This window comes from Panthera tigris, chromosome D1, assembly GCF_018350195.1.
Source record: "Panthera tigris isolate Pti1 chromosome D1, P.tigris_Pti1_mat1.1, whole genome shotgun sequence".
In the NCBI taxonomy this organism is placed as follows: Eukaryota; Metazoa; Chordata; class Mammalia; order Carnivora; family Felidae; genus Panthera; species Panthera tigris.
The window spans coordinates 17,496,004-17,565,842 of NC_056669.1; the positions used below are offsets into that span (position 1 = coordinate 17,496,004).

The window sequence follows — 69,839 nt, forward strand, 5'->3', positions numbered from 1 at the left end:
AGACTACACCCCTGGTTCTGCGGCTGTGGTGGGCGGATAGGGCCGGCCGCTCTTCCCTCTCTCTCCCCTGCAGCAGGGGAAGAAGGGCAAGGGGAATGAAGGAAGAGGGAGGGTTGGGACCATGTTCTCAGGCCAACCAACACTCTTTGAGTGACTTTATGGGGACCAATGCCAAGGGCTATGAAAGATGCCAGGCTCTAGCAATGGCTCTCAACTTGTTTAATGAGCCCAGGAAGCCTGTTTAAAATGCATAGTCCCAGGCAATGCCCTCGGTGGTTGAGGTGCAGGGATCTGTATTTTTAACAAGCACCATGGGATTCTAATGAGGCGGGTCTATAGGACCACATTTTAAATAACAGTGGTCTGATGTCTATGTGTCCAATATTAGCGCAAAGCCAAGCATATAACAGGTAACGGTAAATGCTAACTGGTGGAATGAATGAATGAATCAATGAGCCAAATAGGAAGAGACTGTGAATGGTTCTGTAGGGTCAAAGCCAGAGGTCTGCCTTCCCCTAGGAATTCCCTCCCTCAGGGAAGAGGTGGGCCTTTCATCCCTGGTTCACTCCCTTGCCCAGTGAGGACGGGACCAGACTCTTACTACACAAGTTGCAAGTTGCTAAGAAAAGTTCTAGAACACGCAGAAGAAGCCCCAGAGTCCCTCTCCCACTCCAAATCTATCCAGAGAGTTCAGGGATCCCTGAGGATTCTAATTCCAGAAAAGTACAAATACACACACACATTTGCTTCTAATTTCCAGAGTTCTGGACCCTGAAGCTATCTGTGGTTTAGGATCCCTACTGGGGTATCCTTTGATCTGTGAGCCATTGCTAATGGTGGGGAGCTGGACAAAGGGGAGGGGGGAACAGGAGGAGGGTCCTGGCAGAGGCAGGGAGTGGCCAGGGCTCTGCCTCCTGGAACAGGAAGCCAGGGTTTGGCTTAGGTTTCTTGGCTCCCGTCTCCTTCTCCAGGAGAGCTCAGGAGCCCTAGGGTAACAGTGTTGGAGCTGGGGGGTCTGAGGGACAGCAAGGGACAGGAAGCAGCGGAGGCGACCTGAGAGTGTTACAAGGCGGCAAAAGAAGGGGGAAAAAAAGGAGTTGTACTGGACTCCATCTAGGGCAGGCACTGGGCTAGTTGCCCACCACATCACATCTCAATGACGATCCCCACTTGACATGGGAGGGAGCAGACTCTGTGTGCGGGCAGGGCTATCGCCAGCCCAGTTTCACACAGCCAGTAGATGGGAGGGCCAAGATTTCAAATTCAGGCCCAACAAACACCAAAGCCAGGATCCCCCCACCCCCAATCTGGGAAACTGGGATGGGCTCAAACTGCAAACCCACTCACTACCAAGGGACAGTTCCCGCTTTCTGTCCTTCTCTGTTGCCACCACAAGCCCTTTGATGGGCTCCCTTCTGTTATTGGCAGGAATGATATGGGGGTTCTGAATGGGCTGTGGGAACCGGATTCCTGCCCCTCTGCCCTCACCCTGATGGCCCTGACCAGTTCCCCCCACTCCCACCTCACCCAAGATCTAGGGTTTAAAAGCTGCTCTGGTCTCCTCTGACTGTTCAAGGCCATCAGGGCAACCACACACACACACAGAGGCTTTTAGGCCTCCAACTTCCAAAAGGCAGCAAAAAGGTTTTAAAAAAAAAAAAAAAAACGCTGTGTAGTTGATACAGATACATTTAGCAAGGACAGGAGGTGGAGCCTAGAGCCCAAGACCTTGGATTTAGACGTGGATCCTAGGTCTAGCCCCCCTCCTTTCTGGCGTGAACTTGGGCAAGTGTATTCACTCCCCTGAGCTTCAATTTCATCACCTATTAAATGAGTAATAATAACTGCCTCCCAGAGATACTAGAAAAATTAAATTAGAAGATGAATCCGAAGATCCCAGGTTCACGGTAAACAATCTGTGCAAAGCCTCACAGCTTGTTACCACTTACTTTTAATCAGTGGGGTATTTGATTTTTTTTTAATGTGTATTTATTTTTGAGAGACAGAGAGACAGAGGATGAGTGGGGAGGGGCAGAGAGAGAGGGAGACACAGGATGCAAAGCAGGCTCCAGGCTCCGAGCTGTCCGCACAGAGCCCGACGTGGGGCTCGAACCCACGAGCCGTGAGATCATGACCTGAGCTGAACGAAGTCGGACGCTTAACCGACTGAGCCACCCAGGTGCCCTTACCAGTGGGGAATCTGGGGGAAGTAATTTGAAATTCCAAATAGGAAACATAGATAATAAGAAATCATTTTTATTATTATTTTTTGAGGTGTATTTGTTTATTTTGAGAGAGACAGAGACAATGTGAGTGGGGGAGGGGCAGATAGAGTGAGAGAGAGAGAGAGAGAGAGAGAGAGAGAGAGAGAGAATCCCAAGCGGGCTCCACACTGCCCAGCACAGAGCCCAACGAGGGGCTTGAATTCATGAAACCGCGAGATCATGACCTGAGCCAAAACCGAGAGTCAGACGCTTAACCGACTGAGCCACCCAGGCACCCCAACAATGAGAAATAATTTTTAAAAGCTGGGGTTAATTGGACTCTCTTCTCATCTGAAAAATGGAAACCATAGTACTGCCTACCTCGAGGATTGTTAGGGATTTGATGACAATTCGCGAAAAGCCCATGACATTCTCTAGCAGAACGGTAGCACATGTAAATGATTCCTATCATGGATCACACTCACCTGCTGTGCACAGGGACACCATATACAGGTGAAAAAACCGTCCACGTGGAGAACAACGTGGAAAACTTAAATTCAAGGAGATTTGTGTTGTACATTGGAAAGAACTTTCTAGTTTCAACTTGCCTAGTAGTAATTAAGTCTCAGGACATTATGGGGTCCTCTCCCTTCACAGAGATTAAGTGGAAGATGAGGGGCACCTCGGTGGCTCAGTTGGTTAAGCGTTCGACTTCAGCTTGGGTCATGATCTCACTGTCCATGACTTCGAGCCCCGCATCGGGCTCTGTGCTGACGGCTCGGAGCCTGGAGCCTGCTTCAGATTCTGTGTCTCTGTCTCTCTCTGCCTCTCCCCTGCATGCACTCTCTCTCTCTCTCTCTCTCTCTCAAAAATAAATAAACTTAAAAATTTTTTTAAAATAATAAATTGATAAAAGATAGATGAAACACTCTGTCTCTGGGGCTGCTAGATATGGCCCTGGCTGGAGGCAGGACTGAAAGCCGATATGCAGAGAGCCAATCTTTGCAAAAAGCATTGTCATTATTCATACTATATTGATACATATTGGAATCATATTCTGATCTTCTTTTAAACCTTTTTTGCAAGAGCATATAGGGAAAAGATAATACCAAATGACCAGCATGAGCTATCAATGATTTATACCATGTATTAGAAATTGATTCCATGTTATTAGAAATGACATGTGAACTATGTCAATATACGGGAATACATGTATAAAATAACGCCGGAAAAAAAAAACACACACACACACAATAAGAAACAGAGAGCGTGAAGTTCTAAGTTTACAAAAGCCACAAAGCTCAGAAGGTCATTTGGAATCAATATCGATCGGGTTTTATTTTCTCTCAAGTAGCCCAAGGCCATCGTATGCATTTTAAATATATATATATAATGGGATGAATAGGTGAGTTTAGGGCATTGAGAATACTCTGTATAATACCATAATGGTGGATACATGTCATTATACATTTGTCAAAACCCATGGAATGTCCAACACCAAGCATAAGCCCTAATGTCAACTGTGGACTCTGGGTGATAATGATGGGTCAGCCTTCTGTCATGATTGTAACAAAGGTACCACTCTGGTAGAAGATGTTGACCCTGTGGGAAGCTGTGTGTATCCGGGGGGGGGGGGGGAAGGAGAATTTGGAAATGCGATATCTTCAACTCAACTTTGCTGTGAACCTAAAATTGCTCAAAAAACCAAAATCTATTAAAAATACGTAAAGCTCTGTTGCGATATGAATTCATAACACACTCAACATATTATATTGTTTTCCCTTCAATACCGTGGTATCTTTCCATTTGTTCAGAAAAATAAAAATAAATCTTTTTTTTTTTAAAGTCGTGACAAAAAAAAAAAAAAAAAGAGGTTAGAGTGGGAGAGAGCCAAAGCATAAGAGACTGTTAAAAACTGAGAACAAACTGAGGGTTGATGGGGGATGGGAGGGAGGGGAGGGTGGGTGATGGGTATTGAGGAGGGCACCTTTTGGGATGAGCACTGGGTGTTGTATGGAAACCAATTTGACAATAAATTTCATATATTGAAAAAAAAAAAAAAGAAACCAAAAAAAAAAAAAAGTCGTGACAGTGATTGTGGTTCTGAGATCCCGGTTTGGGAGAGAGGGTGTCCCCTTTTTCCATGAGATAAGGAAGAGATGTGATCCCCAATTTTGGCCTCCACTGGGACCTGACCCTCTGACGCTGGCCCTTCCTAGGTGATTCTGTCAGAGGCCCAGATGATGCCATCAGCCAGATGGGAGCCACAGAAAACAGAGACGCTAAAGGGCCCCAGCAGCAACTGTGACAGGAAAAGCTGATGGCTCTGGGCTGAAATGGCCCCTGTCCAGGCCCAACTTGCTCATACTCAGCTTCCTGATGAGAAGGCGGGACTTCTCAACCCATGCCATAACGTGTTCGTGCACCGAGAACAAATCTGGGCTAAAAATCCAACTGATTTTTTTTTTGAGTAATAAATTTTCCTTGGAGCTTTGCATAAAGGAAGGCGTATTTCGCCACGAAAAATATAGTAAATACAAAGCACGCAACCCTGCCTGGCCCCCTCGTCTTGCTGCATGCAGACGTACTAAGGTCTCTGCTGGAGCTGTGGGTGTGGTTCCACAGAGCAGAGGCCAGGCCCTTCCTCTCTAAGGTCTCCGGCTGTGCGACCTGGTGATGGAATTGTTGGGGTGTGAGGGGACCGGATGCTCTCAGAGACCCACACGTGTGTCTGCTGTGATCTGCAGTATACTCTGTACCTTTTGTGGTTTTCCCGAAGGGGGAAGAATTACCAGCATGTGCCAATGGCCTGAGGTCTTCCGTTTTGATGAGGTGGCCCAGCCTGCTACCTGGCAGGCCCTATTTTCCATGGACCGTGCCACTAATAAGATTCTTGACGGCAGGGACCCGTGCCCCACGTTCTCTTCCCTACAGCACAGTGCCAGGTACACGGGGCTACAGAAGACCTCAGTTTAGAGCATCCTCGGGGTACAAGGCACAAGAGCTCAAGGTGGATACAAAGATGGGCCAGATCCAGTACGCTCTGGCCCCAGCAATGAAATGGAAACCCCATGTGGGGTCACAGAAGGAGGCTAGGCCTGGCTTCGGAACGCTAGACTTCTAATCTGAGCGGTGCCACTCGTCCGTGGCCCCGGTGCTCCTGTCCTTCTCGTTCGAGCACAAATGCTGTGAAATCATTACAACAAAAGCCAGAGGATGCAGAACTGCCAAAAAAGTAATCCGAGGGCTTCTCCCCCAGCCTCCCAATCTCAGCTCACGGTGCCACCCAAGTGCCCAAGCCAAAACCAGGAAGCTGTCCTTGGCTCCTTCTCTCCCTCGCCCCCAAGTGCAATGAAATATCAAACCGTATTTCCAAATTCTACTTCCAAACCACAGCCGAAGTTCGACATGTCTTTACATTCCTGCTGCCGCTACCGTGGGGCCAGCGACCATTATCGCTCATCTGGACAGCTGCAATCCACTTCCAGAATGCTCTTTTTAAAATACACGTCTGATCATGTCACTGCCTTACATAATAAGGTGACTGCCCACTGCCCTTAGGAAAACAAAGCCCACGTCCTACCTTGGCCTGCGTTACCCGGCCTCTGCCAAACTCTCCTGCATTACTTCGAGCTGCTCTCCGCCCTCACCCACTCCTGGTACTTGGTGAAGTTTCTGGGAAGCCCACCAGACTCAGGCTCCACACACAAGCTGTTCCCTCTGCCTGGACCATCGTCCCTGCTCATCAATCCTGATTCATTTTATAAGTCAGCTTTCGACGTTGCTGCCTTCCCAGGCCCCCTGGTCTAGGCTCACATCCCCTCTAATTCTCCACGGTACCAGCTACAGCAACTGCAATTTAAATATTTGCTTTTGCACGTCCTCTATTAACACCCACTCCCCTTACAGCCGTAGGCTCCGTCCCAGGACAAGGAACCGCTTCAACCGCCCTATCCCACTGCTGTAACTCTAGCACCTGGCACAGCGTCTGACTCTAGATGGATGAATGAATGAATGAATGTCCAGGTGGGGAGCAGGAAAGGCCTTCTGGAAGAACTAGCCCGGAGAAGAAGACAGGTACGTTCAGGACCTTCAAGAGTCGCGGGCTTGGAGTCTATGAGTGAGATGTACCTTCCCTCGCAGCTCTCACTCTTCAAGCTTCTTTTTCTTTTCCTGAAAGTCATCGACTCAGCCGGATTCCATCGAAGCTTCCCCTCCGCTGGGTTTTTGGCCCTGGAAAGGATGGCTGTCCCGGCCTTCTCTTCCCTTCCCGCTCTCTACCCCGGTCCGTTGCCTCTCCGGTCCACTTTCCCACCACACCCTTGGATTTATGTAACCGAGTAATTGTGTGATGCTGTAAGACTAACCTGAACTTCTGCTTGGGCAGCGAAGTGACGAGCTTCGCGGCCTGGAGAGGCAAAGGAGAGCAAGCGCTCCTGCCCCAGCCCCAGAGCCTCCTCCAACTCACAGCGCAGGTGGCCAGCCCCGTGTGCCAGGGCCCAGCAACTGAGAGCCACACCACACCCCAAGCCAGGCGCCAGCCACAGAAAGAAATTGAAAGAAAAAAATCTGTCCACTGTTGCAAAGGCAAGCCCCTTATCACATCCGTCCTCTCTCTGGATAGAGGTCATTGGTTCCGTTTCCCTTTCAGCCTTCGACGGGACTCTGTCGGCACCTGTTTTCCAAGTCACAGGTGGGGAGAGGGCCCGGCATGTCTCTTCCTACCAGATCGAGGCACGCTAAGACCAAAGAGCAAAGGGGAGACTCCTCCCGATGTTTGGCCGCCTACTCCCCGGTTTGAGAGGTCCCGAGCAAAACTAAAATGGAAGACCTAAAGAGAACACAGGGAAAAAGTGTTCCCGAAAGAGTGTGTAGTCATACAGAGAGGGTGAGCCAAGGGAGGAGAGAGTCGTGTGCAGGTCACAGAGGGACTTCGTATTTGATACCATGGGAGAGAATAAACAGTATTAAATAAAGATAGCCCCCATTGAGTTGGTCTTTACTATATGCCAAACATACTGTGAAGGGTTTTGTATCCAGGGGCTTGGATTTAATTTTCAAAACGACCCAGTGGGGTAAGCATTTATGTGCCCACTTTACAGATGAAGAAGCAGGCTCACTGAGTCACAGAGCTCGTGAGTGGCCCAGCTCCAGGATTGAGGTCCCGACGCCCTTGCTTTGAACCACCACGTGCAACTGCTTTTCTAGGGCTCCAGATCAGAAAGGAAAGGAAATTGGTTTATGGTGGGGCAGAGGGCTTGAGATTTGACAGAAAGAATGTTCTGACAACGAGGGCTGTTTGGTTGTAGTCAGGGTAATTAGGCTTGTTAGAGCTCTTCCTCTGAGGGCCTTTACATTTACGAAGAATGGATGTTTCTATGCCTGGCTGGTTTAAGGGACGCACTGTGTGTGCACTGTGTGTTCCCAGCACGGGGGCTGGCCTGTTGGAACTAACTGGGGCACAAGACAACCGCACATGAAACCGTTAGGTTACAGGAGAACATAGCACAGGCTGTGTGCCTGTGGTGGAAAGCAAGGGCTCCTGGCAAGCCCTGCTGTGGCTCCAAGCAAGGGCTTTGCGGTCAGACCTGCGTCTGAGTCCCCGCTGGCTCCCCTACCTGTGTGACCTTGGGTATGTTACTTAACCTCTGTAAGCCTCCGTTTCCTAGTCAGTGAAAAAGAGCCTAAGAATAGAACCTACTTTGGAGAGTTGCCATGAAAATGAACTAAGATGACACACGTAAAGCGCTTGGCACAGAACTTTGACGTAATAAGGATACAATGAATGGTAGGTGCTACAGTAATTGTCATTGTGGGAGTCCAGAGGCCAGAGAGAGAGGCGCTGGGCAGAGCCGTAGCTCAGTGGCTGAGAAAGTCTTCCTGGAAAACTCCAACTTGGTCCTGGATCTTGAAGAGTTTGGTCGGGTGAAACCAAAAGGCAGGACTAGGGACAAAGACAGGGCTGCGGGGGGGGGGGGGGGCGGGGGATGAGACATCAGCTCCCCTATCTTAAAAGAAAAATCTAATTTGATCTGTGGTTAAGTTAACGGAGGAAGCTGATCGTGGCAAGGAAGTGATAGAGGAGACGAGGTCTTCTCTCTTCGTTTCCAAACCCAGGATTTGAATGGAGATAAAGACAGCCTCAGAGACTTAAAAAAGAAGCCAGACACACAGGGCTTCTTGGCTTAGGTCTCCCGGGATCTCACCGGGGTGACGGGGAAGGGGCCTGGGAACACGGCTTGGGGCAGAGCTGACGATGCCTGGAATAGGGGAAGTTAGGAGATGCGGGTGAGGTCCCAGTGACTGTGTGGACTGATTCATGCGAGATCTAGCTTTAACGCTGGATTGGGATGCATAGCCTATCAGGCAGGGGGCCAGTTTTGAGACCCTGGGCATCTCTCTTCTTCCGTCCTGTCAGCTCAGGGTGGGAGGGCCTCAGGAACAGCCTTTGTGCTAAGCCATCATTCTCTGACAGCCTGCCTTATCTCCCTGATGTGAAGATAAACTCCTCAGGGGCCAGGACAGTTCCCCAGGAAAGATGTTGTTTGTTTTGGATCCCCTATGCCGAGCCCTCTGTTAAGTACCAACTGTCAGACCCCTTACACCGAGCATCACCTGGGCCTTTGTGAAAAATGCAAATGCTTGGTTCTTTTCTCTAGGGAGTCTGCATGGCTAGCTTTAGGGACTCGGGTGTTTGTTTTCTTAACAAGCACCCAGATGATTCTTTTGGTCAGGCCAACTTAGAAAACACTGAGCTAGATCATCTCTTGAACCCCTTTCAGTCCTGTAAATGTAGGCAGCAGGGTGTAGTAGGAAGAGCCCTGGGTGGGTAGTAAGGAGACAGGTTCCAGGCCCAAAGCTGCAGTCCACAGGGTCTGGGGCTGCTGTTGGTGCCCTCACAGTTCTTGGCTGCCTGGGTTCCTGCTGTCATCTCCGGTACTAATAAGAACCCTGTGCTGAGGAGAACCTAGAAGGGAAGGAGGCTTCAGAGGCGAGGGGAGTGGTCACCATCTGTGATCGAGATCTCAAAAGAAACAGGGGGACCTAGAATCCACGGAAGTGGAAGGGACCTCAGGGAACAACAGGTTCTGAGCACCTCCCTGGGGCTTTCTCTTCGGTGGAATTGGCAGGATATCGCAGGTCCCGGCAACTCCCACTGTACACGGGGGAACGCTTAGGCCCAAAGAATTTTTCAAACGTTCCCAAAGCACACAGCTGATCAGAGGAAGCAGGCATCCAGATCTCCCTGCCCTCACTCAGGTCACTGTTGGGGTGCATGGCAGCATATATCGTTTTGGGACTTGTGGGAGAACCCCTGTTGGTCGATTGCTGGTGTCCCGAGTCCCTAGTCATTCTCCTGAATTTCCCTGGATTTGCTCAGCCTATGAGAAAGGGGGGGGGGGGGGGGGGTGGGTCTTGGGAGGTGGGCAGGACCGAGGATAGGCCATGAATGGGGTAAGTGAGGGCGATGGGACTGAAAAGAAAAGCTGTCCCGGGGCTCACAAAATGTGCGCAAGTCGAGGGGACGTATTCAGGGAGGTGGCCTGACTTATCAAGGCACCACACCGGAGGGATGTCAAATGAGGGCGAGAACCTCGGCTCACCTCTCCTGACCCAAGACAGTCGAAAGGCTGAAGGCGAGGTGAGGTCTGATTTTGCAGAACCGTTTTTAGAAATTCGCTGTGTCAGAGAAACGAAAAGACCAAACAAAACCCCTAAAACACCAAGCCCGATTATTTCGTCCACGTGGCACAAGAGCAAGCCAAAGGGGCGGGGGCGGGGGCGGGGGCGGGGGGAGGTGGACGGGACGGGGGAAGAGTCACCCGTCCCGCCCCTGCTGGGAGGAAGGGATTTGCCCGTTGAGCCAACTCCTGACACGGCCGGGTCGCGCGGGGCGCGGCAGGGAGGGAGGGAGACCGAGAAAGCCCTTTTCCCACAAAGCCGCTGCGCCGCGGTCCCCTGTCCCCGCCCCCTGCCCCGGGCCGCAGCCGGAGCGCGGGGAGCCGCCGCGAGCCCTTTAAGGGCCGAGAGGTGCGCGGTCTCTTTAAGGCAGGTCCTGGTGGTTTCTGTTTTCCGAAGGAAGTGACGGGGGGTGGGATTGAATGAAAAGTGCAAAACAGAGTCTCGCCGCGCCGGAGTCGGGGGCCGCGGCGGTCGCGGCGCTGGGCCGGTGGGCGGGCGGGGGGGGGACCCCGGGAGCGCCGCGTCCGCCTCGGAGCCGCCGGGGGGGGGCGCGCGGCGGAGCGCAGTCCACGTGCGTCCGCGCCACGTCGCGGGCCCCCCGCGCCTGAGCCCCCCGGGGAGCCGCTGCCCCGCGCGCGCCCCGAACTAGCCAGCAACTTCGCGCGAAGTTTGGCAGCGCCCCTCTCGGCTCGCACGCCGCGCGCCGGGCCCGCGGAGGGCGGCGGCGGCCCCCGGGGATGCGCCCGCCCGGCCGCCGCGGGGTCCCCACGGCGCCCCCCGCGCTGCTGCTGCTGCTGCTGCCGCTGCTCGGGCCGCTGCTGGGGGCGCCGCGCGGCGTGGGCGCCGGGCCGGGCGCGCCGGCCGAGCTGCGGGTCCGCGTGCGGCTGCCCGACGGCCAGGTCACCGAGGAGAGCCTGCAGGCGGACAGCGACGCCGACAGCATCAGCCTCGAGCTGCGCAAGCCCGACGGCACCCTCGTCTCCTTCACCGCCGACTTCAAGAAGGTGAGGCACCGTCGCTCGCCTGGAGGGCCGTGGGAGCCCGGGCGCCCCGGGGGTCCCCGGTCGCACTGAGGCCTGCAGGTGGAAGGCGGGCCAGGAGAGGGGAGAGACTGAGCCAGGGTCGTCGGGGTCCCCGGCGCCCAGATCCGGCCCCTTCATTCTGCTGGAGGAAGTCCTCCGCGGGCCCTCCAGCCCTTCACCCCCTTGCTCTGGGTGCCCAGGCCCCTTCTCTCTCCCTGACTCCCAGCCTTCTGCCCACTTCTCTTCCAGCTCTCCCAGAGCCCTCCAGGTGCGGACTCTCCTTCAAAAGAGTTGACTCCCTTCTTGGAGTCATTTCCCTGTGCTCTAGAGGAGAAAGTCCTGGGCTGGCAATCAGAGGTCCTGGGTTCTTGCTGTGTGATCTTGGGCAAGTCCCTTTCCTTCTCTGGGCCTCGTTTTTCACCTCTGCACAGGTCAGTGAGGTGGCTTCAGGCCCCTCAGCTCTGACATCTTGGAGTCTTTGAACCAACTCTCGTGTTGCACCGTTCTAGGCCAGAGGCATGGCGGGAGGGAGGCCGGGAGGTAAGAGCTGATTGTCCCTTGTCCCTCCGGGACCAAGGAGAAGCTACCTCTGCTCCTGGGTCTGGAAGGCTGGGAAGCTTGAAGAAGGAGAACCTGGGGAGAGGCCCTACGTGAGGTCCCCGCACTCTGGGAGAGTTGCCACTCCTTACCGCGCCTGGCAGGACCGCTGGCCAACCTCCATGTTTTGGCCCAGATTGCAGGAAGGGGGCAGAAAGCAGCCCCTATTCAGTATGTGTAAGGAACCAGAAGGTGGACGTGGCCCCCAAGGTTGTTGGGGTTGGGGGGAGACTGGAGGAACTGGGGGGTTATCAGTAAATGGGCCCGGAAGGGCAGTGAGTGACTAACGGTGACCCAGCAGCAGGAATTCTGGAAGGAAAGAGGGTGGGTGAGGAGTAGGTACTTGAAAGGAGTCTCCTGATACACACACACACACACACACACACACGCACAGACATGCACACACCAGCCCCTCTTCTGATAAAAGGAGGCCCTGTCTCTGGGGAAGTGAAGAGGTGAGGCCAGTTAGATAGCTGGGCAGCTGGAGAAGTTCAGGGCTATAGAGCCTCGCCCAAGCCATCTCTCTCTCCTCCCTCTTAGAGAGTGGGAGCTTGAGAGGAAAGGAGCAGAACTTGGGGAGGCAGCTAGGGACCCAGCAAAACTGCCATAGAGAAGCATGGGGAGGGGATCCAGTGGACAGCGGAGATAGGGCTTGACTGCCGACCTGTCCCAAAACTACTGAGTTGTCACTGACATGGGACATAGGTGGACCGTGGGGTGTGGGTGGTCATCCCAGCTGGGAAGACTTTGTGGCCCTTCCTTACTCAGTAGGCCCAAGCTAGGTTCTCACATTCAGGTAGAGGCAGGTGGGTTCGTGTGTGGAGAGAAGGAAGCTGGCGGGGCCAGAATACCTCCTGCCTCCCCACACCTAAACTCCAGGGGAAATTTTGTCAAATGCTTTCTTTTCCTGGGAAATCCCAGAGTAGCCAGACCCCTCAGGGGGCGGTGGTCTCATCTTCCCCTCTAACCTTCCACTGAAGCCCTTTGTACTTGAGAGTGCCCCGCTGGCCAGGACAAGAGTCTCCTAACCTTCCTGCCCAATGCCGACTGTTTTATGGTAGCTGGAACCCTGGGGAGAGGCTTCCCTATTCCTGGGACCTCTTCAGCAGCTGAGGCTGTGGCTAGGACTTCAGTGAGAGACACAACGGGTAGGGCTGAGCTTTTATAGCCTCTGGCTGCAGCATAAACTTTTTTATTACTCTACCCTGTGGGCCAGGAGAGGGGAGTGCCCCAGTGGCAGTGGGGTGCGGAACTGGGGTCTGGAGCTGAGAGTTTAGTAGGGGGCTGACCACCCAGTTGAAGAAGCCTCTTGGAGCTGATGGCAAGGGCCCCATTTTAATCCCCGCAGTGGTTCAAACCTCCACCCAGGTTTGACTCTAGTCCAGAGTCTGCTTTTCAGGTTAGCTTCTGACCCAGAACCTGGCCTTTCACACCCGCCCTGGCATCTCCTAATTCACCAGCAAGGACTGGAACTGGGGGCAGAAGGCACAGAAAGGGAACCCGCTCTCTAAGGGCTCTCCAGCTCCGGGTTTCTCATTTAGCCCGGGGCGGGGCATCATAGCCTTTCCCCCACCCAAGTCGCTGTCTACATTGGCCAGAGCAGCTTTTCTATGCGGATCCTTCCGTGGCCCTCTCAGTCCTCAAGGCCTTGTGCCCCATAGCCTTTGGCAGATTTACACAAGGTTCTATGTAGACGTAACAATTTTTCCCGTGGGAAGAAGTCTTGAACGTTGTGTTCCTTTTGTTTTGTGTACCAAACACCCCAGTCCACTTAGGAATGGCAATGTTTGCCATTTTCTCACCTTTAGGAGACAGTCCAGACTGAAATGAGATCGATACGGTTTAACCCTGGGCAGGGGACTTGAGCTCTGCAGGCCTTCGTTTCTTCATCTGTAAAACGAGGGTGATAACTATGAAGTGAAGTGAAGTGCCCACTATGCGTCGGCTCCCGTGCTAAGCGCTCAAGAAATGGAAGCCACTAACTTTCGTAATCGTTGCCCACATCACAGTGCAGCATGGGCCCTCCGTGCTGAGCCTGGACCCAGAGAGGTTGAATGATGGACCCAGAGTCAGTGCTGAGCCTGGAGGGGCCTTGAGCCCCTCATCATAACCTTCTCCTCGAAGCACGGCGTGTGGGCGCTCTCCAGAGAAACAGAAACAACGGGCCGTAGAGTGAGATACACGGAAAGAGATTTATTACAAGAGATTGGCCCTCATGATCGTGGAGGCTGAGAAGTCCTACGATCTGCCATTTGCAAAAGCTGGAGGCCCAGGAAAGCTGGCAGTGCGGTTCCAGCCTGAGTCCCAAGGCCTGAGTGCCAATGTCTAAGGGCAGAAGACGGATGTCCCAGCCCGAGCAGAGAGAGCGCACTCACCCTTCCTCGGCTTTTTGTCCGATCCACAGCCTCCCCGGATGGGTTGGTGCCCACTCACACTGGCAAGAGCCATCTCTGCTACTCCTTCTGCCCATTCAAATGTTCATCTCTTCTGGAAACACCCTCACGGATACACCCGGCAGTAATGTTTGACCAGCCCTCTGGGCACCCCTTTCCCCCAGTCACACCGCAGCATTGCCGACCAGCCCCTCCGAGCACGGAGCGGTCATTCTTGGCCCGCCAGAATACCCAGGGCTGCAGGGACTGGCCTTGTGCCGGATGCCCTTGGCCCAGCCTCTCCCCACCCCCAGCCCTCTCTCCCCAGCCCCTCCCACCCTCTCTGTTTGCCTCCACTGAGAGGCAGGGTTCTAGGACTGTCTGGCTCTCCCCACCCTGCCACGCTGGACCCGAAGGCGGCGAGGCAGTAACAGTAATCAGAGTAATCCGCTCGCTGTAGGACACGGAGCCTGGAGCCCAGGCAAGGATTGAGGATAGACTCCGCAGGTCGCTTGGAGCTATCAAGCGGCCCTCCTCTGTCGCTGCATACCCTGCCCCAAGGCTGCTGACCGTCAGGCAGACTGAGCTCTGGCTTTGAAAAAAGTGCCATGGCTCCGTGGCTCCCAGACTTCATGTCCGTTAGAATCACCTGGGTAGCTTTGGAGAATCCCGATGCCTGGGCTGCAGCCCAGAGCAATTCGATCTGATCTCTGAGGGCAACGGTATTTTTAAAGAGGCCCCACGATTTCCAGCAGGCAGCAGGTTCGGGAACCACTGGTATAGCTGTTCCAGGGAAGGGAGGGGACTTGGAGGTGGGGCCCAGGTTGGACTGGTAAATACAGGGAGAGCCCACACTCACTGAGCACTTGGCAACCCGTCATTCTACCCAGGGGAACCCTAATGTGCTTGAAGCAGCGAATAGGCGTTAGGCCTAATTCTACCTGCCTGCGGCACGCACACCATCCTTCCTGATACACACCCAGTCGACGGTACTCTCCTTTATAATCCAAATCCCGTGGATGCAATTATACTTGTATGTACGTACTCACCGGGCAATATCTAATACCGGCCACGTCCCCACCCCCAGGCTCTAACCTGGCTTTTTGTCAGTCAGACCGCTTGGTCCCCGTCCCCCAGGTTGGTGTCCCCGTCCAAATTCTCTTTCCCCTTGGCTCCCTGGTCTGAGCGTCCAAAAGCTGAGGGAAGGGGTGAGTCATGTTGCAGGCAGTGTGGTTTGGTGCTGACCGGAAGGGTAGGGTGGGCCTGAAAGATATGAGAAAGTCATGTGCAACTGTTTCAGGGCAGTGGGTGCAATGGGAGGGGGGAGGAAGGAACCACAGCCTCCAGAAGCATGGCAGGAGGGACCCGGAGGGGCTGTGCCGTGGAGCCAAGATAAGGGGAGCCATATGGTGGTGTGGGTCAGCTCAAGGTCACTCTGAAGGACCCAAGAAGAGTCCTTGAAACTTGAGCCCCGGCCTGAGCGCCGATGGGTGAGTGGGAGTCAGGAAGGAACAGTCCAAAGAGCACCAGAGCCCCCGCCTTAGGGGGCTCCTGCTTGGGGTGAGGGAGCAGCGTGGGAAGCTGCATGCTGTCAGATGTAGTCTGGAAGATGTGGAATGTGCAAATGACCGCGCGCTGCCGGAGGCTGTTTATTATAACAGGATGTCATGTCACACAGATGTCAGGCCGGAGAAGCTTTGAGAGACCAGTCTCCCCCTACCCTTTCTGTGTTAGGCCTCTGAAGTGTAGCAGCTGGGAACACAGGGTTGTGATGGACGGGCTGTCTTCTTGGGGAACGGAGGGCAGCAGAGATGCTTTCAGGAGAGGCCCAGGCTTTTCTGGGGTCCAGAGCATTTCCTCATAGGAGTTTACGAGAAGTGACCGGATGGAACAACCTGGCTTGTGGCCGTGGGGCCCCCGGGGCTCACAGCAGTCCCTCTGCCGTGTCTGAGGAATTCTTCCATGGATCAGGGATCTAGAGCCCTGAGGGAAGGTTGAGATATGCTCCCTGAAGCTTGGCAAGCATCTCCCACCCCTGAATGCCAATGTCCAGGGGGAGTCCTAGCAAAAGATCCTGGGTCAGGCAGTGAAGACTCCCACCTGGAACCAGGGAGGAGTGGCCTCCTAGAAATAAGATGGGGAGAGGCAGGGTAGGGCTGTCTCTTTCACAGGAACGGTGCAGCCTCGTGATGAGAACCGCATGTCCCTGTATCTCACGCGCCAAGTGGTCCCTCAGGTCACACGCTGTTGGGTGCTTTCACGCACAGCCTCCTTTGATCCTCCCTACTGCCTCGTGAGGCAGGGGTTACCCCCATTTTGCAGATGTGCAAACTGAGGCTTCGAGCTCTGAAGTGACTGTGACAAGATCAAGTGGCTAATGACCCGGGATTAGGACCCAGGGATCTTTCCACTGTATGGCAGTTGACTATGTGCGCCATAACGTAAGTAGGCTTCTTCCAGAAGGCCGAAGATACCTGAATAGGGGAGGGGAAAGGGAAGAAGGAAGCTGACGGAAAACCTTCATGCAGAGGAACAGATCTACAGAGAAACCCTCCTCTCTACAGACCTGAGCTGGACCCCTACCCCCCCGAGCTCATAACCCCTGGTGGATTTGAGTATTGGCCCTTGGCAGCTTTGTGCCAAGAGGCTCTTCCTCTAGAGAGATGGGGATGCAAGGGGCGGGGGGTCCAGGGACCGTTTGTAAAAGATCTCACGGAGACCACTGAACACTCACTGTGTACATCTTTCTGCCCTTCGCCTGTTGTGCGTCCTGACGAGCCACTTGACCTCTCGGAGCCCCAGGCCCAGACACGGCACAGGCATGGCCGAGACACTAGCGTGATGTTCACGGTCCGGTGAGAAGTGAATCAGAGGCTGTGGCAAAGCAGAGGCCAGCGTAGGCTCGTGAGAAGTGAGGTAGCGGTGCCAGCCAGGGCCCCGGCAGGTCCCCCCTCCCCGGCTCTCCTTGCTCGCTGGCAAGCCCATTGTTCTGGCACTTTCCTTCTGCTCTAGGGGCCAGCGCGTCATTAGGCTCTTCCGTCCCTTAGGTTGGCAAGTGTTTAAGTGGCTGCCGCTGTGGGTTCCGATAAAGGGCAGGGAGCAACAGGCATTTGGGGCTGGGAATCCGGGTGAGAGAGGAGTATGGAGCCCCATCTTAGGAGCCCTGAGTCAGCGGGACAGTGGGGCACAGTCGATCCACATAAAGCCTCACATTGTTCCCCGGGGCAGTTGGAACAGTAGTGACCTTTGGGATTTGGCTCACAGAGAACTGGGGGCTCGGGGGGCTGGGAGGAGGGCAGAGGGCACTGCGCCTGACTGGTGGTGGTGCTAATGCCCCTTAACAAGAAGCTTTTGTCCCAGGACTGGCCCTGAGGGTATACAGACATCCCTGTAATGGGGGCAGCGTAAGTCCCTGGGCACCCGCCTGGGAATGTGCCCCGCCTGGCTTTGGGTTGACCCCATCCACCCCTGTTCCTGCTCGAGTAGATGGGGCAGAGGGGCCAAGGCGCTCCCGTGTCTGCCCCAGGGCAGCCAGCGTGGGTTAGGAAGGTGCTGGTTCCGGGCTGCCTCTCCTCGCCGCCACGGTCCAACAAAACTGGCCCCTTCTTTAGCCATAAAGCGGCCCCAGCCAGGAGCAGAGGAATAAATATTTAGATTGGCTCAGCCCGGGCCTCGGAATCATGCGCTCTGGTGTGACGGGAAGGAGACAGAGATGGTCGAGGACACTCCCAGGAGACCGTGTCTGCTGTCCAAGAGCAAGGAGGGGTGGGGGGAGCAGGTGCTTCGCAAGGACCCTGGACAGAAGGGTGGGTGGCTGGGAGGGCACTGAGGGAGGGGGCAGCTCCCCACCCTGGCCCCCTTAGTTTTCGGCTCCCCATGGTGGAGTGCTGGGCTGGCGGGAGTTCTGAGATCGCAGAGGCCCCCTCCTCTCCCCAGGTGGGCTCTCTGGAGAAGGGGGCAGAGTGTGACAGCGGGGTGAGGACGTTGTTAGACCGTGGGTGAGGGAGTGCGTGAGGCTGCGTGAGAGACTCTGAGAGACACCACACTGACTCAGAGAAAGGGGTGAGGTGGAGACTCCACAGGCGGGGGGACACGGAGGGAGGCAGTGCTCCTGTGAGCAACCGGCATGCGAGGCAGGGGGATGGGGAGGGGGGGTTGGCCGTGTGCAGCCGAGCCGATGGGAGCCGGGGAGAGACAGGAGCCACTGCATGTGAAAGAGATTGTTCTAGAAGCAGCAAGTACGCGTGAAAGACTCCAGACGCGTGGCCCGTGAATGGGGGGAGGCAGGCGGGCATCCCTGCGTATCACTTAGGATCTGACTTGGCTGAGACAGAAAACCGCAACAGCGGCTGAAGCAAAAGAGAAGCTTGTGTCCCTCTCCCCCGTCTTATCTGAGGCTGGGGGTCGGCGGTCCAGGGCGGTGTGACCGCTCTGCTGTCATCGCAGCTGAACTCCTGTGTGCTCTGTCTGCAGCGTCGCTCCCCTTCCTTGACATTAAGCTTCCCCTGGGGCCTCTCCCCAGGAAGGCTGCACCTGGGCCTGGCACAGGATGTCTGCCGTTCAAGTGCAGAGGGCTGCCCGCCCCCCCCCGCCGCCCCTGTGCTTCCCGGAGTGGCCCTCCACTGTCTCATGGGTGTTCACCCGGAGCCCCAGCACAACTGAGCCAGCACAGCCTTCCCTCTGCGAGCTGCAGTGGATCTCAGAAGCACAGCCTGCCGGGGAGTGAGTGTGGAGAAGGAGGAGATCTGGACAAGGGCGGACAGGGGAGCTTGGTGGGGGGCGTGAAGGTCACTAGACTGTGAGTCGGGAGACCCGGGCTTCTGGTCCTGGCTCTGCAGCTGTATGACTTGCGGACGTCACATCCTCCGCTGGAACCTCACTGGATCGTGAGCTCAATGATCCCCTAAACCCTCTAAAAGCCACAATAGCAGCTGGAGGACTACCAGCCTTCTTGTTGGAGGCTAGGGAATTGATGGAGGCCCCGGAGCACACGTGCACGCATGCGTTCGTTCACTCAGCTGATAAGTGGCGACCCAGCTCTGTGCCAGACCCTGAGGCTACGGCATAAGTAAGGCCTGGTCTCCGCCCTTGAGCCAGGGGCAGGCCATGCAGGGCTTGGATGACTTACTGCCCAGGCAGAAGATGCCACATGAGGACGGGGTCCTTTGTCGATGTAGATCAGGTGCACGTGGGCCCGGCACAACTCAAGTTTCCGGTCCAGCTCGAAACCCGTGGCTTCCGGGGATCCGCTAGATGAAGCCCAGACTCCTTGGCTCGGCTCTCAGACCTGCTGCCCCTCCCCTCTCACCAGCCTCCTCCTTCGACCTCTCTCTCTGCCCTCCCTCACCCTGCCCTGCCCCTGGTGGTTTTCCCAGAATGCTTCCAGGCTCTCGTTTGTGGCCTCCTGCCTTCGTTTCTTCGTTGCCAGGCACTTACTGAGCACCTACTGTGTTCTAGGGGGTGGAGATGGCTGCAAATAGGATACTGCCCCAGGCTCAAGGAGCTGAGTCCGGAAGGTATGGCAAGACAGGGTTGCAAACACAACAGGACTCGTGCTGTAGAGGTTAGGAGTTGGGGCCGGCTGAGTCTGCTGGAGGGTTGGTGAGGGTAGCATTGGGGGGGACGGGCCAGAGCAGGGGATGCGTTGGAACCCAGTCCTGACACACGGTAGGCAGATGAGGACAGGGCATCCCCAGCAGAGGAATCAGCTCATGGAAAGTGACATGGCCTCATCGCTTCCTCTGGGAACTACCAGCTCTTTAGCTGAATGCTCAGGGAGTCCAAGACGAGCTGTTGGTGAAGTGGATGCCAGCCTCTGGAGGGGTCTTTGAAGGGCATTAGGCATTAGGCAGATCAATAACAACATGGAGGGATAGATGGGGTGGGGTGTTAAGAGAGCGTCACATTTCCCTGTCTTCTGTAAATGCCCCTCTCTCTTTGCTAGAAAGCCCCCCAACATCCTTTGACTGCTAAGGAGCACTGAAATGTCCCTCACTCTGGGGAAGTCTTCCCTCCTTCCCTCCTCGCCTCCCTGCGCCATCGTTAAGGGGAAAACAAACGCCCCTCCGTCCATCCTTTGCCCCATAGCGCGTATCATAAACCTCGACCCTCGGCCATTATTGGTGCACTGGCTTTGGTTGCAGGAGGCCAGCCTCTCCATGAGCCCCGTGAAGACAGGGGCCCCTGCCTTGGTTTTGGCCACTTCCCTGTCCAGCCTGGTGCCTGTGAAGGCCTTGCCCCAGGTCATGCTAACCAGTGCTCTCCCACGGATTTGCTGATTACCTGCCACTCCCAGAGGACTCCCCCGACCTCTCTGGGCCTCGGGTGCCTCTTTAGGAGAAAACCCTTTGCTCCTGCGTCTGCAGGTCTGGAATAGATCACAGTTGGAGCAAGGCCAGAGATGGCAACAATAATAGGGAGTTCAGCCCACTGTGTTCTGAGACCTTTCGCTCATTTTTCCCTCCCAATAATCCCTGGAGGTGTAGGTATTGTTAGTTTAACTCATTTAACAGATGTGGAAACTAAGGTACAGGGAGGTTAATTCACCCAAGGCTACATGGCCAGTATGAGCGACGCCAGGATTTGAATGTAGGTACTTCTGGCTACAGAGCCTTTGTCCTTAACTACTGTGCCGTCCCACAACCTATCTACTCCTGATGCTTACTTAAAACCACAGGCCAAGGGGGCTGGGGGTGGGGGGGGAGGTGGGGCACGGCCTGGGTGGCTCAGTCCGCTAAGCATCAGACTTCAGCGCAGGTCATGATCTCACAGTTGATGAGTTTGAGCCCCGCCTCGGGCTCTGTGCTGTCAGCACGGAGCCTTCTTCGGATCCTCTGCCCCCGCTCTCTCTCTGCCCCTTCCCCACTCGTGCTCTCTAAATTAAACAAACAAAGCCATAGGCAAAGGACTTCAGCAGACTCTGTCTCCACAGCCCGCTCACCACACCGGCTGCACGGCTCAGGTCTCTGCCCCCCTGCTGACCTGCTCCCGCATCGGCCTGCTGGCCGGCTCCCGTTGGGCTGGAGGGTCCTGGGAGCCCTATAGAAACTTCCTTGGCCTGGGCCTAGCATCCGGCCAGATGTTTGCTGAAGCAGGGGGACTTCTTCCCCTGCCCTTTCCTCTGTGCTGGAGGGAAAGGGGCCCCTGGGACCTTAGCGGTGAGTCTGAGGTGTAGAAGGTGGGAGGGACACTGGTCTACGGAGGTTCTGGGCAGGGCAGGCTGGCGGGCTAGGAGGGTGGTCCTGCCTCACGTCACCCTCATATCTGTGTCAGATGCTGCTTTTTGGTAGTCACGCTGAACCGTGAGTGGGAGCTGCCATACTCCCAGGGCAGGTCTGCACAGGACCTCCAGGCATGGCTGGGCCAGGGAACCGAGTTCTAATCCTGGCTCTGCCACTTGCCAGCTGTGTGGCCAAGGGCGGACCACACTGCCTATCTGGACCTGAGCTTCAGTTTCTCGAGCTGGGTGTCAAGGACACCTGGGAGGCACTGGTGCATTGTGGTTGAGAGAACACTGGCTTTGGAGTCAGACCGCCGGGGGTTAGAACTCTGGCCACGTTTCCTCCCGTCCCGTGACCTTGAGCAAGTAACCCGTTCCAAACTCAGTAATAATCATCCTCCCTACCTCCTGTTGTTGTGAGGATTTTAGACAGGACGATACATCCTCATAAGAACAGTGACTTATCCCTTCCAGTTATAAGCTTCAATAAATCTTTGCCCTCCACGACTAAATCTTCTCTCTCAATGAGAAATCCTCGTTCCCTCTCTTCGCTCCCAGTCAGATTCCCAATTTAGTGCCCCCATTTGCTGCCGTCACCAACATTGTTGTTTAATATAGAGGCAGGGGAGAAAAAAAAAAAAAAAAACAACTCAAAGCAGGTTTGTTTGTTTTGTTTTGTTTTTAACCCTCCTGTCTGGTCTAAGAGTTCAAATGCTTTCTCTGAACGGTGGGCAGGTGATATCCCCAAGCAAAGAGACCACTCTGCGGCTGCCAGACCGCAGGCATTTGGCTGGGGTCTTGGAGAAGATGCTCTGAATATTGCAGATAAGGTTCTTTTAAAGAGTCATTGCTGAAAATAATGTTGGATCCTGCCTCGGGGTCCTGCCGGGGACACCCGGCTGCCCGGAGCCCTAGGAGGGGAAGTTTCGTATCAGGTCTCACCTGGCAGGAAGTGAGCCCCCAGTGGAAAATACACGAGCGTACCGGCCTCCGGTCTCCCCTCAGCCAACCTGAGCAAACGGAAGGAAGATCGGATGGCCCAGCCTGGCAGGACAAGGAGATTCCAGCCTCAGGGCCCAAGAACGGATTTCCTGTTGAGAGGAAGCTGGGTTAACCCAAGCTCTGATTCACCTTCCTTGAGATCTGGCATCGGAAAGAGCCCCGTGGAACCTCTGTCGCCAGCTGAGCCTCAGTCTCTCCTTCTGCAATACTGGTGGAAAATCTCCCCGCACGTGCCCACACCTCCCTGTGCTGGAGATCATTTGCAGGAGAGGAAAGTAAGAGACCCATCCCTGTAGTCAAGGGACCTCACAAGTGCACGGGGGTTATGGGATGGCAGCACACAGGCCACCTGTAACATTTGCTGATCACTGCCGGGACGAGACTTGAGATTGCGACAGCCAGCACCTACTGAGTGCTTACTGTGGGCGGGCGTTCTCCTGTGGCCTCCACACTGTGTTCACACAAGCCTACCAGGGAAATGCCTTATCGTCCCCATCTTGCCAGTGAGGCTTACAGAGGCTGGAAGATATGCCTGGGCGCTGGCTAATACAAGACAGAGTTGGGGTACGACCTGCCCTCACTGCCTGTACAGGAGCCCAAGGGGAACCTTGGCCCCTGTTTCAGAGCACTTATTCTCTAGTGGGCGTACCATACCCCCTGAGTCGCCGCGGGCTCTCCCAGTGGGCGAGGCCAGGGCACGTACGTCGAAAGATGAATAACTACACAGGCCTGTACATGCTCAGTGCCAGTGCAGGGTCATTGGGGTTCTAGAGGAGAATGGTCCTTGTGGCCAGGGTACCTCCCTGGCAGGGAGCATCATGACAGATCCAGACCACTTCTGAGTGGGGCCTGCTAATTTCGCACTGGGAGCAGTTAGCCAAGGCACAGAGCTGAGTGAGAGCAGGGGGACACCTTGGGTGCAGCTGGGTCAGAGCACAGCGTTCCAGCAGCCAGATTGGCAGGGGAACCCCATCCTGCCCTGTGGCCCCTCTCCCTCCTCCCTCTGCTCCCCTCCAGCCTCCCCCACGCACGCAATGAGTGAGTAACAGGAAGGAGCCATTGGCCTGCTGGTAATGCCATTAGTAACCCCGAGGGGAAAGGGGAAGTGGAGGGGGGAAGGGAAAGGTGAGCCATCCCAGCTCCCCCAGGCCGGAAGTTGGCAACAGCTGCAGCCAGCTTGGGCTGCGTCTGCCCTTAACCCCGTCCCATGCCCACTACCTCAATCTGAGATGGGATGGCCAGGGGCCTGGCCGATTAGAAGCACTGGGGGGCATGTTGAGGAGCACCAGTTTCTAGGCACCGCCCCCTTCCCCCCACCCAACCTACTGACCAAGAATATGAGACTCTGGGATCTGTACTTGTAAAAAGTTCAACCCCTCCCCTATTATGGCCTGGTCAGGTAGTTCTAGAGGCTGTGACCCACCCTGATCAGGGTGACGCGGGTGCCACGGAGGGGCGGCATCCGCCTTGAAAGAGCCAGGTACCAAAAACAGGGTGCTGTTTCTTTCAAGGTGAAGTTCTGTACTTTTTAAACAGTTCTGTTTTGAAAAGACTTTTTTAGTGGTTCACCATGTGAATTTTCCAGGGGGCTCTGGAACATCTGGGGTGTGCTCTTTCGAGTCATGGGTTTAAATGGGAAAGATAAAAATTCCTAGACCAGCAGGAGGGAAATGTCCGTCGCGGGGCGGTGTCCAGGCACGTGTCCTGTCCAAGGCCTGGGCTGAGCGCTGGGTGGGAGGCCCCGCCCACTCCAGCTGGTCCCCATGCTCCTGCCCTTCCCCGTTAGGACGTGAAGATCTTCCGAGCCCTGATCCTGGGGGAGCTGGAGAAGGGGCAGAGTCAGTTCCAGGCACTCTGCTTTGTCACCCGGCTGCACCACAATGAGATCATCCCCAGCGAGGCCATGGCCAAGCTTCGGCAGGTGAGTGCTCACTTCGAGCCTTCCCTGGCCCAGCTCCTGCCCCAGAAACCCCAGCCCTGCAGCCAGCCCCAAGCCTGAACCGCACTCCGACCTCACTCTCCCACCCAGCCCCTGACCCACCCTCACCCCCGGCGCCCCACTCTCACCCCGTAGTCCTGAACCCCTGATATCGCCCCAGGCCAGACCTAACCCCATCACCCCAGATCGCTAATCTGCACTGACCCCCTACTGCCAGATCCCTCCAGCCTCCTGATTTCAGCTCCTCCCCCTTTATGGTGGAGATTCTGGGCTTGGACTCCGAGGTCAGATATGCCTTCAGACCCAGCGCCACCCCCCCGTATCCCGGGGACGTTGCACACGTTGCCTTCCAAGCCTCTACTTTCCTATGGAGAAATGAGTTATACTGAGAATTAAATGAGAGCATGCATGGAAAGTGTTCAGCGCAGTGTTCAGAACCCTTCAGCCCGTTGACCTGCTCCCTGTCCCTTCCTGGCCCCTGGGCCTCTCCCCCAGCCTCATCTGTGTTCCCTAAACGAGGCCCTCCCCTCCCTTCCCGGTCCCAGACTCTGTTCTCTGCCTGTTGGAAGGTGTGGGACCCCGGGGGCATCTGTCCTGGGCCAGCTCGCCCGGCTGCCACCTCCAATACCAGCCCTGATGACTGTCAGAATTCTCCGTCAGCCCCAGACGCCGGCCAGTGGCCAGCTGCAGAGGCTCGGCTGAGCCCTGGGGATTGGTGTCTCCAGAAGCTGGAGGCGAGGCCGGGTGCCCCTAGACTGCCAGCCTGCCCCAAGGTTCTGAAGGCAACCAGCCTTGGCCTGTCTGACTCTCAGCGATTAGGCAAAGCAGGGCAGGGAGCATTCGGAGGCCGGGTGGGAGTGGCTGTTCCTCTCCACACAGAAGAACCCTCGGGCAGTGCGGCAGGCTGAGGAGGTGCGGGGCCTAGAGCACCTGCACATGGACATCGCCGTCAACTTCAGCCAGGGGGGCCTGCTGAGCCCCCATCTCCGCAACGTGTGTGCCGAGGCCGTGGATACCATCTACACCCGCCGGGAGGACGTCCGCTTCTGGCTGGAGCAAGGTCAGCTTGGGATCACATCACCCAGGCGAGAGCGCGGTAATGAGATGCGGGAGTTCAGAGGAGAGACCCCGAAACCAGGTTGGGGTCGGTCAGGGCAGACTTCCTGGAGGAGGTGGTGCCCGTGTGGCTCTCCGGGGAGAGGAGTCAGCCAGATGAAAGCGACCGTTTCCAGGTAGGGACCCACAGACCTGTGACTTCCCAGGTCGTGTGGAGGGAGATACCCAGGCAGCACCCACCTCATTCCTTCCATTAATGAGAACACAGGACCTCTGTCGGGGGAGGGGGCACAGGTATCAGGGTCGGCACCCACTCCTCCCTGCCCACCCCTGCTGCCCCCCTCTCTCCTTTCCTTCATGCCTTCCCTGGTGCCAGCATCTCTCTCCCGTCTCTGGTGTGGTCCCTGCCTTTTGGCCTCTGTGGCTTTACTGCTGCCCCATTTCCTGATTCCGTTCCCAGGACTGTCCTCAGGTCCTCTGTGTAGAGGGGACAGGGAGATGCCAGGCCCCTGGTCCTCTGCCCAGCCAGCTGAGCAGTAGAGAAGTGCCTGCCTTTCCCAGGGCACCACTGGATTTAGAAATGGCCAACAGGGGGAGCTGGGTGGCTCAGTCGGTTGAGCGGCTGACTTCGGCTCAGGTTACGATTTCACAGTTGGTGAGTTCGAGCCCCACGACAGGCTCTGCGTTGACATCCTGGAGCCTGCTTGGGATTCTCTCCCCCTCTCTGCCCCTCTCCCACTCACATTCGCTCTCTTGTGCTCTCTCTCTCTCTCTCTCAAAATAAATAAACATTAAAAAAAAGAAATAGCCAAGAGCTGTACTCATGCCCTCCACACACACCCCTCCCAGTAAGCTGCACTCCAAACTGAGGTTCAAGCTCAGTACTGTCCCCCCGAGAGGCTGGTCCGTCCCGTGGCCACTGAGCCAAGCCAGGGGCCAGGTCACTGCTGTCTCCCCCAGCACCCCTGTGTGTACCCTGGCCACCCTGACTTCCCAGCATGTTTGTGCTGGTCCTTCCCTACCTGGCCCTCCTCAGATACCACCTCCTTTAAGAAGCTCTCCTCGATTTTCTATCATTCTCCCCACGTCTCTATTCCATCACATCCTGGTATAGTGGTATTTTATTTTTAATTCTTTTTAACACTTATTTGTTTTCGAGAGAGACAGACCTGAGCAGGGGAGGGGCAGAGAGAGAGGGAGACACAGAATCCAAATCTGAGCTGTCAGCACAGAACCCGACGGAGGGCTAGAACCCACGAACCATGAGATTATGACCTGAGCCGAAGTCGGATGCTCAACTGACTGAGCCACCTAGGTGCCCCTATAAGGAAGGCCTTGAAGTCAGAAAGACCTGGGCTCTATTCCCACTACTTACTGTGTGACCGCAGTGAGATCACTAAACCTCTCTGGGCCGGGTTTCTCCTCTATAAAAACAAGAATGGAAATGCTCAGCTCACAGGGCTGATGGGATGCCCCAAGAGGCCATGCGGGGCGGGCTCCTCCCTCCCTTTCCCCTCTGCTGATGCCCGCCTCTCTCCCGCAGGTGTGGACAGCTCCGTGTTTGAGGCTCTGCCGGAGGCCTCGGAGCAGGTGCACCTGTCCCGCTGCGGGCAGGTGGGGGATGGCGGGAAGCCCTGTGTCTGCCGCTACGGCCTGAGCCTGGCCTGGTACCCCTGCATGCTCAAGTACTGCCACAGCCGTGACCGGCCGACCCCCTACAAGTGCGGCATCCGCAGCTGCCAGAAAAACTACAGCTTCGACTTCTATGTGCCCCAGCGGCAGCTGTGTCTCTGGGATGAGGACCCCTAGCTGGGCTGGGGTGAAAGGGGGCCGTCTCTGAGTTCGCTGCTCTGGGTCCACCGCCCTTCCCCCAGCCACTGGAGGGGGTGGCCGCCCCCCACTGAGGCCTTATCTCCCTTCTCTTCCCTTGATCCCGGAGCCTCTGGCCCCATCACTCAAGACTGTGAAAAGGGGTGTGGCGTGGCAGGGGTTAACTCATGAAGGCAGCCCCCACTCCCACCCTGTGCCTCCCTTGGGGACAGAGAGAAGGGGGTTCTCCAGATGTGTCCCCCTCCCCTTCATCTCCCCTGAAGTGTTCTCTTTCAAGCAAACAAAATGTGATGGTCCGTGATTCTGTTGAACTCTTTGAAGGTTTAGACCCTAAAAGGTGTCTGTGCCTGTTACTTCGACCTCCCCCCTGGCCCCCCCCCCCACACACACACGCACCCCCACTCCCCCATCTGGAAGGAGCTGGCCCCTCTGCACCATCAAATGCCCAACGAGGAGGGGACCACGTCCCAGCGAGGGGGCCGTCGGGGACCATTGCCATAGCCCCTCCGCCAGATCACAGTGCATTCTGCTCATTGCTGTCCTCCCAACACTGGGGCAGGTGAGGGCCTCCCAGCCCGGACACAAACCACATGTGCCTTTCCCCAGACCCAGACTCTGTTGGGAGAGCAGGCCCCAGCTTCCCTCCTCGAGACAGAAATATTTTTTGTAAAGTTCTGGGGCGGGGGGGAGCACGAAGTATGAGGAAAACTTGAATTCCAGATTTTTAATGCAAAGTATTTATCATTTGTACCAGAAATAAAAGTTTAAATTTTTATTTGACAGCTCGTCTCAGAGTTCTGAAAGAACTCTTGGCCAATGCTGCCACCTGGTGGCAGGAGGGGCGTTCGCTCTGCCGGGGACCAGTCTCGACACACCGCTAAGGCACCTGCTGTGTGCTCATTCGCTGTGCAGCAGGGAGTGGATGGACCCGGGACGTATTAGGGAAGGATAAGACAAAACTTCTGCACTTCAGAAGAAGAGACATAGATGAGCAAGTCAGACGGTAATAGTATAAATAGATTAAGGCAAGCAATAAGGCAAAAACCCCGGAACCAAACTGCCAGGGTCCAAATCCTGGCATGGCTTATTTCCTGTGCAATCTTGGGTCAAGTCACTTTACCTTCCTGTGCCTCAGCGCTCTCTGCTATACAATGGGCTTAACTGTGAGACTTACATGGGTGTTCGTACATCTGAAGTGCCCGGCACGATAGTGTTCGTTGTATTCGCTATTATTAATATCGTTACCGTTAGTGAGAAGAGCAGGCATTTCCTCACCTATACACCTGAGACGGCTAAGCCAGACATCCTGAAGGTCTCTGTGCTTCCAAAGTACCTTCCAGTTTGAAGAGACTGTAATAGGAAGTGCCGAGCCGGGTGTTGGAGAACTTTCGGGAAGGAGGGATGGCGCAGGTTGAATTTATCGAGGGAGGTCTCCTCGACCAGATGGGATACGGCTTGAAGCTGGAGGGTGGTAGGCATTTGGCAAGGCGGAGGAGACTGAGCACAGGGCAGAGACAGGAGTGCTCCAGGGGTCCCACAGGGGACCCGAATCCTTAGGAAGGAGGAGACGGGAGAGTCAAGTCCTTCCTTGTCCACCTTGGAAAGGGAAACAGGCTTTCAGGATGTCCCCCCCCCTTGAAGGCTCCCCAGAACAGGCTGCTGCCGCCCCTTGAAGCTGTATAGACCAGAGGGTTGTGGTGGGAGCCAGGCTTGCTCAGCCAGGGTCAAGTCAGATAGGTGGTGAGACCTCCTTTTCAGGTAGGCATGCCTCTTTCTGAACCTGTTTTCGAGGACCAGCTTTAGCTGTCCTTTGGAGGGGGGAGTGGCGGTTAGGAAGGGAGGTGTTCCTCCCCAGGCCCTTTCCTCCTTCCCCTGCTGCCCAATCACAGCCCTCAGTCCTGAGCCCCAATCCTAGCTCTGGGTGGGGGAGGGGATTACTTGGAGAAGGCACCTCCCACTTCCCCACCCTGTCTGTGTGCCTTTTTTTACTGGAGGTGGGGTCCCAGGTCCTATATGCCTTTTCACTCACGGGTGACCAAAATAATGCTGTTTTTTTTTAAAGAGTGCTTTTTTTTTAAATGTAAGTTTGTTTTTAATGTTTATTTTTTCTGAGAGACAGAGCGCGAGCGAGCAGGGGAGGGGCAGAGGGAGGGAGACACAGAATCCGAAGCAGGCTCCAGGCTCTGAACTGTCAGCACAGAGCCCGACGCGGGGCTCGAACTCACGAACCGCGAGATCATGACCTGAGCCGAAGTCGGGCGCTTAACTGACTGAGCCACCCAGGCGCCCCTAAAGAGTGCTTTTCTGATCTTCCCTGGGAGTGACTCACACCTCCAAGCCTGTCTGTCCCAAGCAATGAGGGGGCGTCTGCACACTCATTACACACCATTCTGCCTGGGGCCCCTTCTTTGGTCTTAGGGCATGGGGATGAAAATTAAGATTCCCTGAGACTTTGGGCTGACCCCATACTCAGGCCAAGTCCATGCTACCCCTCATTCCAAACGATCCTCCCAGCCTCCCAGCCCAGCTCTGTCAGGTGCCACCACTGCCTGCCACCTGTGTGGCATCAGAATCCCTTGGGAGCTCAGCCCATTGCCAGGGTCAGCTATTTGAGAAACACGCAGATCAGGCCTTATTTTCCTCAGGAGGCCTTTGTGCACGTGTAAAAACGTAACACACCTTCAACGAGCGCTCCTTTCTCTGGCCCGTTAGAGTTTACAAAGTGACTTCCCATAAATGAGCTCACTGGCTCCTTGTAGCAATTCTGTGACACTTCGTGGACGCGGCTCACCAATACAATTATGTGGCTTGACCAGGTCAGACAGCCAGTTGGGCCTCCTTGCCCCTCAGCCTCCTTGCCCCAGGCATACCTACTAACCTAAATGGGTTATCAGATTGGCCAGCTGGAACCTCGGGGCAGCGGGGAGGGGAGAGGCACGAGGTACTCAGCACCCACTGGGGCCAGTCCTGCAACAGCAATCACCGAATACATGGGGGGGGGGCGGTGCCCACAGGTCCTCTTCAGCTAGAGCTGGCGGGAACAGGCCTCCTGATGGGTCCCTTTTGTCAAGGTAAGCAAGGCCCTGGGTGGGAGGCCAGGAGCCTAGGCCTTGGTGGAGCCTCTTCAAGCCAGAGAAGATAAACACTGTGTCAAGTTCCCCCGGGCAGGGTGACCCCAGCCTGGACTGGGTCTTGCTGGGTTTTCTGTGGGTTTACTTCGGGCTCCTCTCCCTGCAATCTTAGTCAAGGGAAGGCTTGTCTTCGCCGAACCTCAGATGTGGTGGGTGGAGCCACGGAGAAGTCTGGCAAAAAGCGGGGGCCAGGACCGCTCCCAAGAAGCAAAGGTCGAGGGTGACCACGCCTACCTGGGAGGAATGTGGGTACCGGCCTAGTCCCAGCTCTGTGCATTCTGGGGTGGGTCACCCCCATTGCAAGCCCCCAGCTCCTCATCTGCTAGGAGGTGGCCCTCTCTAAGGGCTTCCTGACCCGGCAATCAGTGGGTAAATGCTGGCTGGCGTTCTACCTCGGATCGTTAGGTGTTGGGCGACTGGTGGACAATTGAATTGTCCACGACTTGCTCTTACAAGCCATGCTGTAGAGAAATGGTAAAAATGGAGCACCACAAAGCCCAGTGTTTGGTAGAGGCTGCCAGATGGCCCTCCAGATGCGGTTGTCCAAATTTGCACCCTCACCAGCAGGTGTATGAGAGGCCCTTTTCCCCACATTCCTGCTGCATCGGGCGGGGTTCTTCAGAGAAAGAGAGCCAATAGGATACAGAGAGAGAGAGAGCGATTTCTAGTAAGGAATGAGCTCATGTGATTGTGGGGTCTGGCAAAATCCAAAATGCTGGCAGCAGGCAGCTTAGGCAAAAGATGACGTTGCAGTCTCGAGTCTGAAATCTGTACGGCAAGTCACCTGTCCGGAAATTCAGACGGGATTTCTGTTATAGTCTTGAAGCAGAATTGCTTCTTCTGGAAACCTCACTGTTTGCTCTTAAGACCTTCACCTGATTGGATGAGGCCCGCCCACATTATCAAGGGTAATCTCTAAAGCCAGTAGATTGTAGAGGTTAATCACATCTACAATAATACCATCACAGCAGCATCTGGCCTAGTGTTAGACCAGGCACCGTAATACCTAGCCGACCTGACACATAAAATTAACCATCGCACCTGCTGTCACTGGATATCATGATATGGTGTTTGCCATTTTGACCTTGAGAAACAGTAAAGCATTCTAGGGATTACTCTCAGACATCAACTGTTGACTGTAGCCAGGTAACGGCTGGTTGTTCCCGTTTCCCTCCCCTGCCCCCACCCCATTTCCTCTCTACCCTCCTCTGCCCTGCTCTGTGCCCCAGGATACCAACCTGGGGATCTGCCTCCCCTGGGTTCCTTCACCTCTGGCTCGGCCAGTGAGGAGCATCAGAGATCAGAGGGCAGGATGAGAGAGAATTCCAGGCATCTATCCCCACCCCTTGCTGCTTCCAGACCACACCTCTGCATTGGCTTCCTTTCTCCAAGCACCAGACCTCCTCGGGCCCCTAGACCACTATTTCCTCTTCCTGCCACTTCCTCCCTAGCCTCTCCGTGTCACTGGCCCTCTGGTTCCCTTAATCCCGCTCCCACCTCTGTAAATAAGCCATACTTTCATTAAAGGCACTCCGTGTTGAGTCAGTTCTGTTTTCCTGCCCCTGCTGGGGCCCCAGAGGAATGGAGAGTGGGAAGGAAGAAGGCAAAAGTGGGCTGGAAAACACAGGCTCGCACGACAGGGACTCCGTGCGCACCTTCTCCTTGGAGAAGATCCCGACCTCACAAGGGGGCTTTCAAGTCCAGCGAGGGAAAGAAGGCGGGTCACAAGCTACCTCGGTGTGGTATCCACATCCCCTGTGGTGGCCATCTCATCGCCTGGGCCCGGGTTCCAGCTGTGTGTCCTGCTGAGGCAGCGTCCTGACTCTTCAGCAGTGACAGGCAGGATGAAGTGACAGTACGCTCATGGCACCCCCCTCCCCTACACCAGGGGAAGCAGAAACAGATGCCACGTGTCTACCCGGCCCACACGCCCACATGCCTCTCCGGACCCCCTCCTCCCTTGATGGTGGGGGAGGTACCCCCTCCCAACCAACCCCAGGGGTCTGAATCCCAGCCCTTCCCCCTTCTCTTAGGAGACACTATCCCCTCGCTCTCTTCAGCTTCTCTCTCCTGCCTTCTTCCCATCAGCCCTGAGAGTTTTTTTTTTTTAATTTTTTTAATGTTTATTTTTGAGAGTGAGCAAGCACGAGCAGGAGAGGGACGGGGGTCGGGAGGTGGGGGGAGGTTGGGGACAGAGGATCCGAAGCGGGCTCTGTGCTGACAGCAGTGAGCCTGATGTGGGACTCAAACCCATGACCGGCAAGATCATGACCGGAGCAGATGTCCAACGGTCAACCAACTGAGCCACCCAGGTGCCCTGCTTGAGGGACTCCAATGTCCCATGCACCCTCCTGGGGACTCCAACGCCCCATGCACCCTCCTGGGGAACGCTACTGTTTCCTCTCCGTGTACTGCTTCCTCCTGTTCCCACTTCCTTCCTCTTTGCTGGAGGTCCCAGCTCTGATCTCTGTTCCTCCAAGAAGCTTTTCCTGGTGCCCGGCCCCCAGAGCCCGGTAGGTCATGCCCCACAGCAGATCCCCGTCGCACCCTCCATTTTTCTGTGAGAGCATGTGCCCCGGTAGGAGGGACTTGCCTGTTCCCTGCTCCACACGCATCACCAGGCTGAGCTTCCTGAGGACGGGGACAGTGTCTGGTCTCCATTACATTTCCAGCTCCTAGCTTAACCCACAGCTCCAGTGTGGACTCAATACGCACTCCGAACGGATGAATGGGCGAATGGCCACTGACCTATGCGTCGGCGCGTAGGATTACACATAGCTCAGCAGCTCCAGAGGGCAGTATGGGAGGTAGGACATTTTAGCCAGCAGAGCTGCCCTGAAACAGGACGGCCACCCGACAAGACCAGGGACTCCCGTCACTACAACTGATTGGGCTAAGGCCGGCTGACTCCAACTGGGGTTCCACGGGAAAGTCCGGCCTTTGGTGGGGAGCAGGGACCAAAGCCCCAACATCACGCTGAAACCAAATTCAGTATCTCCACCTTGTCTGGAATGGGGGCAATTCACCTGAAATTGCCCCAGCCACGGATGGGCACTCTCCTCGGGACCGGGGGGGGGGGGTGGGGGGGGGATGGGGGGGGTGGGGGAGATCTCTCCAGTCTTGCTGGTAGCGGGGCTCAGGTTAAAGTCACACGCACCCCCCCCCATCACCACAAGAGGGCGCGCTGGCCTTAGACTTGCCCTGAGCGCGCAGGTGGACCCGGAGGCTTACCTGTTCTGAGTCAGGAAAGGACTGAGGCAGGAAAGGACTGAGGCAGGGTTCTTTTGAAGGTGAGATCAGAGTGGCCAGACCCAGGCCCGGTGTGGTCCCCAAGATCGAAAAGAAGGCAGAGTTTTGTTTTCAAATCAAATCCATATTATAATTGTCTGTTTTTTGGAACCTTCAAGTGCAACGTGGGCCCTGGGCTTGTGTGTGCTCCCTCTAGAGGTGAGCCAAGGCTGGGTTCAGGGTGAAGCGGGTGTCCAGGGCTGGCGAATCTGCATTAGGAATATCAGAGGCAGGGAATAGCTCGGTGTCCTGACTCCCGTGTCCTCTCTGGCCCACTCTGCTTTATCCCGGTTCCCAGAGCACCTCTCTCACTCTGTCACCTTACCCCCTCCACCCCCATTCTTGGCAACGGTGCCATCAGGTTGCCTCGGAGGTGTGAGTTTAAAAGAGGCCCGCAAGTTCTTCCTGGCCTCTACGCTCCTTCCATCTGCTCTTTGGGGAAGCCTGAACTTGGATCCATTCCCTGTGGTTGCCCCAAGGCAGGGAGCTGACCCCCACCCTGCACCCCCACGCTCTGGGCCCTACAGCCCATCTGGCAGACAGAAGGAGCTAGAAGGGACTTGTTGTTTGGTGGCCTTCCAGGACGCCTCGCTCTCCACCCTTCTCCCAGCCCTGACAACTCAATCCAGCTGACATGACAGGAAATGAGAGGGAGCAACAGGGCCCACAGCCAAAAAAGGCCACTTCTCTTGGCTGAGGTGGAGAACAGGGGCCGGGGGCCCACCTCCCTCCCCCAGGCACCTTCTCTACGCGGGTGACGGCACCTCCAGCAATGTGTCTGAAAGGGGAGGCTGGACTCCCCTTTCTGTCCTTGAAGCACAAGAAGCTGAGGGCATGCTCCAGTAGAAATGGGGCCTAGGGACCTGGTGTGACTTCCCAGAGGTGCAGCCGAGGGGATCGGATGTCACCTCAGGAAGACCAGGAGGACCTGGGGTGGGGTCAGAGTTGATCAGAGTTTGGGGACTACAGTATGCTAGACTCAGGTTTTGGCCTGTCGCTGAAAAAGCCCTCTAGCTATTGAGAAAGAGGGGGGAGGTAAGGGAAGCCGGGAGTGCTCATTTGTATTTAATTTGCATCTAATTTGCATACGACTCTTTTGATGTCCAAAGGCAATGAAATTTCCTGCCCTTGCTTCTTTTTCCCTTTCTTTCCTCTGTTCCTTTCTAACCTCCGGGCAACCTTCAATCCCTCTTCCCTTCCCCGCAGCTTTTCCTCTCCCAGGCCAAACAGAGCCGTGGAGTATTAGGCCCAGGCGGTTGGCACCTTCCCCATCATCTCCCATCTGCCCAGAACCCAAAAAGTTGGTTTCGTGGAGACTCTGAGTTCTGGGAAAAGAGGGAGGGACACGGTTTTTTGTTTGTTTGTTTCGTTTTGTTTTCTTTCTGCATTCCCATTCAGCTCATCTAATTGAAACGATCATCAAGCAAGTCAGAGAGGGAAGGAATAGAGATTGTCCACCTCTGGCCTTTGCCCCCTACTCTCATGCCCCAAACCCACCCAACCTTCTAAGACCCAGGAAGACCACATGAAGGAGGAACAGGGAGAATGGAAGGGTCTCTGCTGTGCTGACTTGCCCACTTGCTGTGTGACCTTGAGCAAGTCCTTCCCCCGGTGGACCTGGCTTCCTCATATGCATGAGAATCCAGACTCCTTCCACCTCAAGTGACAGGATCTAAGAGGAGGGGAGCCTTGACCAGACACTGGAGGGTAGGACTAAAAGCGCCAGCACTGCAGTCAGGCAGATCCGTTCTAAATCCTAACTCTGCCATCTACTAGCTGCATTAGCCTCCCTGAACCTCATCTATAAAAGGAGCCTAAAAATCGTATCTTCCTTCTGAAGTTGTACTTGGTAAATAAGAAAGGACATGCCTAGCATGTCACACCTTTCCTGGCAGATAGGAAGCACTCAGTCAATATTTATTGAATGCATGAAGGTAATGTCTGTCACCCTCTCCCCAGGTCTCCTCCTCCCTTCCTCCCACCCCAGGTCTGCAATCCCAAGCTGTGCTTCCAACTGTGAACCTCCAAGGTCCCACCTCTGCCCCAATGGGCCCCGTCCCCAAGAGCTCCACCCCCATCTCAACCCCAGGGCCCCAGAATCCTGGCCTGCTGGAGCTAGAAGGCCCTCAGAAATCATTAGACACATGCCCCTCTGGCTTCTGGAACACCAAAGCCCAGAAAAGAAAGGTAACTGCACAGGAAAAGAGAAACAGGTCCCAGACGCGGTGGTCAGAGAATCAGACCCGCCGTGCGCCCAGCCACACAAATGCTATGCAAACTGACAAATGGAAATCTCAGGCACACGGGTGGGGGGGGGGGGGGATATAAACCATGTGCAGGCATTTTTCTAGCATGACGGCAGGTGAAAAACTGTTGTAGATAAGAAGTGGCCATCAGGTGAAGGAGCCACACCTGAGGTGGAGGGGGGACGGGAAAGGAGGGAGAAGGGAAGGAAGGGACAGGTTAGAGGTGTCCTAAGGGGGCGGTCCCTGGGCTCAGGAGGCCTCCAAGAAGCCTGTACCGATCTCTTACCCCAGCCAGAGCAAACAGGAAGACGGTCCTCTTCCCTCTTACCAAGGGTGGGAAGAAGAGAAGACGATGTGACTGGGGGAGGGTGGTTTGTGTGAACCTCAACAGGTACTAATTGGGACTTCCTGTTTCTCCGGGGCCACTGTGGCAGCCACTGGGCTCTCCCCGAAGCCTGTGTGTAACGGGCACTGTGCTCAGTGCTGTGGGGCAGCCGGTCAGTTAACAACCGGGAGGTAGGATAGGAAAAGCCCCCCAGAACCCGCCGCAAGGGCTATGAAGAACATTGAAGCGTTATGCTAATTTCGTAAAAGATCACATCACTTCCACCATCAGAAAAAGGAGGCGGCATTTGAACTGTGCAGAGGGAGTAAGGCATACAGTGCTCAGAACAGGAGCCCTGACACTTACTGGCTGTGCAACACTGGGCAGGTTCTACCCTCTCAGCCTCACTTTACCCACCTGCTAAATGGAAATAATAACAGCCCCATTTATGAGCTGTTATGAGGACTAGACGAGATTGGAGGCCTTTAAAGTGTTGGTTAGCTCAGGGCCTGGCACCTAGTCAAAGCTCAATAAATGCTGGATATTGTAATAGGGATCATCGGGGTTGGTGGCGGGTAACATACCATCTGGAAAGAACACCTTAGACAAGGCAGAGAGGCAGAAAAGCTCCGGACGTGTTCTGCGAGCAGGAAATAGTCCTTGAGACTAGGGTCAAGGTAGGTTGGTAGGGACACCAGTCTGGAAAGGAAGGCAAGGTCCTGTGCTCGTGGCTTTCTAGGTTTAGAGGCACATGGTTCCTTGGCCTTGGTGCCACCTCCTGGGACCTAAAGAACAGAGGATAAATATGGGGGGACCTCAGATGGTAAGTCCATGATGGGCGCTTACAAAGAGCATTGGAATGGGAGTCCAGAGACCTGACTGAGCCAGGCTCCATCTCTAGGGATGTGTATGCCTTTGACAAGTCACCTCCCAGCTCTGTAGATGAGGCAGGTGGCTGTCCCCATACCCCTGACGCTGGTAAATAATTTTCTCATCATCTTCCTCGAGAACCTCACGACCACCGCGGACCTGGAGGGCAGGCAAGGGGCGGTGTCTGCGCCGGAAAACGGACTAAGAAGCTGGGCCCCATCTAGCTCCCAGGATGTTGTGAGGATGTACTGGGGGGGCTAGGTGCGCTCGGCCACCTGTGAAACTCCAACCAGATAGCTGCGAGCTCTGATAGGCACCCGCCAGGGGGTTTACAGATGAGTGAAAAGAGTGCAGGAAGGGGAAGAGCCCGGTCTCTTGTCACACAGCTGGTGAGCGCTTGAGAGGAGTCCAAAGCCAGATTGTTTCCAGAACGTCCCCCGCGGCTTCTCTAAAGGCTCTCGACTCCTTGCAGCGCTTACCCTTGGGGAGTGCGTCCAGACGGAAGCTCCAGCTCCGGCCCCGGCCGGATAATCCCTCAGGGGTTCCTAAAAAGGGGGACCAGGAGTCTGGGTCTCTGCGGGCGCGGTAGGGAGAGGCTGCCAGGCCGGGTTAGGGCAGACAGGTGTTCCGCAGGGTCGGGACCCGCCCCGCCAGCAGCCCCCGGCCGCCTCCCCCGGGCCCCCCGGCTCCTCGGATGCAAATCACCGGTTTGCATGGGCCCGGGGCCAGGCGCGGGGGCCCTGCCAGGGGGGGCGTGGCCGGCGGCCCCCGCCCCGCGCCGCGCCGCGTGCTCACCTGGGGCGTGTGGCGATCCCGGCCGTGTCGAGCGCTGCCCGGGCGGGAGCAGCGGAGCGCGCGACAGCGGCGGCGACGGCCCCGGCAGCGGCTTCCACCGCGGCGGCGGCCGGGGGCGGGAGGAAGGAGACCCTGGCTTCCCAGTGGGCCCGGCCGGGGCAGACGCGAGGGGCCTGGGGGGGCGCTGGCTTTGGCCCCGCCTGGGGCAGGATGGTGAATCTGGAACCCATGCACCCAGGTGAGGGGCGGAGGGAGTGAGCGCCGACAGGTGTCCGCGAAGGGCAGCGGGGGCGAAGGAGAGGGGCACCGGTCTCGGGGGTCTTACTCCCCAGCGGCCAGGAGAGGGCAGTGTGGATAGCGGGCCAGCCAGGGGCCGGTGCGGGTATTTGCATGGGGTGGGCGGGGGGGGGGGGGGGGGGGAGCCCCTGGAAAAGAAGAGAGGTGGGGAATGGGCGGTGGGGGGGGGCAGTAAGGGCCGGGAGGGCTTCTGAGGCCTCCAGTCTGGAGACTGGCAGATGTGTGGGACTTGTGTGTGCTGAGCTGTTATAGTCTGGCTGAAGTTGCCCTGCTCACTGATTGCAGAAGGATGGCTCACTCAGTCAGCCAGGGGTGTGGGCCTGGGAGTGCGTAAGGGAGGAGAGTACTTGTATCCACACGTTCCGTGTTTTGTGTCTCAGGCGTTTATGGGAAGTGGAGGCAAAGTGGGCATTTGGAAGGTCTGGGGAGGGGGGTCGCTAGGAGAGGTGAGGGGGGCCTGGCACTTACAGGGGCACACCTGGGGCGGGTGCCATGCCACACACGTATCGATTAGGGCTTGTGGAAGCCTGTGTCCCTGTGTATCAGAGGTGAGTCTGCTGTCCTCAGGGGTGTGGGGGCAGGAGGTGGAGCAGACCCCATGTGTGAAGGCGTGCCCACCCACTCGCTCTGTGGCTCTTGGCAGTACTATAGGCCCAGTGCATGGTGGTGCTGGGGAATCTGGGTGCAGGGGCTGGTTAGGAGCTCTGCGGCACCCCGGAGGAAGAGCAGCCAGCCACACGGACCTGTTGGATGGGTGCTTCCAAGCCCCGCTTTGCTCCGGGCAGGGAACCTAGGAGGTGCAGATGCTTCTCCGGGAGTCAGTTTCCCCTACGTGTATGGCATGGGGGCATGGCGTGAGGCAGGGCCCCTCCGTTCACCCTGCTGGTCCGTCCTTCCACAGGCAGGCTAGGGCAGGAGCTGCTTCATCCTGAGCCGCTGGGCTTGGCGTTGGGGTGGGCTCTCTGGAGGTCGGAGGGTTTGAGTGGAAGACCAGACTCAAGGTGAAGAAGGCCAAACCGGATTTGGTCATTTCAAGTCGCCGATTTGCCTCTCAGAGAGGGCAGCACCACGTGACCTTGACTTAGGCTTTCCGGCCTGCTGATGGGAATTTTGTACCGCTCCTCCTTTCTGGAGGAGTAGAGAGGAAGAGTGAGGACAGGTACATTTCCTGACCTACCCCAAGGAGCAGAGCAGTCTGGAGGCTTTGGCCCTTCCTGGGGCCTACCAGTCCTAAAAACAGGCAGCAGCAGGTACGTGAGGAGACCCAGGGTCCGCAGTTCCCCAGACTTGGTCTTGGCGGGGCTGAATGAAAAAGGCAGCCTGCCGGGGAGATGTGGACTCCGAGTGGATCCCCAGGTGCTAGGACATGTCAGGAAGGGCCAGGTGAGGCCAAAGGAAGCATCCAACTGGGTGTCATCCAATATCTGGAGGAAGTCAGTTTCCAGACCCCGTGGCACGGAACATGGAGCTGGGACCCCTGGGGGGCAGATCCTCTGTCCTCCCCGCTTTACTTCCTACCAAGAAGCCTCAGGCTGGAATGGGAGCAAGACCTCAGAAAGGTGGGCCCTCAGCCGGAAGTTCTGTAGGGCCAAGATCAGAGACTTCCTAGGGGTTTTCCACCTCATTGTCTCCCGGAGGTTCCTGCTCTGGGGGAAGGGCGAGGAAGTGGGACAGCTAGGACCCAGCAGGGATCTGGCGGAGAGAGGAGAGCTGTGTGGCCAACCGGGAGAGGGCCAAGCCCCCCCCCAACACCTTGGCCTTGGAGGAAGCTCCAGGCTGACCCTTCCCTCACTCACCTCCTGGAGGCAGGGGTTCCAAACACAAAAGGGGAGATTGAGCTAAACCCAAGGTGGGGTCCCCATCTACCATGGGTGGGTTACCTGATTCACCTGTCCACACTTACCCCTCCCCAGCCCACTTCTTTAGTCTGTCTGCACTGCCCTATGACTTTCTCAGTCTTGGCCACTCAGCGGTATCTGGTCCCCCTTTAGTGGCACCCCAAAGAGATCTCTCAGTTTGGGACTTCCTGTGGATCTCTCTGACTGGGTCTCCATTCGAGGGCTCTCCTTGCTGGGTCTTCTTGGGCTTTTCAGTCTGAGGTCATCCTTGTGGGGTCTTTCAGTGTGGGCTCTGCCACAGGGTCTGTGAGGGAGGGTCCCTCTCTAGGGTCTCTCGGTTCAGGATCCTCTGGGTGGACATTTGGTCTCTCCTGAGTTTTATTTTATTCCCTCCCAGTAATTCTGTGTCCTGCTGCTTCTTCACATACAGCGCTTCCCCTGAGAATTTCCAGTCCTGGGCCCTCAGAGACTCCCCCTCGATTGATTTACTGGAGCATTTTGGGTGGGGAAAGGAGGGAGAATAAGAGCATAAAAAGTAGGGTCCCGCATTCAGGTCCACAGGCAATGTGGCCCCCGACCCGGCCCAGCTTGCCACTCCGGTGACCCAGGTGTAAGCCATGATTCGGGTCGGCCTGGGTCTCAGCTCTTTGTACTTTCTAGAGCCATCTCTCTCCAGGAACATGAACGCTTGAGCAGGGATGAGGTCACCAGAGCTGGGGACACCCCAGCCAAGGGGGGTCCTCCCACTCCTGGGTCAAAAACAGGCGGGGGGGGGGGGCGGGGCGCCTGGGTGGCTCAGTCGGTTAAGCGGCCGACTTCGGCTCAGGTCACGATCTCACGGTCCGTGAGTTCGAGCCCCGCGTCGGGCTCTGAGCTGACAGCTCGGAGCCTGGAGCCTGTTTCAGATTCTGTGTCTCCCTCTCTCTGACCCTCCCCCATTCGTGCTCTGTCTCTCTCTGTCTCAAAAATAAATAAACGTTAAAAAAAAAAAAACAGGCAGAGGGGTAGATAAGAGTCAGGCAGACAGCTGGGGAGGGACAGAAGAAACAGAGGAAAACAGTGGGAATGGAGGGGGGACACTGGGTTGGCCCCGGGGCGTGTCTTTTTCTGTCTCCTCACTGTGAGCTGTTTCCTGTCAGGTTCGGGGTAAGTCTCACAGGCTGATACCAGTTACAGCTCAGGAATACCGTTTGGATTTAGAAGATCTCACTGTGAGGGGAAGTGGCTTTATCTTGAAGAGGAAGTGAGAGAAGTCTGCTCCAGGAAAAGAGTTCGAGCCATGAGTAGTTCAGAAGTAGGACGGGTGGGCCCCCTGCTTTCCCTCTGGTAGATGTGCCCCCGTCAGCGAGTGTGTGAGGAAGAAGTCAGGAGGGACCTCCTTCACAGAGATGGATATGGACAGTAGAAGACAGAAGTGTGGGCTCTCTGCTTTCCCGGCATAGCCTGGAACTGGGGGTTCAGGACACTATGGACCCTCGGCCTGTAGCCTGGGAGAAATACTGTCCCTTGGACTTGGCTCCTTCAGGCTCACGTGCACACCCCGATTCACAGATGTGTGAAGAGGGGCCGCTCATAGGTCATGCCAAGGCACAGGGAGGGCAAGGCCGACGTCCTGCCCCAGCTTCAGGGTGTGGTGGTGCCGGTGAGGCAGATGAGGGTCTTGTGTCTGGTAACTGGGATCCACACGGATCCATGTACAGAGCAGCTGAGCCTCCCCAGGGAAGGGAGTGATGGCCAGGAGCCTACTCAGTCGCCTGCCTGCAGAGATAAGAACAGCCGGGAAGGCTAGCCCCACCCCACACCTCTCTCACTCAACCCCCGGCTAGTGCTGTCAGACAGGCATTCGGCTATGGTGGCTTGGGGAGTTTCGGTGTTGGCCCATTTTTAGGCTGAGACCCAAGAGCTCGTCCCACCCATCAGCCTCCTACCCACAAGAACTGGTTCTCAGTATCTTAGCATCCTGTGGGACTTCTGAAGGGCTTCTGTAGATCATCTCAGTCTGCCCCTCCATTCAGGCTCCAATCCCTGTCCAATCCCCAAGCGTCACCATGTCGCTCCCGTGTGGGTACATCAAACGAGAAGATGTCCTGGCAGAGTACGGCCCTTTGCCTCCTTCAAAAGTCATTTTTAGACATGATTGGGACTACCTTTTAAGCTAATTTAAAGGATATGTGAGATGACTCTTGGCTATATTTAAAGGCGATGCAGGGAAAGGGTGTCAGAAGGGAGTCTGGGTTACGGGCATGAAATTATGGTTTAGCTCAACAGTTACCCTGCTTAAATGTCAGGAATTGGAAACAGGTTGATTTGAGAATCTGGTCATCAATCCCAGCCTTACTGCCTCTTAAACTCTTACTGTCCCCATGAGCTCCTTCCCTGTGAAGTCAGCATTTGGAGGACGCCTAAGGCTTTCCAGGTAAAGGACAGATTACAATAGCGCCGAGACAGAAAACCAAAGCTATTTCTTGTTATGGGAGAAGGGGGCTAACATAAAGCTGAGGTATCTGTTTAGTTCATTCATTTATCCCGTGCTTACTTTGCAGCAGGAACTGAGCCAGGCAGTTTTCATTCAGCATTTGGTTTGCTCCTTGAAAGAACTCCTTGAAAGAACTTGAAAGGAGCATTATTCCCCCCCCCCTTTTTTTTTTTTACTTGAGAAAACTGAGGTTCAAACAGGGAGCCGGGGTCCCCCAGCTAGTTAACTATAGCATTGGGTTTTTAATCCAGGTCTGTCTGCCACCAAAACCAGTGCTCTGAATTCCGTGTGCTACGGAAGCAGGTTAAAAAAACTCCTGAAGGGGAGGACTTGCCCCCTCCCCTACCTTCCGGGCAGTCTCAGACCTCTTCCTCAGCACCCCTGTAGAATCCCTATGGGGGAGTGTGAGCTGAGCAGATCTGTGTTTGGTAATGCTCAGCTCCAGGGGTGGAATGAAGCAAAGCCCACTTCTTTATTGGAGCAGAAGGTGAGCCGCAGCTGAAGCCCTTTGCAGATGCATCCAGGTGACCCACGCTAGTTATTCTGCATATTGACGCACGACAGACTGTACAGAAAGTTTCAAACTGCAGCCGGAAGGACTTACGTTAGGCTCAAGAAATGCCTTCCTAAACGTAGTGCAGTGGGTAGGGGTGCAGGGTCTCCCCTCAGGGTCTGTGACTGCGCAGGCCAGCGTGGCTGTCTAGAGAGGGCCGCGTGGGGCTCCGAGCATTTACCTGGCAGTCATCGCTTTGGCAGGTCTCAAAATATTCCTCAAGTCACGGTGGCTCCTAAAGTTGCTTATTCCAGCCTCTGCTTCTGGGTTGTTCTAAGGGTTGGAGAGCCTCTGTCTGAATCTGCCCCCCACCACATGTCCCCCCACCCCCACCCCACTCCGTCTCTGTCTGGCTTGGCATGACAGTCACCCCTCCTGCACTATAGTCACTACACCCCCAGGGGCCACAATGGAAATCTCTGCCAGAGCCACACACATCATTGCTCTAAAAAAAAAAAAAAAAAAGTAGTTTTTTCACCACCCCCCCCCCCCCCCGTTTTTCCTGGGGCAGAGGTCCGCCCTTTTTCCTCATCCTGATCATCTCCAGACCTCCGGGGTCCACACTGCCAACTGCCTGATTACCTGATGCAAATTAAGACTGCCTGCTTCACTGGGATTGGCTGGGGAGCCGGCTATGCAAATTGCCTCACCAAGACTTTATCTGGTTTGAAAGAGTTAAAGTGCTGCCCCAGAGAAGAGGGTGGGGGTGGTGTGTGTGGGGGGGGGGGTCAACACGATTTGAATAAAATATTCTTCTGTCTTTAACGGCTTCAGTATTTGGGTGGTTTAATAAGGAGAGGAGCTGAGAAGAGTGAGTTAGTTCAAAGTTGCCTCTTTGCTTCTCTCTGCTGATCCTGGAGGAGACTTAGGGGCCTCTTAGGTGGTGGCAGCTGTCTGTTAAGGGTAAATGTTTAATTTATTGAAATGAAGCAGGGCAGAGAGGCCGGACCAGCAGCACCAGGGGGCTGAGATCAGGCCTGGTGTAGGTATTCTCTCTCTGCGGGGCACTGACCCACCCACCATCCCTTTCTCACTGAGCACGTTGAAGGAGTAGGAAAGAAGGTAAGGATCCCCAGAGGAGAGGATCTCCGGAGGGGCCACACAGGGGCTAGGATTTCATCCCCAGACGGTGGGCAGACCTCCGAGAGCCAGACAGAGAACAGGGGCAGGAGTTGGGCAAGAAAGGTGAGAAAGGCAAGCCTTGGCTCAAGGGTACTCTTAACCCCAGGGTAGGGTTATGACAGGGCAGGGGTGAGGGAGAGAGAGATATTTCTTACGCTACTTACAAAAATAAAATAAAATAAATCCCCCCAATCCCAAAGGAAACGAGGATTGAAAATGGGAAGCCTTCTCCCCACCCCCCACCTCGCTGTACCCCTCCCCTTGTTAAATTTTTACCAACTGAGACTGGTGATTGAAGGAAGTGGCCATGAAGGATGCAAAAGGTGAGAGATCCCACAGTAGCTGTGGGAGGGGGAAGAAAGGCCAGGGAAAGGAGGCAAGCCTGGGAGGAGGGGATTTGTGCCCTGAGCTCATGAATATTCTAATGGTTGTATGTTCGGGGAATCAGGAATTTGAAAGTCTGATGGTTGTTGTAATTACACATTCATCTTTGCTGTTTAGCTAAAGCCACATATGTCATAGCAAGACAAATTGTGACCTGTTATTAAAATCAGTTGTGTTTTCCCTGCAGATATCAAGATGAGTGGGGATGTAGCGGATTCCACGGATGCTCGAAGTGCCCTCGGCCAGGTGGAGACAGGTAAGGGTCTTCTCTTCTGGGGACTGCAACAAGAAAGCCCAGGCAGGAGAGAGTTGTTGAAAATCATCGAACAATGCGGTATTTTTTCTCACTCAGTCTTTCGGCCAATCAGACCCCAAAGCTGAGAGTCTTAGGAAATGAAGGAATTCCTTAGAGACATGGGATATGCCCCTGGAGTCTTTCAACACTAGATGTTGGTCTAGGGTGGAACACAATCTCTGGGACTAGTCTAGGAAAGGGCCAGATCCTCAAAAACAAAATGGAAGCAGAAAAGTTAGGGAAGACACTGACTTATTTTATTTTATTTTATTTTATTATCGTTATTTTTTTAACATTTATTCACTTTTTGAGAGACAGAGACAGACGTGAGGAGGGCAGGGGGCAGAGAGAGAGAGGGAGACACCGAATCGGAAGCAGGCTCCAGGCTCTGAGCTGTCAGCACAGAGCCCGACGCGGGGCTCAAACTCACAAACTGCGAGATCATGACCTGAGCCAAAGTCGGGCGCTTAACCGACTGAGCCACCCGGGCGCCCCGAGACTGACTTTTTGATATGCCATTCCAACACCCTTAGAAGCACCAGGCTGTGTTTCTAGCTGCTGCTGACTGATAGAAATCATGACCTGCCTTCAGTAGATGGGGATTAAGGCCTTTTAACCCCAGATTTCTCAATAGGCCTAGGCAAGGAACAAGCCAAGAGGCCAAATTATGTGCATGTGGGTGGTAAATAGACCCAGAAAGAAAGGCTTGGTGCCTGGAGATGACTTTGCTTTGTGAAGAAGAGAAAGAGGACAGGAAAGAATTGAGAAGAAAGTTTCGTAGCACTCTGCTTTTAACTCCACCGTCCAAGCTTTGCTTTGAAAGCTCCATATAATTAAAAAGAACTTAGAGAAACATGAGTATAAATTGTAACACCACCAAATAACTTTAATAGCCTTCCAACAAGACCTCAATTAGTCTTTCATCTGGATCATTAGAGACATAGAAATTAGAAGTGGAAGAGAATCAATGTCCCCCAGAGCTAAACTCTTTTCCCAAGTCTTCAGGTGCAGTCTAGTTCCATTCTAGAAGCTTGGGTCGAGGGCAAGATAATTGGGGGTCTTGTCGGGGGCATCTGGAGGATACGTTTACCCTAAGCTTTTCTGCCGCCCTATTTAATGTTGAAACAATGCCTATCGCACGGGTAGCAATACGCATTGGAGCTGTAGGTTTTATATTTTGCTTTGTGAGCACGGACAGCTGGGCTAGGAGAATACGGGCCAGTTCCACTCAATTTTCAATGGATTTAACCGCTGAGTGTGTTTTACTGAGGGTCTGTGGAAGGAGGCACATTTTCTCCCCGGTTGAGAAGAAAAGTCCCTCCAACCTGAAGAACTTGAGCAAGGCTTTAAAATCAGTTCAGCTGGAGAGTGGTAGGCACAGCCTTTTCCCTGGACAAGAATCAGACTCCAGAAGCCACTATTCAGGAGAAGTTGGGTGGCCCTTTCCTGGTAGCAGGCTGGCGGGAGCCACTTCTGCTCACCTGGGCCAGCTGTACTGCCCCCGGTGTGTGGGGTCACAACTAAGAGAGTGCCAGTGCGGGAAGACCACACTTCGCAGGCTGGCACGGGTGATCTGTTACCAGTGATGCAATCAAGTTCAGGGTAACACTGTTGGGAGTGGGAAGGAGCTACGTGGAACCCTAAGAGGTGAGCCAGGGGAGAAATGGAGTTCAGATCCCTGGTGGGGGTTAGGAAGGTTAAGGCGTTAGAGATAAACCGAGCGCTTTCTAGCCTCCTCTCTGGGACCGTGGGAGGTAGGTGCAGACTAAGTTGAAGGAGAAAGAATCCGAACACTAGCTGGGACTTTGGGAATCTGATTGTCCTCCGGTTTCATACGTGACCTTCTACCAGCCACTTTGCCTCCTTAGGAGGCAGGAATAGAAGACCTTTGAAGGGTATGGATTTAGAATCACACAGACCTAGGGTAAAAATCACAGCTTAGCTGCTCACCACTTGTATGATCTGATAAGTTAATTTAGCCTCGTCATTTCTGTACAGGGGGTGGCAATTAATGCCCATCTTAGAGCGTGGGTTGAGAGCTCACTGCAATGATGTTTAGCACGGTGCTTGACACATGGCCACTGTGATCATTACCTCTGATGGCATCATCACGATTCTGTGATTCTGTAGTTTACAGAATGCATGCACATCAGGGCTAAGCACTTTGGGGCTCCCGGTAGCTGGGGTGCCCTTCTTGTCAGGCCAAGTGGGTCAGCCCCGGAGGCTGGTTTTTCTCATTTCACATTCAGCAAAGGATTCTGTGTGGGTCTTCTTCTCCTTGGAGACCAAGAAGTTTGTGCTGTCTGGAACTTCACCCCCTAGATTCTTTACTTCTAGGGACTCAGCGCCGTGGCTGGTAGCACCCATACTTAGGTGATCATCAAATTACTGTAGGTTTTTAAGGGCAAGAAAAAAGAGCTAGCTAATTAAAGTAACCAAACTTCCTGGAAAGTCATTCTGACTCATTTTTTACAGAGAAAAGCTTATTATGAGTCACAATGGTTACCAACTTGGTTAAATGGCTTCCTTTGGATTTTTAAAAGGCAGATTCCCCTTCCCAGCAGTGCATGAATTAGGGGGTGGTTTGTCTCTGAGTTTTAAAGGAACTACAAACAAAGGTGACCTAGAAACCCCCAGCTCCCTGAGAGCACCTTCTGTGTTGTGTGAAATCCCCAAGGGGCATGAGGGTTGGGAACTGGGAAAGGGAAGGCATTTCCCCATCCACACAGGCTAGGACTGCAAAGGAGAGCATTCTCAGGTCCAGACACAGACCTCCTGGCTGGCAGAGACCTGGCAGGCAGCTCATTCTTCCGTTTCCTCCTGCTTACGAGGAGCCGAAGCGCGGACAGAGGATCAACTAACTGCCGAAGACCTCAGAGTATCTCTATGGCAGCGCTAGGGACCAGAGAAGCTTCCTACCCCGTTCGGTCCTCTTCCTACACCACCTCCCCCCGCCACCAAGAGAGGACTGAAGCCAAGTTTCCAGATTTCTGAATCATTAGCTTTTCTATCCTTTCTTTTATTTCCCTGACTGTTGCTTTCCCTTCATTCCTGAGACTGACAACACTTTTTTTTCTGTTCTCAATTGGGTATTGAGTGGTCGATAAAAATACACAGGCTTACCCACATTTCACAAGCCCCCAGGTCTGTAACTGACAACGCCTAAGCACCCATACGGCTAACCTTAGGACTTTAGACCACACTGGTCACCATGTAGCCTCAAACACAGGCAAGGACAAATACGGTGGGCACGGAAAAAAGGAGAGAAAGTCCAGCCACATTCACAGAGCCTCTTCCCCACACCTGGGCACCTCTATGTGTGTTCACACTCACCATCTCATTTCACTCTTACCGTCCCTGTTTTTATCAATGAGGGGACTGTGGCTGAAGAATGAGAAACTAGGGGCACCCGGGTGGTCCAGTCAGTTAAGCATCTGATTCTTGACTTTGGCTCAGGTCATGATCTCAGGGTTCACGAGTTCGAGCCATGCCAGGCTCCGAACTGCTCGGGATTCTCTTTCTCCCTCTCTCGCTGCCCCTCCCCTGCTTGAGCATGCGTGCGTGCTCTCTCTCTTTCAAAATAGATTAATTTAACAAAAATAAAAATAAAAAAGGAATGGAAAACTAATTTGCCCAGGATCATACAGCTTCTAACCAGGAATCAGACTCAGGCCTGTCTGACTCCATTAGATTCTTATCTTGGCTCTGCCATTAACTCCCTGCAGATTATTGGGCAAACATTTCCCCACCGGGACCTTTATCTTCCTCCCATAAAAGAGGGATTTGGGCTGGATGATGTCTAAGAGCTGAACCTTGAAAACAGTGTACACGTTCTGCTTTTCCAAATTCTCTGCCATCACTTTCCACGTCCTGTATTCATGGGAAGGCTTCCTTTGTGTGGAGCCCTCCCTCTCTACCCGTGGCCCTCTGCCCTTCCCCCACTCATGCTCTGACTCTCTCTCTCTCTTAAAAATAAATAAACATTAAAAAATTTTTTAAATAAAAGAGCTCACTTGAGCACCTAATGTATTTGGCCTTTACAACAATTTGGTGCAGGTAGATATCATCATCCCACTTTGAAGAGGAAACTGAGGCTGGTGATGGGAAAGAATGTTCCCTGCTTTTCCCAAGATCCCACACCTAGCAAATGACAGAATCAAACCTGGGTCTTCCTGGTGACTTTCTACCCCAAGATGGTGGTGGGAAGACTGGGGACCAACACAGGAACCAGGGATAGAGGACAGAAGAAAGTGGTAACATCAGGAGAGATGCCAAGATTGTGGAGGGTGGCACTGGTCAGAGGGGCTGGAGGGAAGCCAAGCCTCTGGAAGGTGGGTTGGTCTAGTCCAAGAGGCAGAAGCCCTGTCTGGGGCCAAAACACGCTTGCCAGGAAAGAGCAGGAACTCTGGTGAACTGGAGGCAGGGGTGAGAATCTGGCCACAGAGAGAATTTCTCCTTCCCTTCTCTCCTCCTGAGCCGGCCTCACCAATGCACCAGTCTCCCCCGACCCAACCCTTTGAGGGGGCAGTGAGGCGGGCTTGCAAACCCAAACAAGAGGGGAGCAAATTCCTTGGCCCCCTTGTCCTGCTCGGAGATATGGGAAGGAAGAATCCTGTGAGGGGGGCCAGGGGAAGCCAGGGAGCTAGAGACGAGGGAGGGGCTGAGCTGAGTCACTTGTCCATTCCTGATGCCCTTCTCCACCCTCAGTTGTCCTGTCTGTGAGGTGGCAGGACTAATCCCTGCCCCACCTTCCAGAAGGACAGCCAAGGCATCTTAGTTGTTTGGGGACCCTTTGTGCGTCACCCTGAGAACCTCCAACATGGTTTTAGGAAGGAATGGGCATGATCACGGAGGGGGGGGGGTGGTGCATACAGGCTAGTGACTCTCGTGAGACCCCACAGGAAGAATAAGTAACTGACCCAAGACTACAAAGTCCCTCTGAACCAATTCATTCCTCGCCACCTCCAGCCTACTGAGTCCCCAAGAAAAGAAGCCGAGGGTACAGAAACTGTCTCAAGACAACCAAGAAGCGAGGTTCCAGGCAGAAACAGGCAGAAGCCTTTTAGAGATGTCTGTGGCTTTCGATCCAAATATTTACGGAACACAAATATCCTTTCAATGACCGAGAGGACAGCAGGCATCTACGAAGTACTTGAGGGGAAGGTGAAGAATCGTCTCCTATTGACAGCCCGTTCTAAACGAGGTACACGTGCACACACACACACCCGTCCTTTTCGTGATTAAATGGGGGTGGGTATGAGCGTGCTTCGCAAAGTGTGTGCCAGTGCACCAATACAATTCATCATTTCGGTTGATAATTATCAGAAACGTTCAGGAGACAAGACAAAGCTCTGTCACTGAGGAATGTGGGACAAGTCAACTTGTGCCCTAGACTTGAGTTTCCTCGCTGTAATGGGAGGGGGGAGCTGGAAGAGGAAGAGGAAGAGAATGGATTCGTGGGCTCTAGGATTTGCCCCGGGTGGTGCTCGTCCTGTGGCCCAGTCTGCACCTGCTCTGTCCTCACCTCTCTCGAAGAGAAAATTGAAACCCCACAGTCCTTCCAAGTGTCCAGGGGGGACTGATACGAATTCTTGAGGATGTAAGGATTCTGGGGATGTAGGGATTCTTGTCCATGCCTCTCTGTTCCCTTGGGGACCTTTCAAAACCATCCTTGGAGAATGAAGGGATCTACTGTTAGGTTTTCTTTCCTCATCTGCCCTCCGTCCTTAAGAAAAGCTAACCCCCGGGCGCCTGGGTGGCTCAGCCAGGCAAGCGTCTGACTTCGGCTCAGTTCATGATCTCGTGGTTTGTGAGTTCAAGCCCCACATCGGGCTCTGTGCTGACAGCTCACAGCCTTGGGCCTGTTTGGGGTTCTGGGTCTCCCTTTGCCCCTGCCCTGCTCACACACACACACTCTCTCTCTCTCTCTCTCTCTCTCTCTCTCTCTCAAAACTAAACAAACTTTAAAAAAATCTTAAAAAAAAAAAAAAAGGGGGACACCTGGGTGGCTCAGTCGGTTGAGCGTCTGACTTCGGCTCAGGTCATGATCTCACGGCTCGTGAGTTCGAGCCCCGCGTCGGGCTCTGTGTGGACAGCTCAGAGCCTGGAGCCTGCTTCGGATTCTGTGTCTCCCTCTCTCTCTCTGCCCCTCCCCCGCTCATGCTCGCTCTCTCTCTCTCTCTCTCTCTCAAAAATAAATAAACATTCAAAAAAATTAAAAACAAAAAAAAGAAACTTAAAAAAAATCTTAAAAAAAAAAGGAAGCAAAAAAAAGCTAACCCCATAATTTCTCTCGGCCACTTGTTCTTGTGGGATACAATCCTCAGCGCCTAGAAGTCCTTCCTCCCCTCTTGCGCGAGCCCTTCTACACTGCAGCGTAAGCCTGTTGCCTCTTGTTACAGCCTTCTAAACCAGAGTGTTTCTAGTTTCTGGGACAGGGAGTAAGTACTAACTTACCACCCACACTTCATACTGTGGCTCCGACTGCCAGAAATCTCAGGAGAGCAGTCTGTACCCGGAGTTGCCTGTCTGCCTGTAGCCGTCAGAGAACCTTAGCGAACAAAACAACTACAGCAGCTATCCTCTCCACTCACTGTTGTCCATCCTCGATTCCCAAACCCAAGTCCCCAGGGCAAACAAGGCAGGATCGTGCTGCCCAGATGAGCCACAGGTGACCGGGCCAGCCCTACCTGGCACCAGCCCTTGTCATTCTGGGGGGGGTCTCTTGAAGGAAGTGGCTCCCCACCACACTTGCCTCCATCTTTGCCCCCCCCCCCCCCGGGAGCTCGTGGACTTCCTTTCTCTTCAGCCTTAGAGGGGACAAAGAAAGAGAGCCCAGCGCGGAGCCCCCACGTGACGTCTCTTACCACCCCCGTGGTTTTATTAGTGGCCATTCCTTACAGCGTGGCCTCTCAAAGGATCTGGGGGTACAGGGCCAGGTGTTTTTGCTTCTAGTCTGTCACCGACCGGCACACGGTCCTACCGTGCGGGACCACAGATCACACCCACCACACATGTCCGACAGGGCCCCAACTAGTCTATACCTGCCATCAACAGCAAGAACCCACTCATCCCAAGCTTGGGTTGCTGTGAACATTTCTAAACTCACTCCCTATGTTTGTATGTATCTGGTCTCGGACGTTCGCAAACAGTTCACGGAGCGGCCCGGGCTGTTGGAGCACATTTTGGGGTGCTCTGACTTAGAGGAGTTTGCACTGTGTCTCAGAACGTCCCTGCCCCTTGACATGCCATGAGCGGTGGGTACGTCCGACCTTGGGTATATCTTATGATCTTCTCCACACTCCTCCCCTCCCGCTGTGGGTGTCCTGGGTGCGATGACGAGGAGATCTAGCAGGAGAGGCTGGTCCCCGGCTGTCCTTTGCTGGCAGGGGTGGATGACACCCCACCCTCCGCGCGCACAGTGGGAGACTCGGGCCACCTCGACTTGCTGGGCCTCAGCCCTTCATTAAAGTGCCCAAAACTTACAGCCCACCCTCACCCTCCCAAGTGTGAGTAAATGCTTTTGGTCCCTCGGGTCCACCCTCTTCCTCAAGAAACAATTAGGGCAAAGAACACCTGGTGTGGAGAAGTGCTGACGGAATGGGGAAAAAAGAATTTAAGGAGAAACGAGCTCCCCACTTGGGATGGGTTTTAGGGGCTTGAAGAGCAGCCCAGGTCCAGGCAACTGAAACGCCCCTCCATCCCGCTGGCTCACAGACAGACCCGCTTACACAACCGCGCTCACAAAATCTCCACCTCGAAGCCCTCTGGCCCACGGGGGGTGCACCCACTGGCAATCTTCCCTGCTGGCAGAGGCTGCGCTTTCAAAGGCAGGCTGGGGTTCGTGGTTGGGGGGGGCGGGCTGTGAACCTGCCGGAGGTACCGGGGAGACAGGATGGCAGGGTCTCAGGCCAGCACTTGCTAGTGGGTGCCCCCCACCACCCCGTGTTGGAACCACCTCCCCTGTGAAGGGCGTTGCCTGCGATCACCCATCCTTAGGAAGAGTCGCTGAGAGGGAGAAGCAGCTTTGGGAGGAGAGGGAGGGGATCGGAGCTGAGCATCCTTAAAAAGGAAGCTGTATGGGGCGCCTGGGTGGCTCAGTCGGTTAAGCCTCCGACTTCAGCTCAGGTCAAGATCTCACGGTCCGTGAGTTCGAGCCCCACGTCAGGCTCTGGGCTGATGACTCGGAGCCTGGAGCCTGTTTCCGATTCTGTGTCTCCCTCTCTCTCTGCCCCTCCCCCGTTCATGCTCTGTCTCTCTCTGTCCCAAAAATAAATAAAAAACGTTGAAAAAAAAATTAAAAAAAAAAAAAAAAAAGGAAGCTGTATGAGGTCACCCCAGCTAGGGCTAGGTCCCCCTCACTGGAGCCCGAGGGTCTGGCTGGGCAGGGCAGGCTCAGAGAATGAGCTGAGCCCTCGGGCTGCGGCGTTTCATTTCTAGAGACTTCAGCCACTGACTTCTCAGTCCCCTCCTGCCTCTTCCGTGGGCTGGTGCTCACTGGGGAGCTCTTCTGGGGTAACAGTAGGGCACTGGGCAGGCCTTTGTGCTACGCCAGGAGCATGGGAAACTGAGCTGCTGGCATCTCCCAAAAAGCACCAATGCTGTTGACTCAAAAAATAATAGGTGTTCATTTGCATGACATTTTACATATAGGTTCCACGCTGGGCTTTTCATCTCCTACCACTGGTACCTTGGCTAGGTCTCCCCTCTCCCGCCGCCCCCTTTGGGGGCCCTTCTCTGTCCTCCAGACTCCAGAACTTCCCCACCAACACCTAGCCCATCCTTGGATTAGCCCAGCCCAGGAAAAAACATAGCGGTTGACCCTCGCTTGGGTAAGCTGGGTCCAGATTTGAGAGAAACGCAGGCAGGCTGGCAGGTCTGGGCCCCGCCGGGCACCTTAGTTAGGGGTGCCCCACCTGCCTGCCCTGGGCCCCAGCAAGGACCCTAGCAGGGGGCTTGTTCCCTCCCCCGCCCCCTAACCTGGTCGGGCTGGGAAGAGGAACAAAAAATCTAAACCTGAGAGCCCAGAGAGGTGCCGAAAGGAGAGGAAACCCAGTGGTTGCTATGACGATGGGGTCTTGGCGCCCGATTTGCATAGGGCGATGATTTCCATACTGCAGGGTGAATTTCCATATCCCTGCCTCAAAGCCTGTTGGGGCGGGGAGGGGGAGAGGGGAGAGGTCATTTGAAATTCAAATGAGGATGATTAAGGTTTTCTTGAGGAGGGAAGCTCGGACAAAGGGGGTGAAGCTGGCTGGCAAATGTCTGCCCCAGGCTCAAAGTTATCAAAGGGAAGCGGCAGTCGGCTGACTCCCTCCCGCCCCGCCTCCGCAGGCCTCTGGAGAGCTGACGGTGGTCAGGCTGGGCTGGGTGCTACTGGCCTCTGCCTCCTGGAAGAACCAGCGAGGTCCCCCTCCTGCCCTTGGACTCCGCTTACCCCTCCATGTGCTGAGGATGCTTGAGCTCGGAGCGCCCCTGGCGTGTGTTCTAGTTCTGGGCTCAGGCCCACCTCCCTCTGACGACCACAGACTGGCCACCTTGGTTTTTCTAGCTGTGAAATTGGAAAAAACAATTTGCCCTCTCTTGTTTGGCCGAGGAGATGTGAGGACAGATGGATTCTGGCCTCTGTCACCAACCTGCTCTCTTAGACAAGCACTTCCCATGTTTGGGCCTGGAGGTCGTGCATTGGATGACAGGTGTGAACTTGAGGGTCTCGAAAACTCACCTCTGGCTCTAAGATGCTGTGATCTGAGAGCACTCTGATCCTTTGCACACACCAGTTATTATTTGTAAGATGCTTTGAATGAGGTGAATTGCACCAAGGTACAGTCATTAAGAGTGTAGACTTTGGAGCCAGAGTCTATATGTGAATCCTAGCTTCTCTGCTAACTAGTTTTATGACCTTGGGCCAGTTCCTTGATGGTTCGCTGCTCAGTTGCCTAGTCTGTAAAATGGGGGTAGTAATTGTACCTACCTTATGAGGGTGCTGTGAGGATTAAATGGGTCAGCATTAAACTGAAACACGTACATCACTGCCTGCCGTAGAGTAATGCTGTTCGCTAGGATCAGTGTCAGAAGCATGAAGTGTCCACGGAGTGGAGGGGGGACTCGACAGCCAGTCCAGGGAACCTCCATGAGGACTATGAGTAGACCTGCCCATGAATCCACCCGCTTTGGCCAACACACCGTTGTGGCCGTTTGCATTTGGGAGCGGGGAGCACACTTCAGGGAAGGGCCCCAGGAGCAGCTCTCAAAGCTAGGTTGGCCTCCCCACTGAGCACCTGCCCAGCTCAACCCATGTGGGCTCCTCGTACTGATCCTGGCTCTCAAGTCTGTCTTTATTTCTCAGGAGATACAGAAATGACAGAAGGGAAGGGAGCTGGTAGAGAGACGCGCCCTCCCCCCCCCCACCCCCACCCCAGGATCCAGTGCCAAGAGACAGGCCAGATTCAATGCGATTAGGTGACGCTGATAGTTCTGGAAAATCCAAAAGTCTTTTATTTCTTGCCAGCTTCTGCGGCAACTGCGTATGAGGCTTCGTTTGCGAATGGCGTGAGGCAGCATGGACAGCCTTTGCCTGGTAGATGGACTTGGGTTTGAGTTTCTGCTCGGTGATTTACTAATCAGTAACCTTGGGCAAGTTGATTAACCTCTCTGAGCCCCCAGTTCCCCCATCTGTACAATGGGGTAATAAAAGCACCTACTCACTGGGCGGTTTTGAGGGTTGAATGGTGCATGTGTGTAAAACGTTTATTACCGAGCTTGGTGCGTAGTAAATGCTCAATAAATGTCAGCTAGTAATTATTCCTTATTATTTGAAAACAGTGTGTTGATGCCAAATTGTTTGAAAATTCTCTGATCCAGTCCTATTCTCCTGTTTTATGGGGAAGGAGACTGGGGTCAGAACAGGGGAATGACTTTCCCAAGGTCACAGTGGGGGTTTGAGACCAGACATTTCTTTTGGAACGCTTTCCCCGCCCCGGGGGGCTATATCCTCTGTCCTTTTTTGTTTTTGTTTTGTCGTTTCACTGGACTAAGCCTCCTCCCTCTCCCCAGCGCCCTTCCCTCAGAGGCGGCTTCCTCCAGCCCCAGAGAAGAGAGGAAGACCTTACCCTGCAAGAAGGAAAGGAGAGGGAAAGGTCATGGGGTCTGGGCTCAGCAGCCAGCTGTGTGACCTATAACAAGCCCCACCCTGTCCGAGCCTCTGCTCACTGATAAAACGGGAGCCCTGTAGCTCCGGCCGGCCCGATAGACCCCACAGGCAGGTGAAGGTCAAACGCAAACTGGATATAGAAGGTGCACAGCACAGCCAAGGCACAGACCCAATGCCTCTCACCGTAGCCTCTGCGTGTCGGCAAGGGCACTGGCCCTGGAGCCAGCTTTGAGGTCCAAGTTGCTTCCCCCTCCCACCTTCCGTGACCCCCAGGGCTGGCAGTGGGGCCCAGCCTCGGTTTCCTTGTCTGTAGAACAACTCGTGAGGAAGGAATGAAACCAGAGTGTGTCCTTGGCAGCTTTCGGAAGTGTGAGTTGTTCTACAAGTGTGAGATAGCATCTCCCGCCTCAGCTTTCTTCCTGCACACGTGCCCCTCGGAGCTGTACAAGGACATCTGTGCCCATGGGAGAGCCGGAGCCCCACCGAGTGGCCCGCTGGGGCAGCTCCTTCTATCCTTATCCCCCACCGCTTTTCACCAGCCTTCACTCTGGCCCCGGGGAAGAGGGCTAGGATAGAGCCGCTCAGTCTCTGGCCGACCTTAAACCTCTTTCAACCTCTTCCCTGCTAAGGCTGGGCCAGGGGCACAGTGGTGCCCGTCTGGACTTGACCTTTAAAGAACCCTCCGGCTGTCGTGCAGACTGGAGTCTGGGCCCTGGAACTCTGGCGATTTGTTCCTGCTGTGTCGTTCGTGGCCTGTGTGACCTTTAGCTCATCACTTGTCCTGTCTGGGACTCAGTTTCCTTACCTGTCAATGGCGGGCATAGCACTAGGAGTCCGTAGTCCCCCAGAGCCGGAGAAATTTCTGGTAGCAAAATAGCAGCTGAAGTGCTTCTCTGAGATGTCCTTAGTGCAGCCAGAACTAGGCTTATTTAACAGAGCTCTTCCCTTGGAGTTGGATTTTTGTATTGTTTTCCAGGCTCAGGGGACTAGGAGTGGAGACTTTGGTGGGGACCTGGCTCTTCTGGCCACATTCCTTGCCGCAGGGACCTGAGTCCCTGGCCTGTCTTTCTGGAATTTGGCGCGTCCGCCCAGATGCTCCTTCAGCGTCGCCTCTGATGGTGCTGCCCACTTGGGGCCTCCTTGGAGATGTGTGTGGCATCCCGTGTCCCGCCAGCAGGAGACGAGGGGGCAAAGTAGGGAAGCCCCAGGGAGTCCCATCTATGGCTCAGGCTGAGAAGTAATGCGATTGCATTTCCTAACAAAAAAAAGAGAGAGAGAGAGAGAGCAGACCGTGCACGTGAGGAGCCTTTCATTTGTACAGAATGACCTGGACCTGACCGATCGCAGAGGGAGCCGGGAGGATGCTGGACTTCTCCCCCAGCAAAGGGGTGCAGTGGGGCCCCTGTTCCCACTGTGGCTCGGCCCCAGGCTCCTGATCTGAGCGAAGGGGCGAGAGAGCTAGGCTTCGGGGTTCCTTCTCCCAGCCGTGCATGTGGTGAAAAGGCATCAGGTGGCTCACTCACATAGGCCACGTCCTGAGGAATCCCTGAGGGTACCTGCTCTGCTATTCTACCTCGGGGCAGGGAGGAAGAAGCTTTAAGTCCTGACAATTCCCAACGGCACAGATGGCCAGAGGTCAAGGGAAGCTGAGAGGTCACCCTGTCCTGGGGTTAGCAGATGGGCTTCTTCAGGACAGCTGATCCTGACCATCAGTGGTGGTCGCTGAGCAGGGACTTTAGGAAAAAGAAGAGGGTGCAACGATCCACCAGTGGTACGGCCCTGGGCATGGCTTGCACCCACACAGCTTGCCTGCGCTTGCTGTCCACACCCTTAGAGGCAAGGTGACTGAGGACACTCAGCTAGTGGGCAGCTGGGAGCCAGATCTCCCCGACCCCTAAGCTAGAGCCCTTTCTAGGTCCCGTATCCCATTCCTCAGGGGTCTTCTGGGGTCCTCCTCAGGCTCCTCCTGGGCATTTCTTTGCCCCTACGAAGGAGGTGGCAGGAATGCAGACAGAAACTTTTTTGTTTTAATATTTAAGGGAAATTGAAGGCTACGGAGATTAAGCCACTTGCCCAAAGTCCGGCGTAAAACAGCCTTTGAAGTAACCCTCGAGCTCAGGTTCCCGAGGGTTCTCTGTACAGAACGCTGACCATTAGGCAACACCTTCCAGTGCCTTGGAGGAATCTCAAGTAACAAAAAAGGTAGGCATGGTGTCTGTGGGGTCCTGGAAAAAAAAAAAAAAAACTGCTTTGACTGGTTTCAATGGGAAGTCTCCTGGCTGGCTCCGGTGGCTGGCTGCCCAGGAGCGTCTCCAAGGTCCTGGTGGCTTTAATAATTGCTCTCCCAGGAAGTGCCAGCCAGCTGCCAAGTGGTTCTAAAGTGGCACTGGGAGTCTTACTGGGTTATACTGGGTGCGGAGCTGGAGAGCGGAGGAGCCGTCCAGAACTGGGAGAGGTTCAGCCTCGTTGCCGAGCACTCTGCCTTGTTTGCCGGGCAGAAGTGAAAAATCCTGCTGGTACAGTTCTCCATTCCTGTGCTTCTCCCTCCCTCCCCCAGAGAATTGCTCCCCAGGCAAACTCACATCCCAGGGCTTGCCAAAGCTATGCAAATCAGCAGGCTCTGCGGGCTCAGAGGTGGGAAAGCAGGGGGGCTGGGGCGGGCTCCTCCTGTCCACTGTGGGCTGGGGTCCCCACAGGTGGTACGCATCCCTTAACCTGGCGAGACTCAGTTTCCTCCCCTGTAAAACGGGGTGTGTAGTAATGTTTCATCTTCCCAAAGGCAGGGAACTTGCCCCGATGATCTCCTGAGGTCTCTTCCCAGGCCCCTGAGCCAGGGTTTCAGGGTGTTTGCCCTCTTCCTGCTTTCTTGCTGGAAGCCTCATGGCCCAAAGGTTGCCAGGGGACAACGAGAACCCAAAGAAGCCTGGAGAGACTCCAGGTGGTGGCTCTTCAAGCTTGGCACAGATCTGACCCGTTTGCCCCCCAACGCCTCCAAATGGGGGATTCTGAAGCTTCCTTCTTGAGCCCTTTCTGCCTTTCCTCTCCGTTCTGTGTCCTTATCTTTTATGTGTATGCAGAACAAACAGGATAGAGGGAAATGGTGAGTAGAGCTCTCTGGGCCTCTGCACGGGCTGCAGACAGGGACCCGCTTCTGGGAGGGGAGGAAAGGTCGGGGTACATTTCAATCAGCTGCATTGAAGGGAAAGACTTCCGAGGTGGAAGGAATTTTAGAGGTTCCCTGACATCCTCCTGCCATCAAATTGTCCCTCAATTCAAAAGCCACTTGGGTCCCATCCCTGAAACGAGCAGGCTCTGCTTGAATATTCCCAGCAATGGGGAGCTCTGTTGACGTGAAACTGTGGTTTGCACGGCTGAGCAAATTCACTTTTTTTTTTTTTTTTCAACGTTTTTTATTTATTTCTGGGACAGAGAGAGACAGAACATGAACGGGGCAGGGGCAGAGAGAGAGGGAGACACAGAATCGGAAACAGGCTCCAGGCTCCGAGCCATCAGCCCAGAGCCTGACGCGGGGCTCGAACTCACGGACCGCGAGATCGTGACCTGGCTGAAGTCGGACGCTTAACCGACTGCGCCACCCAGGCGCCCCTGAGCAAATTCACTTTTTACAAAATCCTTTCTCATACTGAGATGAAAGCTGCTTCCTAGCAGCTTCGCCACTGACCCTGTTCTGTTCTTTGCTGCTGTAGGCTAAGCCTGGTTCACTTCCATGCCAATATTTGGAGAGGAAGGAAAAGTCCGCTGATATTTATTTAAGCACTTACTATGCACGAGGCCCTGTGCCAAGTGCTTTCCAATGTTCCCTCATTGGATTGTCTTACAAAATTTTTATTTTGAAAAACTTCAGACATAGAGAAAAGAGAGAAAACAGCTAATGAACAGCCATACACCCATCACATGGATGTAATCGTTGTTAACTTCTTGCTATATTTTTTCATCCGCTTGTTTCTGAAGCATTGTTTTTTTCTTTTTCCATTTTCGAACAATTTTTATTGTGGACGTTTTCCCCGTCTACTCATTGCCTACTCTCAACAACCATCACTTTTCTGCCTTTTAAAAATTGTTTTCTTAATGTTTATTTTTTGAGACAGAGAGACGGAGCGTGAGCAGGGCAGGGGGAGAGAGAGAGGGAGACACAGAATCCAAAGCAGGCTCCAGGCTCTGAGCTGTCAGCACAGAGCCTGACGTGGGGCTTGAACTTATGAACCATGAGATCGCGACCTGAGCCCAAGTCAGATCCTTAACTGACTGCTGAGCCACCCAGGTGCCCCAGATTTCTGCCTTTCTTGCTGCTGGAATATTTTCTTGTAAATTATAGACATTATAGCAGTTCCACCCTAGATGTGTCAAGGATGCATCTGTAAAACAGGACATTTTCCTTCTTCATTATAATACCATTATTACACTCAAAATGAATCTCATAGCTAATTCTCATGGCAATGCTGCAAAGAAGGCTTCACCTAAAGGCAAGTGTTCCCGGCACCCCTGGACTTCATCCTCTTATAGCTGAAAGTTTGTACCCTTTTACCGACCTCTCCCGATCCTCCCCCCACCCCCCTGCTTTTCTACTCTCTCACGCTCTGTTTCTGTAGGTTTGACTCTTTAAAAACATTGTTTTGAGGTTCCACATATAAGTGATACCATGCGGTACTTTTATTTCTCTTTTTTCACTTAGCATAATGTCTACAAGTTCCATCCATGTTTTTACAAATGGCAGGATTTCCTCTTTTCTCATGGCTGAATAATATTTCTCTGTGTGTGTGTGCATGTGTGTGTGTGTGTAAATAATATCTTTATCTATTCATCCATTGATGGACTCTTAGGTTGTGTCCATACCGTAGCTATTGTGAATAATGTTGCAGTAAACATGGGAGTGCAGATATCTCCTTAAGAGCATGTTTTCATTTTCTTTGGATAAATACCCAGAAGTGGGATTGCTAGATCATATGTAGCAAATAGTCTCATAGTTGGGTATAACTTTGTGCAATTTGACGACTTTAGTGGACTGCCCATATGAAGTAGAAAAGTAGATTTCTGGGCTAAAGTATTTTATTTTTTTAATTTATTTTAAAGAAAAATTTTTTTAACCTTTATTTATTTTTGAGACAGAGAGAGACAGAGCATGAACGGGGGAGGGTCAGACAGAGGGAGACACAGAATCTGAAACAGGCTCCAGGCTCCGAGCCGTCAGCCCAGAGCCCGACGCGGGGCTCGAACTCACGGACCGCGAGATCATGACCTGAGCCGAAGTCGGCCGCTCAACCGACTGAGCCACCCAGGCACCCCTGGGCTAAAGTATTTTAAACAGAATTCCTGATTTAAAAAAATCTTTAGTTTTTTCTTTTTCATATTTATTGAGGTAATAAAACATATAAAACTTAAAACTAAAATTTAAAGATAAAATGTACCATCTTAAACATTTCTAAGAGTACAATTCAATCTCCCCTGTCTTTTATATATACAGTTGATTTTCTTTAATCATTTTTTAAGTTTATTTATTTTGAGAGAGAGAGTACAAGCGGGGTAGGGGTGGAGGGAGAGGGAGAGAGAATCCCAGGCAGGCTCTGCACTGTCAGAACAGAGCCCGATGCAGGGCTCGAATTCACGAACCGTGAGCTGACGTCAAGAGTTGGACGCTTAGGGGCGCCTGGGTGGCTCAGTCGGTTAAGCGGCCGACTGCGGCTCAGGTCATGATCTCACGGTTCGTGGGTTCGAGCCCCGCATCGGGCTCTGTGCTGACAGCTCAGAGCCTGGAGCCTGTTTCAGATTCTGTGTCTCCCTCTCTCTGACCCTCCCCCGTTCATGCTCTGTCTCTCCCTGTCTCAAAAATAAATAAAACGTTAAAAAAAAAAATTAAAAAAAAAAAAAGAGTTGGACGCTTAACCTACTGAGCCACGAAGGCCTCCCTACACTTGATATTTTCAAACCTAAGTGCAGGGCTTTGCATTTATTCCTGTTACATTTTACCTTTTTGGTTTCGGCTTCTTCTTAGAAGGTGCCAAAATATTTTCCAATCCTGATTCTATCATCCAGTTTTCTGTATTTAGTCTCCCACTCTGCCTTGAATCACTTCCAAACTCAATCAGCATCCAGCCTATTTATTTGCCTAAGCCGTTGATCAAAGGCGAATGCTTGGTTTGTCTGTGTTGGACACTGGGTGCAGCGTATTTTTTTGTCGTAAGCTCTACACCTAACGTGGGGCTGAACTCATGACCCCAAGATCAAGAGTCCTATGCTGTACCGACTGAGCCAGCCAGGCATCCCATACAGTGACTTTCCCGGGAACACTGTATGAGTATAGGAGTTGAGAAATCAAGCTTTGGTCTTGATTCAAGTTCTCTGGGGCTGTGTGTCCTCTGCAAGGTGCTTCCCCTCTGAGTTTGGACGTCAGTGTCCTTCCTTCCAACTCTTCCTTCTGTGTGTCTGTCCCTCTTTGGTTCTTTTGGGTTTGTTTTTTGTTTTTTGTTTTTTGTTTTTTTTTTGCAAGTGGCTGCCACCTTCCAAAGAGGGAGCCAGGGCTTGGAAATAAGATGCATTGAGGTTTCAGCAGGTGGTGGCACCTATGATTTTCTCAGGTCAGAATCAAAGATTTCTTTTGGGAGCAGTTTCTTAGTAATCTGGATCAAACACGTGGTCGCTCGGCACCTACCGTGTGTTGGGCACTTTTAGGCACTTCAGGTACAAAGATGCTATAGTAATGCTGGCCTCTAGGAGCTCATGATCTCATGAGGGAAACAGACACAGGACCCACTGGGTCTAAAAATGTGATATGTGCGATAAGAGGTATGAATAAGCAGTGCAGAAATACAGACAAGATCCCTTATTTAGCTTCGGGTAAGTTTCACGGAGGATGTGACATTGGAGTGTGGTCTCGGAGGACAAGAGTATATTTTCTAGGGAGAGCAGGGCACGGCATGTGCAAAGTCCCTGACATAGGACCAGGCTCAGCCTGATCGAGGAATGGCCCAGGATGTCTGGAGCCCAGGTCTACACCTGGGTAGCGCCTCCCAGGTCACCAGGCACGGTCGCCAGCTTTATCTCACTTGAGTTTTACTATATTCCTAGAAAACGGGTGGAGAGGGAATTATGACCTTATTTTGCCATCGAGAAGGCGGAGGCTGTGGGGCTGCCTGCCTCCACCAAACTCACACAGCTCAGGAGTGATGTAGCCAAGGCTTGAACCTTAGTTCTCTGACTTCAAGTCCGCGACTGTTTTCCAAGTACGCCCTCCTGCTCCTCCACAGGGCATCACAAAGGGGTATCAGATAAGTTCCTGGTCACTGTGAACCACTCTTTCACATAATATGGTAATTACATCCCCTCCTTTCTCTGTGAAACAGCAGCAGCTTCCTCACTGTGTCAAAAATGAATAAACTGGGGCCCCTGGGTGGCTCGGTCGGTTGAGCGGCCGACTTCGGCTCAGGTCACGATCTCGCGGTCCGTGAGTTAGAGCCCCGCGTCGGGCTCTGTGCTGATGGCTCAGAGCCTGGAGCCTGTTTCAGATTCTGTGTCTCCCTCTCTCTGCCCCTCCCCCGTTCGTGCTCTGTCTCTCTCTGTCTCAAAAATAAATAAACATTAAAAAAAAAAAAAAGAATAAACTGAGTCCTGGGAATGGCTCACCGTCATCTCTCGATCTAGAACATTAGCAAGGGGATCAGAATCAGAACAGGAATCGCTTTGGGGAGCTGAGCCCTTACTACGTATGGCTCAGCTCAGACACTCTGCTCTGCTGGAGGGTCATGGGGCCCGTCTCCTGGGAGGGCCTGGCCAGCCCAGGGACCTCACTCAGTTGGCCTGGGATTCAAAGAAGATGAGGCAGAGATACGGATGCAGGTAAGAGTGAATTTGATGAGAAGGAGAAATGTTCTCGCCAGGCTCCGAGGGCAGCAGAGGCATCCTCATGAGAAGAGGCCTCTCGAGAAGGCCATGGCAAACCTTCCGGGCAAGAGCAGTTGTTAATTTTGTTGGCTGGTGGGTTTTAAAATTAATCTCTGAATTCTGCTTGCTCATCTTTTGCATTTTGTGGATCTCATAAACAACACGATAATTGCGTTCGCGGAAATCGGAAGCAAAGACCTTTTTTTTTAATTTTTTTTTTTTTTACTATTTATTTTTGAGACAGAGAGAGACAGAGCATGAGCAGGGGAGGGGCAGAGAGAGGGAGACACAGAATCCGAAGACAGGCTCCAGGCTCTGAGCTGTCAGCACAGAGCCCGACGCGGGGCTCGAACCCATGAACTGTGAGATCGTGACCTGAGCCGAAGTCGGACGCTCAACCGACTGAGCCACCTAGGCGCCCCAAAGGCCTTTTTTAATTGTCCCCAAAACTGATGACCTCCTCCAAGTCAACTGTCTTGGCCCTCCACTGTTTTTCTCATTTTGGTATTACCTCCTTCTGGAAACATCTTCCCCTCTTGTCTTCCAGACACCATACTTGCCCGGGGTTCCTCCTACTCGAGTGCTCACTTTTTCTCAGTCTCCTTTGCTGGCTCCCCCTCTTCATGCCAACCTTGACCACTTTATTATTCTTCATCTGGACTCAGTTCCTTTGTAACCTCACTGAGTCTTATGGCTTTAAGTACCACCTTTATGCTGATAACTACCCAATTTATACTTCTGACCCACACCTCTCCTGAGTCCAAACTCACTTCCCCGCCTCTCCTGGGATACCTAGTTGGCATCTCAAACTTAACACATTCAAAAATGTAGCTTTTGATTCCCTACCACTGACCTCCCCTTCCCTGATTACCCCCATCTCAGGTAATGGCACCACCACTGATCCCGTCAAGAAAGCCCAAACCCTAGGAATCATCCTTGATTCTTCTCCGTTCCTGGCACCACACCGCCCATCCACATGCCGGTCCTGTCAGCCATCAGTTCAAAATGCTTTCTAAATCCAGGCCTTTCTCACCACCTCCACTGCTACTGTCCCACGCACCCTGCCGCCCTCTCTCCCCTGGGCCACTGCAGTCCCACTCAATTGGTCTTCCTCCCTGCTCTCCAACCCCCTACCAGCCCATCGCCGCGGGTTCAAACACCTGCAGTGTTACTCCTCTGCTCAAACCCTGCATCACTTCCCATTGTCCTTGGGTGAGAGCTGAAGCTTTCACCGTGACCTGTCTGCCAGAGCCACGTCATCTTGCCCCTGGTTACCCCATTCTTCACCCATGCCAGCTTCATTACTATTCCTCAGCCCATGCAAGCCTGCTCTTGCCTTAGGCCCTGATACTCGTGTCTGGAATGATCGTCCTGAGACCTTTGAAAGGTTGGGTCTTTGCCCCATTCAATGAAAGCATGAGGTCCCCTGCGTGGCCTTCCCAGACCACCTGCCTAGGAACAGCCTCTGACAGACTCTTCCCCTGACCGTGTATTATTGTTCTCCACTGTAGCTATCTCCGAAGGAAGTTATGTATTTGTTTTCCCATTCCTTTTACGTCTCCTCAACTAGAAAAGAAGTCAGGGACTTCCGTCTGTCTTCTCCAGTGCTGTAGTTCGAGTGCCTAGAACAGTGCCTGGTGCCTCGAGGGTACCGAGTAAATGCTTGTTCAATGAATGAAGTTGTTCTTTTGTCAGATTTTAAAATTAGTCCTCATTAGGCCTATTTTACAATGTCATGAAAGGATTTTTTTTTTTTTTTTAGATAAAAGCTCTTCAAAAAATAAAATACAGGGGCATCTGGTTGGCTCAGTTGGTTGAGCATCCGACTTCGGCTCAGGTCATAATCTCGCGGTCCGTGAGTTCGAGCCCCGCGTCGGGCTCTGTGCTGTCAGCTCAGAGCCTGGAGCCTGTTTCAGATTCTGTGTCTCCCTCTCTCTCTGCCCCTCCCCTGGTCATGCTCTGTCTCTCTCTCTCTCAAAAATAATAAACATCAAAAAATATGTGTATATATATATTAAAAAATAAATAAAATACATAACTACCTGATTACCTAGCATTTCCACCTTGGGGTATTTATCCAAAGAAAATGAAGACACTAATTCGAAAAGATATCTGCACCCCCATGTTCAATGCAGTATTATTTACAATAGCCAAGATAGAAACAACCTAAGTGCCCGTTGGCAGATGAATAAGTAAAGAAAATATTATATACACACACATATATACATATATATGCACGTATGTATATGTGTACATATGTGTACGTGTGTATATATATATGTACATATATATGTATATATAATATTACTGTATAATATATAATATATAATATACTATTAATATGTGTGTATATATACATATAATATTTTATATTGTATTTAATTAATTTTTGTTTTTTGAGAGAGAGAGAGACAGAGACAGAGAATGAGCAGGGGAGGGACAAAGAGAGAGGGAGACACAGAATCTGAAGCAGGCTCCAGGCTCTGAGCTGTCAGCACAGAGCCCGACGTGGGGCTCAAACCCACAAGCTGTGAGATCATGACCTGAGCTGAAGTCAACTGACTGAGCCATCTAGGGGCCCCTAAGTTTTATATAATAATAAATATAAAAATAAAATATATGAGCAACAATAAAATATATAATAAATATATAATATATATACTAAACATATATTGTAATATATATATAATGGAATATTATCCGGCCATAAAAAAGAATGAAATCTTGCCATTTGTGACAACATGAATGGACCTTGAGGGCACTATGCTGAGTGAAATAAATCAGACGGCGAAAGACAAATACCATATGATCTCAGTTATACGTGAAATCTAAAATGCGGGGCGCCTGGGTGGCTCAGTTGGTTGAGCGGCCAACTTCAGCTCAGGTCATGATCTCGCGGTCTGTGAGTTCAAGCCCCGCGTCGGGCTCTGTGCTGACAGCTCAGAGCCTGGAGCCTGTTTCAGATTCTGTGTCTCCCTCTCTCTCTGACCCTCCCCCGTTCATGCTCTGTCTCTGTCTGAAAAATAAATAAACGTTACAAAAAAAATTTAAAAAACAATAAAATGCAGGCAAACGAAAAAACCAAAAGACAAGCTCATAGATCCAGAGAACAGATTCGTGGTTGCCAGAGGTGAGGGGTGGGATAGGTGAAATGGCTAAAAGGGGTTCAAAACAAAACTTCCCGTTGTAAAACAAATAAGTCCTGGGGATGTAATGGACAGCATGGTGACTATAGTTAATAATCCGACATTGCATGTTTGAAAGCTGCTAAGAGAGTAGACCTTAAAAATTCTCATCACGAGAAAAAAAATGTGTCACTATATATGGTGATGAATATCACTCGGTCTTGTTGTGGTGCTCGGTTCACCGTGTATACAGGTAGTGAATCACGTGGTACACCCGAAACTAACATAATGTTATACGTCAGTTATACCTCAATCAAAAAAAAAAAGGATAAAAGCAACTTTGCCTTCAAGTCCGCCTCTCTATGCACAACCACTTTCAGTCTGTGGGCCCTTCCTACCTTTAGCACCCCTTTGCAGATTTTATATATCCTCTTAATTGATCTCAAGGTCAGGCTGCTATCCAGAGGTCACTCCACGTCTCGCAGTGTGCCTTTCTTGTCATGTCCCCATTTTCAAGGAACTCATGGGCTAGCGGGAGAGAGAAGCACACAGACAAAGAAGGAGTGGTCTGATGGGCCATGTGGTGGTAGCTAGGGCTCCTGGAATCCAGAGCGGAGGGGGACTGATTCTGCAAAAGGGCGCAGTGCACAGAGGCGTGGAAACAAGATAGGCTTGGTGTATTTGCACCTGAGCTCAGGAGACCTGGTGGGGACAGGGGGGAGTGAGGTGGGATTATGAGGGAAAGTCACATGGGGAATTATACGTTGTGCTAAGAAACTGGGACTCCATTCCTAAGCTAATGAAAAGCAGAATTTTCTGATGGGAAGTTCTGAATTCATTCACTTGCGCATTTCCTCTTTGATCCAACCAGTATATTTTGAACTCCTGTTATGTACTAGGCTCAGTGCTAGGCTCTGAGTGTATGTATTTAGTAAATAGTCATTTTTCTTGCTATTACAGAGCCGTGGGGCACAAAGGAAGCTTGTTTGGCGGTTCGTACCCTAGAGTTATAGGAGAGGGAAACTGTTATTGTAGCTAACGGTGGAAGCAAGCCCCCTAACAATAGGTGTATGTTTAAGCAAGTTATGGTCCACAGAAAGGAATATTAGGGAACCATTAAAAATGATGTTTGCAAGCATAGGAGAAAAAGAGATTTGTGATGCTCCTTAATCGTATAGGGGAAATATTAATGATGTTCACTGGAAAAAGCAGAGTAAAATTTATACAGAGTGGTGAATATGAATGAAGAAAAACAAGTATAAAAACAGACCATCATGTATACCCAAATATTAATTACAGCTGCCTCTCAGCAGAGTGATTTTTTTTTTCTGCTACTTTATACTTTCTCTGTCCCACATATTTTTCTCTACTAAGCACACATTTTTACTTGTTCAACCCAACAGTTATTATAAAAGAGAAGAGACAAGCCAACAGGAAATGAAAGCTGGAGGGGAGAAAACCAGAACAGACACCTGTCTACCTGGCATGACTTAGATGCCATCACCCCAGGAGGGCTGGGATAGTGGAGGAACCTCTTAGGGCAGCTCCGTTCGGACCCGTGGCTGGTCACTCCTCGCTTAGCCACAAAAGCGTAGGCCATATCTCTGTGTGAGGGAGTGGATGTCTCCGGGATGGCAATTTCAATCCCAGTTGACTCTCTGTGACCTCTGACAAGTCAGTCTTCCTGGTTGTTCACCTCCCTGGAGGAGATTTTCCAAAGACGTCTCCAGGAAACAGGATAAGTGGAGGATCCTGGCCACGGGGGAAACGGGGGTTCTTTTTCAAAACATAGACAAGCCCTTCCCAACATCCCCATTCCTTCCTGACCTTCTATCTGTTCCAGTCCTGCTAGCAATTCATGTTTTCGTTTTTATCTCTTTCAGGAAATGATCGAAATGGCCCAGATTTCAACAGGCAGGTAAGGATTTTCAGAAGAAAACCTTTATAAATGTTTGGGAGCGGGGGGGGTACTTATACTTCATCAGGTGCAGGAGATATAAAGATTATATCAAGTTTGAGGGTGTTTATTTATGGACTCGGTAGCTTTCAGGCTTAGACGGGTCCTATAAAGAGCCTTTGTGTCCACCCCCTCCCCGAATGCATAATCCAATGTTGGGGTCTCCTCTTCACTATCCCCCTCAAAAGAGTGCTGACAAGTGGAGACAATTATTGAGGAATAAGCATATGCCTGATGTGGTGCAGAAGCAAAATGGCAGCTCTCTTCCTGTCACAGCTTAGCCTCAGTTGACTCTCGAGCGAGTCTGTGGGTGTGGACCGACTGTGCGGAGAGGAATTCATGGAGGCGCAAAAGATGGGGTGCCTGGGTTCCTCAGGGATTGAAAGCAGAAGAGAAGGAACAGGACAGGGGGGAACAGAACAAAAGAGCCCAGGACGGAGCATCGAGCCTGGCTCAGTGGGATGATGTAGACAAGCTTGGCGCCTTTAAAGAAAACCAAGTCGGGTGGGATTCGAGTTAGTCATGGCGGGGGAGAAGCTTCAGGGGTGGGAAGGTGGTGTTGGACAGACTGCAGGGTGGATGGCTGTGGTGTGTAAATGGAAGGATGGAGCTGGGGGCGGGGTGGGGGGGACGATTTTCCCCTTGAGATCAGGGGCTGGTGGCGAGACTAGGGGAGAGGACCAGGACAGGGCGTGATGTCAGAGCAGATGTGGGAGGATATGTTGGGGGGAGGAGAGCTAAGGTGGGGTCAGCTGAAAAATTAATTTATTCCGGGGCACCTGGGTGGCTCAGTTGGTTAAGTGTCCAACTTTGGCTCAGGTCATGATCTCGTGGTTCATGGGTTCAAGCCCCGAGTCGAGTTGGGCGCCTTGCTGACGGTGCAGAGCCTGCTTGGGATTCTCGCTCTCTCCTCGCTCTCTGCCCCTCCCCCATTCATGCACTTTCTCTCCCTCTCCCTCAAAATAAATAAATAAACAAAACAATTAATTTATTCCATTTGCCGGGGGCGGGGGGCGGCGGGGGGCGCCTGTGTACTATGCCAGGTGTCGGAACACAAAAAAAATTAAGACGTGGTCTCTGCCCTGAAGGAGCTTATTTATAGTCTAGTATGGGGAGTGGAAGAGAGAGAGAGAAGGAGAGGCGGAGGGAGGAGCAGAGAGAGACT

General features: G+C 53.5%; 1 protein-coding gene and 1 long non-coding RNA gene across 3 annotated transcripts; one reads left to right on the plus strand and one right to left on the minus strand.

The window, feature by feature from the left end:
- Window positions 1-10,609: 10,609 nt before the first annotated feature.
- OAF (out at first homolog) lies at window positions 10,610-27,704 on the plus strand. Its single transcript, XM_042957814.1, has 4 exons — window positions 10,610-10,891; window positions 23,886-24,020; window positions 24,918-25,098; window positions 26,638-27,704. The coding sequence occupies exons 1-4, from the start codon at window positions 10,625-10,627 to the stop codon at window positions 26,901-26,903; spliced, it is 849 nt and encodes a 282-aa protein (XP_042813748.1). The 5' UTR covers window positions 10,610-10,624; the 3' UTR covers window positions 26,904-27,704.
- LOC122231019 lies at window positions 10,878-14,208 on the minus strand. Of its 2 annotated transcripts, none has more exons than XR_006208128.1 (3): window positions 13,882-14,208; window positions 13,309-13,396; window positions 10,878-10,963 (listed from the first exon to the last, which is right to left on the minus strand). It is a non-coding gene; the product is annotated as an uncharacterized LOC122231019 (long non-coding RNA). The 2 variants fall into 2 exon arrangements; XR_006208127.1 differs by lacking the exon at window positions 10,878-10,963 and adding an exon at window positions 11,658-11,815.
- Window positions 27,705-69,839: the final 42,135 nt, after the last annotated feature.

Bases quoted from the DNA above. Each gene is read 5' to 3' on its own strand.
- OAF (XM_042957814.1), top strand. From the start codon at position 10,625: ATGCGCCCGCCCGGCCGCCGCGGGGTCCCCACGGCGCCCCCCGCGCTG. The intron at 24,021-24,917 runs GTGAGTGCTCAC...CTCTCCACACAG, and splicing joins CCATGGCCAAGCTTCGGCAG to AAGAACCCTCGGGCAGTGCG. The intron at 25,099-26,637 runs GTCAGCTTGGGA...TCTCTCCCGCAG, and splicing joins CCGCTTCTGGCTGGAGCAAG to GTGTGGACAGCTCCGTGTTT.